At 44.9% G+C, this 71,403-nt stretch overlaps 2 protein-coding genes across 7 annotated transcripts; one reads left to right on the top strand and one right to left on the bottom strand.

The window, feature by feature from the left end:
- Positions 1 to 11,190: 11,190 nt before the first annotated feature.
- On the top strand, positions 11,191 to 15,473 carry SLC25A6 (solute carrier family 25 member 6). Its single transcript, XM_030571810.1, has 4 exons — positions 11,191 to 11,301; positions 12,763 to 13,249; positions 14,172 to 14,312; positions 14,812 to 15,473. The coding sequence occupies exons 1-4, from the start codon at positions 11,191 to 11,193 to the stop codon at positions 14,967 to 14,969; spliced, it is 897 nt and encodes a 298-aa protein (XP_030427670.1). The 3' UTR covers positions 14,970 to 15,473.
- Positions 15,474 to 22,265: 6,792 nt separating this feature from the next.
- Positions 22,266 to 67,531, bottom strand: LOC115655837 (granulocyte-macrophage colony-stimulating factor receptor subunit alpha-like). Of its 6 annotated transcripts, none has more exons than XM_030571753.1 (13): positions 67,404 to 67,531; positions 66,451 to 66,663; positions 54,136 to 54,253; positions 53,814 to 53,947; positions 50,174 to 50,300; positions 49,362 to 49,491; positions 49,094 to 49,269; positions 48,697 to 48,851; positions 32,217 to 32,252; positions 29,245 to 29,383; positions 27,635 to 27,734; positions 24,087 to 24,177; positions 22,266 to 23,190 (listed from the first exon to the last, which is right to left on the bottom strand). In XM_030571753.1, exons 2-13 carry the CDS (start codon positions 66,565 to 66,567, stop codon positions 23,119 to 23,121), a joined length of 1,395 nt encoding a protein of 464 aa, XP_030427613.1. In that variant the 5' UTR covers positions 66,568 to 66,663; positions 67,404 to 67,531; the 3' UTR covers positions 22,266 to 23,118. The 6 variants fall into 6 exon arrangements, with proteins under 6 accessions (XP_030427613.1, XP_030427632.1, XP_030427656.1 ...); XM_030571772.1 differs by lacking the exon at positions 67,404 to 67,531 and adding an exon at positions 57,207 to 57,319 and having other exon boundaries at positions 66,451 to 66,539; XM_030571796.1 differs by lacking the exon at positions 67,404 to 67,531 and adding an exon at positions 61,646 to 61,830 and having other exon boundaries at positions 66,451 to 66,533.
- Between the last annotated feature and the right edge of the window lie 3,872 nt (positions 67,532 to 71,403).

The raw sequence follows: 71,403 nt of genomic DNA, 5'->3' as shown, positions 1-71,403 counted from the left end.
TTAGGGCTTGATAGGGAAGGCATGCAGCAGCTTCTGAGCTGCTTACTAACCCCTTGCATTTCTCAGGGTATGGCTGCACTTGCAACTTGAAAGCGCTGCCGTGGTTGCGGCGCCAGTGCTGGGAGAGAGTTCTCCCAGGGCTGCAGGTACTCCACCTCCCCGTGGGGATTAGCTGACAGCGCTGGGAGCCGCGCTTCCAGCGCTGGGGCACTGTTTACACTAGCGCTTTACAGCTCTGTAACTTGCTGCGCTCAGGGGGGTGTTTTTTCACACCCCTGAGCGAGAAAGTTGCAGCGCTGTAAAGTGCCAGTGTAGCCAAGGCCTCAGTCTGTTCCTCCCATCCTCTGTGATTTGTCCAGAGATGCCTCTCCCCCAGCTCCGGGGCTGGGACAGCAGTGGAGAGGTGCTTCCCCCCCAAACAAATTCTAAAACTTAATGGAAATCACTTGTCCAGACATGAGCCATTTAGTGCGCACCATGGTAGTGCACACTGGAATTTACAACCCGCTCGTGTGGGCTAATGCACCCTGTAAACAAGAGGTATTGGAAACCATTAAGGCCAGATCTTTGCTATCTGGTATAGTTCTGGCTCTTCAAATACTCCCATTGACTCATAAGTAGCAAATAGCACTAGGCTTTTTTGTAGGATAAAGCTTATTTGCAAGCTTTTTGAAGCAGGGAAGTGTCTGCAAACTCTGAAGCCATGTGTTAATGTGTAAAACTTAATGAGTCTGCTCTGAGTTTTTGAGTTGATGACACACAATTTGAAACCAGGAGAACTTGCCCTGTTTCTACAGGGCTCTGTTGCACTTGCACAGCGTGGTCCGACTCCTAAACACTCATTTAAAATACCCATAACCAATCACTTGTTTTATATTTTTCATATTTTCAGTGTTGTCATTTGTTTGTTTGTGGTTTTCATTGCTGTCTGTGTCGCTTTATTACTTATTTTTACTGTTCTATGTGTGTGAAGTATTAATCAAATTAAGAGTTGTCATCCCAGAGAAACTATGTCTGAGTGAATACTTTTTACTCTCCTTTCCAGTATCAGAAAATATTGCATTAATATTTGCGATGAGAGCATGACAATTTCTAGTCGACTAATAGGTTTAGCATCTTAAAGCTGAGCTAAGTGTGCAAAAAATATGCGTGCAGAATAGTTTTGTGACCTGCAAAAGTCTGTAGCATGCTAGTGTTTTGGCAGATGCTTCATTTTTCGAGAGCAGCTTTCCCTGAAGATTTAGTGGCCTATGGTAGGAGTAGGTTATTAAATTGGGACTCAAGTGCATATTTTTTATGCTTTCAATTAATGGCCATGACTTTGTTTTATTTATATAGCTGTTTTCACTATGCCACATTTTGGTGTGTTATATCTAGGTTTTTTGTTTGTACTAGTTGTGCACATCCACACATTACCTTGATAGTGGTGCTGCACATAACAAAATTCATTCTGCACATGGATGGAAAAAATTTGAGGGAACATTGCCTGAGACCCATCCTGGACCTGCAACACCTCAACAAGTATATCAAAAAGTTGAAGTTTTGCATGATTACCCTGGCCTCCATCATTCCCTCCCTGGATCCGGGAAACTGGCTGCTACGTCCACCACTTGCTCTTCTCAGCCTGCCCGGCTGGCTGAGGACTCCTTTCTGTCCTGTGAGGGGTGCTGGGCAGTTGTGGGGTTGTGGGCAGGGTGGCACTGGGCAGGGGTGGTGTTGTGCAGGGCGCTGTGCATTTGTGGAAGGGCCCGAGGTGGGTGCTGGGCATAGTGGGTCTGGGGGGGCTCTGGCCACAGGGAGTTGGAGGGTGTTGGGAGGGGGGGCTGTGTGGCGCAACATGGGACCGACCCCCAAGGCGAAGGGGCACGCTGGCAGACCGCTGCGTCTGGCAACTGCCGGTTTGTAAATAGTGCCCTCGCTTTGGGTGGAGCGGGGCCGCCCCTGCCAAGTCATGCCCCATTTCCCCTGGCTGGCGCCTTGCTCTGGGGACTGACCTCCTGGGCCATGCTCCATTGCCTCCATGGGGGCCCACAAAAGGCTAATCTGGCCCTGCACTCCAGCACTGGTTTAGCATGCTGTGGACCTTCCAGGGCCACCCTGTTACAGCTGCCGCTCCGCCCAGAGCTGCTGTCCCAGAACCACGGCAGTCTTCTGCATCCGAACCTGGCAACGCTGCACCTGATGGCTTGGCTACTGCATGGTTAAACGAGGAAGAGCAGGAGTGCTGGCCAGTGTCCAATGGGTTCTGTGGGGCAGCAGAAAACCCTTCACCACAGTGACCTATTGGGCCAAATGGAAGTGGTTTATATGCTGGACCTTGGCTAAAGGTATTCAGCCTGAGCAGGCCCCGCTGCAGTTAATCCTGGACTACCTTTTGCATCTCAAGCTCCAAGGTCTGCAAACTCCAAGGTTATGATGGCTCCTCCTTTATCAGAGTTATCTTGGGAACATCTCAGATCCACCACCACCATCCCCCTCCCCATTTAACAAGAACTCACTTATCCATTATTTCCCTAATTCTCTCCAAAATCATACATGCCAGTTCCGTACATATTCCCTGTTGCTCCCAAAGCCTTCCATGAACCTAAACTTCTTTATCCCACCTCCAAACATGCCAGTGTAACAGGTAAAGGAAGGTCACATAGTGAATCTTAGGTCTTCAAAGTGGGGAGGGGGATGCAATCAGGCTATCAAAGACCCCCCCCAAAAAAATGACTTGAACCAGCACTGGGAGAGGACTAAAGGAGGTGCAGAAATAGAGGCAAAAGAGATCCCAGGGTCAGAAGTGAAAGGGGGAGAATGAGAATGATAAAAAGTATGACAAAATAGGAAAAGGAAAAAGAAAAAAATAAAGATAAAAAAGAGGGAGTAAGAAAGTGATAGCTCTAGAGACAAATATACTGAAAGTGCAAAAGGGTGAAAAATATATAGAAATATGCTGATAAAAAACATTAAATGGTATGACCTTTGTAAAGTTTGCAGTTGGTTGCAGCCCCAATCTGATGCATCTGATCTCCTAAGGTGCACAGAACAGGACATTCAGTTGTGTCTAGCTAAACAGTTCCAAACCATAGAATTGACATATGCTTTTCTCCAATTTTTACAAGTCAACACAACTTTTAAGTCCTAGAGATTAAAGTTGTTTAAATATGTATTTCCTCCCCACAATATTTTCATTTTAAAAACCTAATAAATTCCATACAAAACATCATATTAGAAGTCAAAGTTGCATGCTTAAGCATCAGAGTGGGGTTTTGTTTCCTTTTTTCAGTGGGGAAGAAGGGTTGGGTGGAAAATGCCCAATTTGATTAAACCAAAACTTTTCAGGGGTATCAGTTTCAATTAAATTTTCACTGGAAAAGGGTTCATGGTCCAGGATGAACTTTCTAGTTAAAGTATGTGTAGGTTCTCCTCTCCCTACCATAGCCAATATCCCAGGGGTTCTCAAACTGGGGGTTGGGACCCCTCGGGGTCACAAGGTTATTACAGGGGGATCCTGAGCTGTCAGCCCCCAACCCAGACCCTGCTTTGCATCCAGCATTTATAATGCTGTTAAATATATTTAAAAGTGTTTTTAATTTATAAAGGGAGGTTGCATTCAGAGGCTTGCTATGTGAAAGGGGTCCCCAGTACAAAAGTTTGAGAATCACTGCAATCTCCTAATTGTTAGGGGATTTAGCTCTGAAGTAGATGCAGGTTCAGCTCCCTGCTCTGCCTGAAAAAGGCTGCATGTGCCAACCTTGTGCATGTGTATTGCTCCAGCAGCAACTAGAGCTGTATGGGCACTGGAGTCTGCTCCTGTGAATTTAGTTACAAGAGCAGGTCCTAACATAGCATATCATTTCCTCAACAATCTTAGATGCATATAGAGCAAGGGTCCTCGGCAACCGATGGCACCCGAGCCAATTTTTAATGGCACGCGGCTGCCTGCTGGGACTCCGCGTGCCATTCCAAGTCCTGCGGAGGCGGCAAGCCGCGGGGTCCGAGGTCCTGGGCCGGAGTGCCGGTGCCCCCTCCCCTGCCTTCCCCTGGAGCCCTGCTGCCGCGCGTGCAGAGCTCTGGGGGCTGGGGCTGCGCGCTGCCGCGGGGCAGCGTTTGGCTCCGTGGGGAGGGAAAGACGCTCCCCGCTCACCCGGAGCCCTGCAGCCGCGCGCACGCCGCTCTGAGGGGCGGGGCGGAGCAGGGCTGCGGATGAGCGAGGAGCCTCATGGTGAGGGGTCGGGGCTGGCGTGGTGGGGTTGGGTAACGGGTGGGGGCAGTCAAGGGACAGGGAGCAGGGTTGGTTGGATGGGGGGGTGGTATACTGGGGAGTGGTTAGGGGAGGGGGTCTCTGGAGGGGGCAGTCAGGGAGCAGGGTGGGTTTTATGGGGGGCTGGTACACTGGGGGGTGATTAGGGGCAGGGGTCTGTGGAGGGGGCAGTCAGGGAGCAGGAGGGGTTGGATGGGGCATATGAGTCCTGGGGTCTGTTTGGGGGGTGGTTAGGAGTCAGGGCACAGGGAGCAAAGAGGGTCCTGGGGGAGCAGTTAGGGTGGGGGGGTCTCTGGAGGGGGTGGTCAGGGGATAAGGAGCTGGGAGGGTTGGATGAGTCGGGAGTTCTGGGGGGGCTGTCAGGAGGAAGGGGTGTGGAGAGGGGTTGGGGCAGGCAGGGAACAGGGGGGGTTGTATGGGTCCAGAGTTCTGGGGATCCTGTCAGGGGGCGGGGAGTGGTTAGATAGGCATGGGAGTCCAGGGGGCCTGTCTGGGGGTGGAGGGTTTGGATAAGGGTTGGGGCAGTCAGGGGACAGGTAGGGGGCAGGGTCCTAGGCGGGGCAGTCAGGAGATAAGGGGCAGGGAGGCTTAGATAGGGGGTGGGGTCCCAGGAGGGGGTAGTTGGGACAAGGAGCGGAGCGGGGAGGTTGGGAGTTCTGGGGGGGCAGTCACCCAGCCTTCTGCCCTGACCCCCCCCCACACACACACACCCAGCTCTCTGCCCTGAGCCCTGCACCCCTACACACTCCCAGGCCCCTGCCCTGAGCCCTGTACCACCCAGCTCTCTGTTGAGTCCTTCACCTCCCCCAACCCCAGCCCTGACTGGCACCTCCACACATACCCAGCCCCTCTACCCTGACACCTGCACCCCCTTCACATGCCCCCAGCCCTCTGCCCTGACTCTTGCACCCCCCACATCCCCAGCCCCCCCGACATCTCATGCACCCTGCACATCCCCACCCCCACCCTGAGCACCAAACGGGAACCCCTGCATCCCTCACACCACATGGGAGCTGCCCAGTTAAGTGCCCCCACACCCAAACGTCCTGCCCCAACCCTGAGCCCCCTCCCTCATTCTAGCTCCTGGCCAGACCCTTCACCCCCAGCCCTGTGCTCAATGCACTCCCACCCTCAGCTCAGTGCAGAGAGAGGAAGAGAATGGGCCAGAACCAGGGAGAAGGTAGGTACCCACTGTATGTGGGCAGGGCAGGGACCCCAGACCGGCACTGGGCTGAGCGGGTCCGGCAGCCGGCATCCTAGCTGGCAGGAGCCGGAGGATGGAACCCCTGAGCAGCAGTGGGCTGAGCCGGTCAGCCTGCTGCTGGTCTGGGGTCCTGGCCACCAGCCCCACACAGCCCGCTGCCGGTCTGGGGTTCTGGCTGCCAGACCCTTCCCAGCTGGGGTCCCAGCCGCAGGCCCCACTCAGCCCACTGCCAGCCTAGGTGAACAGAACCCCAGACCAGCAGCGGGCTGAGTGGGTTGGTGGCGTAAGATCAATATTTTAATTTAATTTTAAATGAAGCTTCTTAAACATTTTGAAAACCTTGTTTATTTTACAATATAACACTAGTTTAGTTATATAATATAGAGACTTGTAAAGAGAGACCTTCTAAAAAACATTAAAATGTATGACTGGCACGCAAAACCTTAAATTAGAGTGAATAAATGAAGACTCGGCACACCACTTCTGAAAGGTTGCCAACCCCTGATATAGAGCATCTTGTTATATGACACTTTACGATAAAAGGGCACTGTCATTTTGAATGTAGTCAGCTACTAAAATGAGTTAATGTTGTTTCATGGGCTGCAATTTCTGTGGTTATTCAGTCACATTTTCCTGGTTTTAAAAAAATGTTTTTCTTTGTTTCATGTTGTATGAAAGGTCAACACAAAAGGACAAGTAAAAATTATTAGAGGGAAAACAATTAAACTAGCTATACACAAAGTGCTGTTGAGTGCACAGCTGAAAAAAAACCTGTTTTTGGTCTAATCTCTTTCAGATATAACCTAATTTGACATGTTACTTTTAAAAATAGTAGGTATAATGTCAGACAGAAGTGTGGCTTGTAAGTTTGCAATATACTTTCAGTACACAAAAAAGAGTGGGAATTGATAGCATGTACAGCCCTGGTCAACGGTACAAACTTATGTCAGTATAACTACATAATGCAATGACATCGACCAAACTCCCAGTGTACACAATGCTATGTTGATGAGAGGGCTTCTCCCATTGACACAGCTACTGCCTCTTGGGGAAGTGAAATACCTATGCAGATGGCAGAAACACTCCCCTTGGCATAGGCAGCATTTTCACTAAGCGCTACAGCAGAGCGTGACTGTAAGTGTGCCACTACAGGACTGTAAGTTTAGACAAGCCCCCAGATAGTGCAATGGGCTCTATGGAGGCAGATCTCTACTGCCATGTAGAACCCACTGTGTTGTTTTATATTCAAGTAATCCACAAGTCTTAATAATAATTGTTAGTAATTTAACAAGTCTTTATTAGATACATTGTTAACATATACAGAGCATTTTAACTCCAGGCAATCTATCAGCCTAACCTAAAATCAACTACTTCGTCCAACTGTCAGTACCCACACCATGAAGAAACTATTCATTCTCTTAAAACCACAGTAACACCACACCCACATAGAGTTCACTGCAGGTCAAACCCCTAAATTAGCTTTCTGGGTAACCGTCTCATCTCTGAACTGCACTGAAGAAAATATTCACAGCTCACCTAGCTTCATAGTCAACTGGATCATCCTCTGAATCGAATAACTTTGCTGATAAAGCATATCGGATATATAGTTTACTGTCTCACCCCTGAATTGCATCTAAAGTTGTGCTGATGGTGGAAAAGAAAAAGTATATACTAAATAGCTACTGACAAAACTATTAAATTGCATATCTTAGAAAGAAAAAAGGTTATCAATTGTAAAGCATAATTTAGTAAATACGTGGCCTTTATGACAATTAAATTATGTAGGTATTTAATGTTATAGAAAAAATTGTATACTGTATTTTTTTAAATAATCTGATTAAAGATTGCACCACAACGTACATGCAGAAAGATAAAAAATTAAGGTTGCATGTGCAACCTTAACATTTAACTGTGCAGCCTCACCAGTCTCACAATGAAGCATTTTTTTCTTCTATTAAATAAATACATAACATGATTCTCAGATTTCTCATGTGGCCATTTTGTTAAAAATTTATATTTTAACCTTTGGTGACACCCAAAGGCATGGGCAATGACAAATCTACTGAGGCAGAAGAGTCATGAAGACAAAAGGAGGAGCAAATGGGAGGGTTTTTTTTTTTCTTTTGGCATTAAAATGCTCCTCTACCCCATCTGTTGCCCCAGAAATCAATGGGGCTGCTCAACGTGGGTAAGGCTGGCAGAAACAGGAGCTACATAAACCACAAAGGAAGGATTCCTAGCCCCCGTTTAACGTGAGCTTGCGCGTTGTAGCGCTTTGCTAGCTGCGCTCTCCGGGCTTGTCTACATCAGAAAGTTGCAGCGCTGGTGAGGGAGTTACAGCGCTGCAACTTTGAAGGTGTACACATCTGCAGGGCACCACCAGCGCTGCAACTCCCTGTTTGCAGCGCTGGCCGTACTCCCGTTTTGTCTCGGGTGTAGAGGATCCAGCGCTGGTGATCCAGCGCTGGTAATCCAATGTAGACACTTACCAGCGCTTTTCTTGACCTCCGTGGAAGGAGGAAGCCTCTGGTAATCAAGCTGGTCTCCTTTCCCGGTTTGCTCTCTCGTTCCCGGAACCCCGAGCAAGCAGGTCTCCTTCCCTGCGGTTTGCAAGGTGGTTCGGGGAACGCGAGAGCAAACCGCGGCGAAGCTGGTCTCCTTTCCCGGTTTGCTCTCTCGTTCCCGGAACCCCGAGCAAGCAGGTCTCCTTCCCTGCGGTTTGCTGGGTGGCTCCGGGAACGCGAGAGCAAACCGCGGCGAAGCTGGTCTCCTTTCCCGGTTTGCTCTCTCGTTCCCGGAACCCCGAGCAAGCAGGTCTCCTTCCCTGCGGTTTGCTGGGTGGCTCCGGGAACGCGAGAGCAAACCGCGGCGAAGCTGGTCTCCTTTCCCGGTTTGCTCTCTCGTTCCCGGAACCCCGAGCAAGCAGGTCTCCTTCCCTGCGGTTTGCAGGGTGGTTCGGGGAACGCGAGAGCAAACCGCGGCGAAGCTGGTCTCCTTTCCCGGTTTGCTCTCTCGTTCCCGGAACCCCGAGCAAGCAGGTCTCCTTCCCTGCGGTTTGCTGGGTGGCTCCGGGAACGCGAGAGCAAACCGCGGCGAAGCTGGTCTCCTTTCCCGGTTTGCTCTCGCGTTCCTGGAACCCCCCTTGAAGCCGCCCAACAGTGCTGCAGTGTGGCCACATCTAACACCACTTGCAGCGCTGGTTGCTGTAAGTGTGATCACTCTGCAGCGCTGGCCCTATACAGCTGTACTAATACAGCTGTAACAACCAGCGCTGCAAAATTTTAGATGTAGACATGGCCTCCCTCTGTTGAGACTGCAGCATTTCAAACGCCTGGCTTTGGCTACACTGGTGCTTTACAGCTCTGCAACTTTCTCACTCAGGGGTGTGCAAAAAACACCCTCCTAAGCGCTGCAAGATACAGAGTTGTAAAGCGCCAGTGTAAACAGTGCCTTGCAAGCTAATCCTCGTGGGGAGGTGGAGTACGTGCAGAGCTGGGGCCATGTCTACATCTAAAATTTTGCAGCGCTGGTTGTTACAGCTGTATTAGTACAGCTGTATAGGGCCAGCGCTGCAGAGTGGCCACACTTACAGCAACCAGCGCTGCAAGTGGTGTTAGATGTGGCCACACTGCAGCGCTGTTGGACGGCTTCAAGGGGGGTTCTGGGACGGAGAGAGCAAACCGGGAAAGGAAACCAGCTTCGCCGCGGTTTGCTCTCTGGTCCCGGAGCCACCCAGCAAACCGCAGGGAAGGAGACCTGCTTGCTCGGGGTTCCGGGACCGAGAGAGCAAACCGGGAACGCCGCGGTTTGCTCTCTCGGTCCCGGAGCCACCCAGCAAACCGCAGGGAAGGAGACCTGCTTGCTCGGGGTTCCGGGACCGAGAGAGCAAACCGGGAACGCCGCGGTTTGCTCTCTCGGTCCCGGAGCCACCCAGCAAACCGCAGGGAAGGAGACCTGCTTGCTCGGGGTTCCGGGACCGAGAGAGCAAACCGGGAACGCCGCGGTTTGCTCTCTCGGTCCCGGAGCCACCCAGCAAACCGCAGGGAAGGAGACCTGCTTGCTCGGGGTTCCGGAACCGAGAGAGCAAACCGGGAACGCCGCGGTTTGCTCTCGCGTTCCCGGAGCCACCCAGCAAACCGCAGGGAAGGAGACCTGCTTGCTCGGGGTTCCGGGACCGAGAGAGCAAACCGGGAACGCCGCGGTTTGCTCTCTCGGTCCCGGAGCCACCCAGCAAACCGCAGGGAAGGAGACCTGCTTGCTCGGGGTTCCGGGACCGAGAGAGCAAACCGGGAACGCCGCGGTTTGCTCTCTCGGTCCCGGAGCCACCCAGCAAACCGCAGGGAAGGAGACCTGCTTGCTCGGGGTTCCGGAACCGAGAGAGCAAACCGGGAACGCCGCGGTTTGCTCTCGCGTTCCCGGAGCCACCCAGCAAACCGCAGGGAAGGAGACCTGCTTGCTCGGGGTTCCGGGACCGAGAGAGCAAACCGCGGCGAAGCTGGTTTCCTTTCCCGGTTTGCTCTCTCGGTCCCGGAACCCCGAGCAAGCAGGTCTCCTTCCCTGCGGTTTGCTGGGTGGCTCCGGGACCGAGAGAGCAAACCGCGGCGTTCCCGGTTTGCTCTCTCGGTCCCGGAACCCCGAGCAAGCAGGTCTCCTTCCCTGCGGTTTGCTGGGTGGCTCCGGGAACGCGAGAGCAAACCACGGCGAAGCTGGTCTCCTTTCCCGGTTTGCTCTCTCGGTCCCGGAACCCCGAGCAAGCAGGTCTCCTTCCCTGCGGTTTGCTGGGTGGCTCCGGGACCGAGAGAGCAAACCGGGAAAGGAAACCAGCTTGATTACCAGAGGCTTCCTCCTTCCACGGAGGTCAAGAAAAGCGCTGGTAACTGTCTACATTGGATTAACAGCGCTGGATCACCAGCGCTGGATCCTCTACACCCGAGACAAAACGGGAGTACGGCCAGCGCTGCAAACGGAGTTGCAGCGCTGGTGATGCCCTGCAGATGTGTACACCTTCAAAGTTGCAGCGCTGTAACTCCCTCACCAGCGCTGCAACTTTCTGATGTAGACAAGCCCTGAGAGACCTCTCTCCCAGCGCTGGCGCTGCACCACACTCGCACTTTAAAGCGATGCCCCGGCAGCGCTTTGAAGTTTCCAGTGTAGCCAAGCCCAGAGCTATGAAGAAATTGCACAGCTGGCGGCCGGGGGGAGACGCTGCAAAGCAACCACGTAAGCCGCCTTTCCCGTGTATCACACTACGGCGAAGGGCGCCCGGCAGCTTGTGAAACGCGGCACCTGACAGGGAGAAGCAGGAGGTGCGGACAGGTGCCTGCTAGGCAGGCAGGGGAGGGGAGCGGAGCGGGCAAGACGCAGCAGCCAGGCCGGAAAGCGGGGCTCTGGGCGCCAGGGCGGGGCTGCATTAGGCCGGGAGTGAGCGGGGCCGGTGTCTGCCAGGACTTGCCTGTCACCAGCTCCAGCTCCAGCCCCAGGCTAGGGAGCGCGCGCGGCGGGACAGGGCTCGCGCCGGCAGCTTGAAACAGACACGTCACGATGAGCGCGCGGCGCGGCCGGAAGCGGAGGCCCGCGCAGAACTGCAGGGCGGCTCCTCCTCTCTGCAGCCGGGCGGCCAATGGCGCGGCGGGCCCGGGCGTTTAGCGCATGCGCGGAGACGATCCTGCCCTTTTTTTGCCTGTGCGTGGCGGTTGCGGCGTTTTTCCCCCTCAGCGGCTCCCGGCTCAGCACGAACATGGCGGACCAGGCCCTTTCCTTCGCCAAGGACTTCCTGGCGGGCGGCGTGGCCGCGGCCATCAGCAAAACCGCGGTGGCGCCCATCGAGCGGGTCAAGCTGTTGCTCCAGGTCAGCGGCGCGCGGGAGCCTGAGGGAGGGCGTGTGGCCGGGGCGGAGGCGGGGGTGGCGGCGGCGCGTGACCTCTCGTCACACAACGCGCGTGCACTAAGGGGCGCAAGGCGCTGGGCCCGCTGTCGAGCCAGCGCGCCCGTCTCGCGCCGTTGCCGCAGCAGCCGCAACAGCAAGGGGCTTGGGGGCTCGTTCGCCGCAGCCAGTGCTAGTAGCCGGTTACTGGAGCGGGTGGAGGTCACGTGCATGGAGGGAGGGAGGCCGCGCGGAGGAGCGGAAGCCAGTTCTTCCGCTGTGCGACGCGTTTGGAGGAGGTGCCTGGCGCGCGGGGGGAGTGGTGTGTGTGCGTGTGGGGGCGGCTCGCTGGGTCCCACTCCCAGGTAGCCGCTGGCGCCCGCTCCTGTCGTATTGTGACAGTCACGTGACGGCGTTTGTTCGTCGGGGGCGGTTCGGCAGCCAGCGGCGGATTCCTCCCCTGCCCCCTCTGTCGCCAGAGCCCTGGCGGCGCGTGGCTTGTCCGCGCCCCCGTCGCCATGGACACCCCTTCCGAGGGCCGCTGAGGACGCGCGCCCTTAGCGCCCCGCCCCCCTCCTCGCGCTGCCTGGGGGAGCGCGTCCAGTCGCCGTTTGCGGGACCTGTGACCTTGGCGCGCCCCTGCCGACAGGCCGGTGCTCGCCGCGCGCTGCGGTGTTTGCCGGGGAACGGCCTCCGCGTGTCGGGTCTGGATTCGCTGGGGCCCATCACAGCGCCCCGGTTCCTCCGCCCCCGTCTGTAGCTCGGGTCAAAAACGCGGGCCTGAGGCGGCGGGAAATTAGCGGTGGGGCCATAGAGCCACCAGGGAGACTGACGAGGGGGGAGGAGGGGCTGTATTTGAAGTTAGTCGCTCACGTTAAACTAAAGTCTCATCTCGGACATTTGATTTCAACATTCAGTGAGAGAGATCAGCACCTGGTGCGAGTTTCCCCACTCCTCAGCCTTCCAGCCTAGGCAGGCGGTGAATTTGTAAATAAACTAGTGGAAAATTCTAAACCTTGGACCGAGGCCCAACTATTTTTCTTAGGAGTTCTCCTTTTAAGATTTCTTTATAAATGTAAATAAGTCACATCCTCTTTAATTATTGAATTGTGTTGACCTGGAGGGACTTCCAGTATTATGGTCAAGCAGAAAGCTTCTATTTTAATTGTACTAATAAATAGAAAACTCTATCCATAGTCATCAGTTATGAAAGAACTTGATTTATAGATATTTACAACCACTTTTTAAAATGTACGGTAAAGTTAACTTGTGATGGGTGAAGGATTGTATACAATTAGATACATGATTGTTTGGACCAGTCATTCAAATTTAGTGATGACCCTTACTTCTGTTCTAGCATGAGTGTGGACTAATACTGATGTCCACATATAGTGTTTATTGGATATGTGATCAAAATAATAAATGTAGTAAATATTTTCTTTACAGGTACAACATGCAAGTAAACAAATTGCTGCTGACAAACAGTACAAGGGTATCATTGATTGCGTAGTGCGTATCCCAAAGGAGCAAGGAATTCTGTCCTTTTGGCGTGGAAATTTGGCAAATGTCATCAGATATTTCCCCACTCAAGCTCTCAATTTTGCTTTCAAGGATAAGTATAAGCAGGTGTTCTTAGGAGGAGTGGACAAGCACACTCAATTTTGGAGGTATTTTGCTGGTAATCTGGCCTCTGGTGGTGCAGCTGGTGCCACTTCTCTCTGCTTCGTCTATCCTTTGGATTTTGCAAGAACCCGTTTGGCTGCTGACGTTGGAAAAGCTGGTGCCGACAGAGAATTCAGAGGTCTGGGGGACTGTCTAGTCAAAATTACCAAGTCTGATGGTCTGCGTGGCTTATATCAAGGGTTCAATGTGTCTGTGCAGGGTATCATCATCTATAGAGCTGCCTACTTTGGAATCTATGATACAGCAAAAGGTAACTTATAGGGGGACCTGGAAAGTTGCACAGGCAACCTTAATTTTGGGCATTTCCTAACTTTTGAGTGCTTGACTGCAATATGAAAGCTTTAATGTAGCTTTTTGTATATAACTTCATTCTGTGCTATTGCTTTGGAGATGCATATAAATCTGTGATAATTTTTTTTATTGGAGCCATTACTATCCACCTGCTTCTAGTTAGTGGTACCACTACTTGTTTTATTGTTAGTCAAACTACCTTTCAGAATTAAAGACCTAAGTGTAGAATCCTGTCAATGTTTAGTACAATACTGGAGAAAATACTATTTACATCTTTTAAAAATGTAGAATGCTATTTGTGGATTGACAAGTATTTGTGGACTACACATGGTGATAGAGCAGCTTACCACACTTTTAGCAGAAACAAGTTCCGATAATGGGATACAATAGCTTCAATTTTTTTTGACTTGATGGATTACTGAGGCATATTGCTGCTATCATAGTAATACAGGCTTTATTTCACTTAAACAAGTTAGTGTTTTTATGGGCTATTTCAGCCAATTTTACTCTAAAGGCTATGACTATTTGACCTCCCCTCCTTCCCCCTTCTGTTTCTCAGTCTGCAGAAGTTTCCAAGATACTCTAAAAACAACATATTTCAAATCTTTGGGCGATTCATTGCTAAAAATACTTTCTAATCAGTTATAAAAACAAAAGCACTTTATCTTTAATATACTGTTTCAGAAATTTAGATTAACTATCTTTGGAAGAGAGATGTAAGTGTGGTCATGGTGCAGCATTTCATTCATTGCCATCCTTATGGTAGACTGAGTTGCTTTCTCTTGTAAAACTTTGAATAACAGCTGTTTTTTTATAATGTGAGAGTTTGAGGAAGGAGTGGGTATAAAACTAGAAGTTATGTTATGGTGTCTTTATTGCAGGCATGCTCCCAGATCCCAGAAACACTCACATTGTGATAAGCTGGATGATTGCACAAACAGTGACTTCTGTGGCTGGTGTTGTCTCCTATCCTTTTGATACAGTGCGGCGTCGAATGATGATGCAGTCAGGACGTAAAGGAGGTAAGGTCTTTATATTTATTAGTCTAAAACTTTTTTGTTCTGCAGTTCAGCAATGGTAATGATACTTGCCAGTGCTTTTGACTTGGTGCAAAAGCTGGTAACTTCAGTTTATTTTTTGAGCAGGTTTTAATTTTCTTAGAACAAATCCATCAACACATTTTATATAATGTGAAACCAATTGTCTTAAGCAACGATTGTCATAAGCATTTAAAATCACAAGACTAGCTTTTAGGGAACTAGTACTTTGTAATATTTGCATATGAGTTTGGTACTTGTATTTAGAATGCTGTTTTTATGTAGGGCAGTGTTGATCTTTATGTGGTATGGGTAATTGGCAAATAGGTAACGCCACATGGGCAATTACAGTAAATGCTCATGATGCTGTTTCAATTAGGTTTTAATAAAATTGAAGTTTTCCCATTATAACATTATTTGCTTCCGTATTTTTCTTAAGTGGAACTTAATCTAAATTGGGGAAAAAAAATTCATTTCTCCACAGCTGACATCATGTACTCCGGAACAATTGACTGTTGGAAGAAGATTGCAAGGGATGAAGGAGGAAAAGCTTTTTTCAAGGGTGCATGGTCCAACGTTCTCCGAGGCATGGGTGGTGCTTTTGTGCTCGTGCTGTACGATGAATTAAAGAAAGTAATTTAAAAACAGCCTAACTAAAATTGGAAACCAAGTTGAGCAGATCATGTAGAATAACTTTACCATTATGGACCATTGACCTTCAAGAAATTCCTGTGTTGTCTTATTTATCGGGCCAGATCATGTTGGTAGATGGGGCTAGAAACTTATCAAGGGAACTGATCCATTTCAAGATTGCCTTTTTTGCAGACACTGAAACTGACAGTTCAGCATACTGAATTTTCTGTGTCAGTGTTGGGATATCAGTGGAAATAGTTCTGAATCCACAGAAGCAGTTTGGGCAAAGAAAGTTGTTGAGTTTTTTCTATATTTGCCCTCAGATCATTCTCTAGTTTCCTGTCTTATAGGACTATAAAATTGTTTGCATATTTGTTTAACAAATCATGTCTATTCCACTTGTACTTAAGCACTCTGTACCATTTTGCACAGCTGAACCTTTAGCAAGTATGTTCTTTTAAATTGGGGCATTCTGCTGTAAAACAATAAACATACTTACTCTGTTGAAACTAATTATATTGAAGCTTTGGCTGTCCTGGGGAACTTTTGCAAACATCTCTTCTTAAGAACATTCCAGTTTCACCTTATACTTTCACTGCTTGAACCAGCACATTTCAACATGGTACATTCATATTATCTCTATAAACAGGTTTAGGTCTAGTAAATGCTTGGATGGGACATTTCTATGGAAGATGTAGGTGCTGTACACAATGGTGTCATGAGGTGGCAAACTTCCATCACTCATTCAGTTCTCCATGTTTTACATAAAGAGTATACTGTGCTACTGGAGGTGGTTTTTTGGATGAGTTTGTCTTGGCTTGGTTCTCAGCTACCTGGTCCCTAGTGTAAAGTCATTTTCTGTGGTAACAGCTTAAAGGTCCCAAACCGGGATTTAAATTCCATTCTGCTAGTAAATCACTACTGCAGAGTGATCTCAAACTATGCTCTAATTCTGACTCTGTTTCATACATACTTTTTCATGTTGTAAATGATTGGAAAAGGTGCATGGCTGCTAAGAATCAAACCCTAAAAAATAAAAGGCAAGGGGTTATTAGTTTTTTGTGTGTTTCTTTTTAAATAACCAAGCTTTTCACCAAGACCTAAATATGTTTTAAGTTGGGTGACCTGTCCACATTTCACTATAAAGGCATTACTGCTCCCTGTAAGCAATGGCAGCTTGAAAATACTTGCATTCATAGTATCTGGTATCACCCTTGGATTACTTTTGATCAACAAGTGCTTCAGAGGAAGGCAAAATTTAAATTGAGCTTAAATTTGTTTTGTGATAACATTTTGTAGGGGAGGGAGAGGCTTTATTTCCATAGTCATCTAAAGGACTATGTAGTTTAGAATACTTGAAGAGGCTATAAAAAAGCTGTAACAGACTTAATTTGCTTGGTGGAGGAGCTGTGTATGGCCAGCGTAAGCCATCTATACTTTAATTACCCCCATTGCTGTAATAGTTCAGCCCCTATAAAATACTCTACAGCACAGAAGTAATTTAGATCCTTCATTCCCCTTGTCATCCAGGCTGTGCCTTCTCTGCTTAGCCTGTGCTAGTTGCAGCAAAGAATCTGCCCATAGATCTCTGTAGTCTTCTCATTCACACCACAAGTTTTTGTTTTTCTCAGTACAGAATAGTTTTTTGGGGCGGGAGGGGAAGCTGGGTTTTCTGCATCAACAGAATGGTTTACTAGTCAATTATACTTGTACAAATACACCAAAGGCAATTTATATTGCACATTATTACTGATGGTGTAACTTACATGTGTGACAAGCAAAATAGAGCCTGCGTGATCTTAATTATTGGGGACAATAGTGTGTGAGGAGTAAAGAACCTATATAGCTGTCAATCCCAAGTTGAGTTGGTAGTTGTGGAAGGCAAATACTACTTTTCAAAACTGGCAACATCGATATAATAAAGATAAACATGGAAACCTCTTTTGTTCCTCTTGCTTAGAAAAGTCATACTTTTTGTGCTATCAGCTCTAAAATGGGTTGACCTTCTACTTTTTTATAGGAGGGAAACAGGAAAAAGAAAATAACATCCCCCACTTCCAGAAGCCTCAACCACCTCCCCCCCCCTTCCCAAACGGAAAAATATGTTGGGGTATAGTGTGAGGCCTTTTAGGACACAGGTGCACTCCTCCATGGGAAAAGGCTGGGAGCCATTAATATAACCCAGTGGTGGGAAATAATTTTCACAATGGGGCCACTCCATGAATTTTGATATGTCATCAGGGGCCACGCATTTCTACTATGTTAATGAAGGGAGTTCAGGTCTGGGAGGGAGTTTGAGTGCAGGAGGGAGCTTTGGGCTGGTGCAGTGTTGGCGTATGAGCTCTGGGAGGGAGTTTGGTGCAGGAGGGGGTTTTGGCCTGGGGGTCGGGAGGGGAAATGGTAAAGGCTCTGGCTGGGAGGTGTTTATACAGGTGACTCCCGGCTGGCAGTGCAACAGGGCTTAGGCAGGCTGCCTGCAGGCTGTGGCCCCATGCTGCTCCCGGAAGTGGCCGGCTGCTGGCACCGTGGCAGGGAGGCAGCAGGTCTCCATGTGGTGCTGGTGCCTGCAAGCATTGGTTCCGCAACTCCCATTAGCTGATTTCCAGCCAATGGAAGCTGTGAGGATGGGGATGGGGGCAGTGTACAGAGCCTCCTCCCACCTCCCCGCCAGAGGCACACACAGACATGCCAGCAGCAGCTAGCCACTTCCGGGAGTGGTGTGGGGCCACGGGCAGCCTGCCTGAGCACCCCACTGCACCATGGTACTTTTAGCGGCTGGAGGTTGCGAGGGGGCAGCCAAAGAACCTGGTGGCCCGGACAGAAATGTTAGATGGGCCAGATTTGTCCCTTGGGCTGGAATTTGAGCACTCTTGGTATCAACCTATAGTATAACCCTGGGCACTAGATGCTCAAGCCACTTGGTCAATGATTTGGCTAATGATACTTCCTCTGGAGGCTTGAGGTTCATAAACATTTCTTCCAGTACCAGTTAGCCATTGATTTTGAGGTTTTTATGTAATGTAATCACATTCCTTAGATACATGGTACATCTTCCAGTAACAAACATGATTAACTCCTGTAGGTATTACTGCTAGGAAGTATGTTGGTTATCTTCAACATACTTAATGATGTTATTTCTCATACTAGTTTGTGCAGAGCTGACAGCTCCTGTGGTGTTGGTTTCTCCGTGCAAGCTGCTGTTTCAGATGTCAAGACTCCTTATTAAAGCAGTTAAAAATAAACAGGATCCATCCTAGTTTCCTCCTTTAGGGGCCATTGGTAATGAAGGTGGAGAGAATACAAAAGGTACACTACGTAATTGTCAGCACTCCACAGTAAGAAAAGACCAAAATCTGCTGCTAGCACTGGAGCAGCCACTGTGATTGGTATGCTATTGAAATGTTTGTATATTATATATTTTTTATGTATTTTATATATATACACACAAACTGGAGGAGGGGAGTGTTGATGGAATTTTTTAAGGGAGTGTTGATGGAACTTGCATCCCCTTCATCTCTGCTGTAAATTACAGCCTGTATCACTTTTCATGCTTTCTATGATTTTTTATCATATTTAGCAACAGCAGCTTTGTGTGATTATACAGTGTGGGAACATAGAACTCAAACAATAAATGAGACATTTAAAAACTTTTGTTTTCTGTATTATTGCAACAACCAATTTATATTCAGATGTATCCAATCAGTTTAAACTTAAAAAAAAAAACCTACAAAAATAGGCAGCATTGAAATATTCAGAAATTTACACTCAAAAAGAGTTTATAATTGGAACTCACCTACTACTACCATTAGTCAGTCTTTTGGATCAGCTGTACATGCTGAATAATAGAAAGTTTCAAAAAGTATAAAAACTAGCCGGTTTTCACAGAGCTGGCCTTTAAATATTTCAATTATATGCATATTTAATACTTTCCTCCCTCTTAATTTTCACATCTTTGTTTCACTGGACATTACAAATCTTTTTTTTACACTGGTTTTTTTTACACTGGTGCCAACTCAGTTTAATGGGACTAGGACATGTATCCTGAAAAATCAGGCCCTAAACATCTCAAGTTGGGTATCCAAAATTAGAGGACATGTGACCATTCTAGCCATATCTTTTTTTCTGCTCTTCAGTTGCACTTATGTAAAGGGGCTAGTAATACCGCCTTTCTTCACTGGCATGTTGTGAAGATAAATTTGTTAATGTTTGTGAAACAGGTAAGCACATGTTTAGTACCGAGTTTAAAAAAAAATGTTGAATATCAGCTCATTGAGCAACATCTGTCTTGCACACCAAATGAAGCTGTGGTCTTATGGGAAAAATATAGAATATGATCATATCATTAAAGACTATCACAATACTTATGCACAAGAGGTCAAATTTATGTTTGACAGGCAGCCTTTATTCAGACATTTCCTTATGTATGAGTGCAATGCTTTGCAATGTATGTTAAATTTTCTTTTAACAGTTTTGTATGAATTTCCTAGGTTTCAAAAAACAAAAAAAACCAAACTGAAAATAAACTTAACCTATTGAGTTGTGTGGAACCATATAGACCCTTTACATGGGTTATCAGCAAAGACTGTAACCTTTAGATCCAGAACACTGATTTCTGCCACTTAAAAAACAATGGAGTAACTGATAGAAAATAACCACCAGCTACTGCTACGTGGACCAGCCACAAAAGTGAGATAAGACACTTTGCCAGTGGGTTTCATAAATATTTGCTAGACAGCAGAAGAATGATCAAACTCAAGAATCCCTGATTCTAGTCCAGGCTTGGTGGGGAGGGGAGGGAGAGAGTGTTCTCTAGTGGTTACAGACACTTTCCCTTTTCACTCTATCTGCCCTTGCTCTTAGAATGTACTTCTTCAGCTGGTCTCAGCCCTTATCCCCATCTCTCCAAAGCCTGCCACATTTCAACCCTGCTGCAATACAGGCTCTCTCTGCCCTCGCCTACCCCTTCCTGGACCCTGTCACTGCCCCCTCTGCATTCCAATCAGGCTGATTCCTCCTGGATGTCAGAGAACACAGGAGAGTCTCCCTGCTCTCAGTTCTTGTGTCAGGCACCACGGTGTCTCCTGGCAGCCAGGAGGAAACTTACAGGAAAAGGCTGATGGAAGTTGAGCCACTCTAATAATTTATTAATATTGTATGTTGACCTAGTTATTAGGCATAACCAAGAGATCTTCAATGACCTGAAACTTGAAAAAGAGTCATACAAAGATTGGAAACTAGGTCTAGTTACAAAGGATGAATATGAGGTAAGCAAGATCTGAATGAACTCTCCTCTGACAGCTAGCTGGGAGAGAGAGAGACTTCAGGAGCAAATTATTTGCAGGAATACACCTACCCTGTTTAGATATCCAGCAGATAGTGCGGTGTTGCTCTAAGTGATCAACTTTGGCCGGTGTTGGGTTACAAATCACTTTAGTACTGAGTGCAGGGGAATTAAATGCTGTTATCAATGTTGTCCTTGTATGAATGAAGGGAAGCAGGACTGTGATTAACCTGTCCCAAATGAGGGGGTCACCCTCAGCTGAAAGGACCTCGTTAAGCCAGGTGCTCAAATGCCAGAGCTTTGTGAAAATAAAGAGTGAGGGTAGGTATCCCAGCCAGGAGGTGGGGACTTTCCTTAAGTGTCCCTGGTCTGGTTTAACTTGTTCCTCCCCCATTTTTAAAGATAAAGCTAAATAGGCTTTATTATGAGCCTTTTGTTATGCTAAATACTCAATAAGAGCTGAAATCACTTGTGGTAGAGCAGTGTTTCTGCCCAACCTACTGCGAGCTTAAAAAAATCACTAAGAGACTGACCTACAGTGGTCACAGTAGAGAGCAACTGGCAGCAGAAGGTGACTGATGGGCGGCTGGTGGGAGTGACCAGTGAAAATGGAAAGCAGTTGGCCAGCAAAAGTGAGCAGTTGACCACTGGGAGGCAACAAAAAGCAGCAGCTGGCAGGGCGGACAGGTGGTGAGGAGCAGCAGCTGGCAAGGCGGCCAGCCAGAGCAAGTGCTCAGATGGCGGAGCAAACCAGGTGTCTTTTTCACTGGGTGGGAAGTGGACTCACAGATGCAGCTCTGAACCCTGGGTCCTCAATGACCAAGGACAACTACTGTGAGTGGGATATGGTGAGGGAGCAGAGGGGGGCATAGTAAAGGAACTTTTGGTTGTAGAACATGAGGGAGAAGACACTGCCCCACGCACTCTGGGGTGGATGTCCTCACAGTTTTAGGTTTCAGCCACCAGGGGTGATGTCTAATTTTCCCATGTTATTGGGTGGAGGCTCAAGTTGGTTCTGTGTTGTAGTGTGGAAAAGGAACCCCTAGATATTGAACCCTCCCCTGGCTGCTGCCGTCTCCAACTGTCAGAAGGCTTACAATTAAAAAAACCAACACAAGCATATAGGGACAAAATTAGAAAGTTTAATCTCATTTTGTTCCTTGGTCTAACTAGGGACATAAAGTGTAACAAGAAAACATTTTACAAATAAATTAGAAGCGAGAGAAAAACCAAGGACAAGGATTGGTCGTGGGGCCGGTTTTTTCACCATCTTTATTAATGATCCAGATGATGGGATGAATTGCACTCTCAGCAAGTTTGCAGATGACACTAAGATGGGGGGAAAGGTAGATACACTGGAGGGTAGGGGTAGGGATAGGGTCCAAGGTGAGCTAGACAAATTGGATTGGGCCAAAAGAAATCTGATGAGGTTCAACAAGGACAAGTGCAGAGTTCTGCACTTAGGAAGGAAGAATCCCATGCACTGCTACAGGCTGGAGACCAACTGGCTAAGTAGCAGTTCTGCAGAAAAGGACCTGGGGATTATAATGGACGAGAAGCTGGATATGTGTAAGCAGTGTGCCCTTGTTGCCAAGAAGGCCAATGGCATGTTGGGCTGTATTAGTAGGAGCATTGCCAGCAGATCGAGGGAAGTGATTATTCCCCTCTATTCAGCACTGGTGAGGCCACACTTGGAGTATTGTGTCCAGTTTTGGTCCCAGCACTACAGAAGGGATGTGAACAAATTATAGAGTCCAGCGGAGGGCAAAGAAAAAAATTAGGGGGCTGGAGCACATGACTTACGAGGAGAGGCTGAGGGAACTGGGGTTATTTAGTCTGCAGAAGAGACGAGTGAGGGGGGATTTAATAGCAGCCTTCAATTACCTGGAGGGGGATTCCAAAGAGGATGGAGCTTGGCTGTTCTCAGTGGTGGCAGATGGCAGAACAAGGAGCTATGGTCTCAAGTTGCAGTGGGGGAGGTCTAGGTTGGATATTAGGAAACACTATTTCACTAGGGTGGTGGTGAAGCACTGGAATGGGTTACCTAGGGAGGTGGTGGAATCTCCATCCTTAGAGGTTTTTAAGGCCCAGCTTGATAAAGCCTAGGCTGTGGTGATTTAGTGGTGCTGGTCCTGCTTTGAGCAGAGGATTGGACTAGATGACCTCCTGAAGTCTCTTCCAACCCTAATATTCTAAGGTTGCATTTCTTAATGCCAGAGAAAAATAATAATAAAGTTGTAAGATCATGAGGGCCTGAATTAGAATTTTAGCTGTGAGGATGGACAGAAAAAGATGCATCTTACAGATGTTATACAGAAAGAATCACCAAGATTTAGACATAGTCTGATGTGAGGACCTAGAGAAGTTTGGCTGCCAAACGCTTTAACAAGTATCTACTTAGCATGTGTGAACCATGATTTTTCAACGGTTAATAACTTCACCAAATTTGGGTTGATATTCTTAAGGATGAATAAAGCACATTCTTGTCACCACAGCAATACCCCTGCTGAATTTCCACCAGTTTCAAAGCAGGGAGGTACTAGAGATTGTCAACGAAAAGGTTGTAAGAGGTCTTTTAATATGGGCAAAATAACATTTTTTTCCCTAAAGTTGTTCTAACAAATTACTGAAATGTTTTTTTTTAAACACTCCAAGAATATTCACCCTCAAGCAGACACGGAGTATGGAAAAGCTTCTGTCCAAGTGATTCAAATTTGACAAAGTTATAAGAAACTGAAAGAGGGTATTATAACGGAAGTGTCAGGCAACATTTGTAGGGGAGAGAAAGGGAGCAAGTGTGCAAACATACAAAATTGCCATGAGGATTTGTAGTTGTTTGAATTGGGGAATCCAAATGCTTCATTTTGCTTTTAGAAGTCATTTAATTTCTTCAACAGTAGTTATTTCTTCAGTTTCATATTTTGTGGGTGGTAGATCCATCCATTCCCTCTATTGAAGGGAGGAAAAAAAAAATCTCCCTTAGTTTCATACATGAGATTAACTAGAGATTTACCACCTGAGACTTCAGTTTATTCATTTAATGGTTAAAGGCATATAATGGAAATATTTCATTTTTTTCCCCTTTAATTTTTCTTTATGATCCCACCTCTTGGTTATCAGAGAGTTATCATTAAGAGGAAAACAACATTGGTACACCAGTATTATGATATCTCAAAGGCAAAATCAACATTACATTGTTTTGCAATGTAAAAATGTTTCCAGAAAACAATACATTCATATCTTCCAGCTAAGAGCCAATCATGTTTATTTCAACACTATTGACGTGATGGTCAAGAGTTAAATGTCCACTAGCCATGTCAAACTGAAAGTAAAGGAGGTGATTTGAATACTGAACTTCTCTTTGAGTTCTCCCAGACATGGTAAAGAAAAATAAAGTTATTCTTAGTCTGTGAACATCTCTCTGTTGTGTAGTTTTCTATTAACCCAAATAAATTGTAGATAAACACTTTGGTTCTTACAGTTTCTACTCAGGCAAAACTCCAATTAATGTGAATGGAAGTTCTGCAGTCTTTACTCAAGCATGTTAAGACTGTATGAAGAAGCAACACTGCAGGTCTGGCAAAAGAATTATCTTTATGTTTTGGCCCTAGTCAGAATTACCTGTAATTGACCAGTATCAATAGTCACCCAGCATTAAAATGGGAGAACCAGTGGGCTGGAACAATTGTTTAACAGCACACAACACTGAACAATAGCAGAAAAGAATTCACATGAAACTCTCTTAATGTTTATAAATTGAAATGCAAACCTTGACTTTTTGTGTCAGACCTTCCAGTCTGTGATAGATCCTTACAATCAACAAATTTTACATAAGGAAAACTTACCTGTATGTTTTTATCAGATATTTGGAAAAGTTCACCAAATTTGTTTTTTGGTTGCGGAACTGGAGAAAACAATTTTTTCAAACTGCAGTATCTTTGGAAACAAGAAGAAATGGTGAAGAAAAAAAAGATGGGTACAGAATATGCACAAATATTTTTTGTTCTATTACATGTTTGAAACATTTCTTATTTTCCCTTTTCAAGGTACAATGAATCAGTGGAGGAACTGAAAATTTATGCTTAATGTAGAGTGGATTAACATCAATTAATTGTTTAGAATTTTGATTACTACTACTTGTGACTGGTTAAAAAAACAAAACAAAACAGAAAGTCACTCTTTTCTAATACTGAATAAGGAACTTGATTAGAATAAAGAAACCATTTTAGGCCTGATTCTCCATTGCCCTGAATTTTATGATGCCATTTACATCATTGCAAAGTAAATGTAAAATGCTATCAAATAGAAATGATAGCAATTTACATTTATTTTGCATTAGTGTAAATAACCACACAGGTGCAGGGCAATGGAAAATTAGGCTCCTTATTAAAGCTCTTCTGTTTCACTTGTAGACTTTCTGCCCAAAACTTGCTCCACTGCCATCCAACTGACCTGGCTTCCTGCTACAGTGTTAAAGAAAGAGTACAAATATTATTTGATAGGATTTAATAAATAGGAAAACATCGTTATAGATATGTCACTGATTTCACTACTCCAGGTGTTTACTTAAGCTTTTTGGGATACAAAACTTTAGAAAAGATAATTTTTGTATGTGATTGCACCAAAAACTATGTTAAAAGAACATTATTAAGATTGCAAAGTCAAGCATTCATAGGTTAGGAAATGCCAGAATTAAGGTTGCCTGGGCAATCTTAGTTCTGCCCTCTTGTGTGCATGCATTACAATATAGTCTTTAATTACATTATCTTATATTATTTTTCAGAACTCCTGCCTCATTTAATTCACAGGATGGACCTGCTCAGGGTTGTGTAGTGAATGAGTCTCTTGTGTGTAGGTTCCCTGGCTTATTTGTTGCAGAATTTTGAAAGTGTGCAGTGAATGAGGCAGGGCTCACAGGAAGAGAAAAGGTGGTCTCCTGGTTGAGGCAGTTGAACGATGCCCTAAAAACTGAATTCTATCCCTGCCTCTGCTAGAGGTCCTATGAGATTCTATGCTCACTTAGGCCACGTCCAGACTACCCGCCATATCGGCGGGTTAAAATCGATTGCTCGGGGATCGATATATTGCGTCTAATCTAGACGCAATATATCGATCCCCGAGCGTGCTTATATCGATTCCGGAACTCCATCAACCTCAACGGAGTTCCGGAATCGACAGGGAGAGCCGCAGACATCGATCCCGCACGGTGTGGACGGGTGAGTAATCCGATCTTAGATATTCGACTTCAGCTACGTTATTCACGTAGCTGAAGTTGCATATCTAAGATCGATTTTCCCCCCCTAGTGTGGACCAGCCCTTAAATGAAACTTTCCGCAGGTGGTCACTAATTGTGTGTTCCACTTTTTAAGAGTACCTGACTTGAAATCCTTGGTCTGAGCTGCAGAAGTGCTGAGCACTCACAGCTGCAACTGAAGTCAGTGGAAACTTCACTTCGAACACATGAAGTTCTATATAACTCTTGAGTATTCTGAAAAAAAAGGTCCTAGATGTCTCAGATTGAGCATCCAAAAGTAGTGGTTAGTTATGACCTTAACCTCTCTGTGCCTCTTCTTCCCTCTTCTGTAAAATGGGAATAAAATAGCCCCTTTCATCTCCCAGGGGTATTGTGAAAATAAATTCATTAATATTTATGAAGCACTCTAGGGAAGGTACTATAGTAATGAGCACCATGTAAAAGCCTGTTAAAAATCAGTAATTCTGTCTTCACAGTAGGATTAGAATATTGTGCAGTAAAAAAGGCCTGGGGCCCACAGACTGAATAATGAGGATAAAACAAAATAATGACTAGCAGTTCATTAAATGTGCACCATTCTGTGCACTGAATGAGGCAGAGGTCCTGTGGAAAAAATGGCATGTGATCATGCAATTAAAGACTGTATCATAATGCATATGTAGAAGGATGATAAATCAAGGTTGTACAAGTTGCCATTTCCTAACTTCTGAGTGCTTGACTTTACCACATTAATGTGATTTAATGGATTTTTGGTGTGTAATTGCCAAAGTTTTCAAAAAAGGCAGTTGAAAAAAAAGCAGAAATTCTATCATATGGCATCAAATTGACACCTTCATGGATCATCAGCAGGTTTGGAACCTTTCAACCTCTACCACATAGACCTCTGCCATTTCAGCTAATAGATAACTGATACCAATAGTAGGTTGTTATCCTCTGTGGACCAACGTTAGAGGGAGATGGGACACTTTGCCAGTGGGGTTCACAGATTTTGCTGACAGCAAGGGAATTATGAGACTCAGGGATCTTGGGTTCCATTTCAGGCTCCGGAGGGCAGAGACTCTTCTGTCCATCCCCCACTGGCTTTACCCTTTCTTCCCCATTCCCCACAACCTGTTCCTCTCACAGTCCTATCTCTATCCCACCACTAGCTACCACTCCCATTCTCCTCACTAGCCTGTTCCAGTCTCCACTCCTTAGGCATCTGATCCCAATCCCAGGCTCTTTGTCCAGTAAGGCCCAGCCACTATCCTCTCCAACTCCCAATCTCCTTGCCCAGCCATTACTAGTCCTCCCTCTCCTCATGCCTGAGTTCCTTGTCCCCAGCTGTCTTGCTCAGCCAGTCCTAGTTTCCTCCCCTGCTCCCAGTCTCTCTCCTGGGGCTTCTCGTCCAATCTCAGTGTTCTCACCTCCCCTGGCTGCTTGTCCCAGTCTCATTGCCCTGTTAGCCACAGTTCTCCTCCTCCAGCCCAGCTCATTGTCAAATCTCTCTCCCCTCTCCACACCTTCTCCTCATCCCACTGGTTTCCAGTCCCAATCTCACTCAGTTTCTCATTCAATCTCAGTTTCCCCCACACCCATTCTCTCCCTGTCTTTCCCACATTTCTCTCTTTGGCTCCCAGATGTAGTTTTGCCCAGCCAGGCCCAGTTTTTGCTCCCAACACTCCTTGTCCGAATCTATTCCCCAAGACTTCTCATGCAATGCCTTACATTGGGCTCTTGATCTCCCTGCATCTGAATCACACTCCTCCCTTCTCCATGTTGCCTGAGTGCTAGCAGGAGGTCATTGAGAAGACAGGGGAGATGGGTTCTCTGATCTCAGTTCTGGTGTTCAGCCCCACCTCAGCTCAGAGCAGCTGGAAGCAGCCATTATAGGGAAGGAAGGAAGGAAGATTAATTCATCCTGATGCAGAATGGAAAATTTCTATCCAAATGGTTTGGCAAAGTTATAAACAACTGAAAAGAGGGGTCTTAGAATGGGAAGTGTCAGGCAACCTTAATAAAAACTGGTGGTACCAGTTCCTGCTAATATATTGCAATCCCTTTATAAATATCACCTTGACAAAATAAATAAATAAATAAAAAATCAGGCACTTAAGGTTGTTTTTTGGGGGTATATATATGTGTCACAAAAAGTTTTACCTTTTGCAGAGAAAAAATATTACCAGTGCCACAAGGATTGTTCCAAGTGCTATGAGGAGTAAAACAGTTTCATATGTAAGAACTGCATCATCTGGGTTACCTTAAAGAAAGACAGTTACAAAGGTTATACTTTTTTTGCATAGTAAAGATGAGCCCACATGGCTATGTCAAATAGCTGCTTAGATGACTGATAGCAATGTATGCCACCATGATAAGCCTGCTTGTGTAATCTGATACTTTTCTGTCTGACACTTTACTAAGTAAAGGACTGAGGAGCAGATAGAATTTATAAATCCAACAGAAGCATAGATCAGCCAGGGCCATGGAGCACAGGAGTTTATGAAGACTCCATCAGAAGACAAAAGAGGAGGATGTCACAACCCAATGGCCTCCTCCCTCAGGTCCCCTGGGAAGGCAGATAAGCACTACATGTTCCTAACGCTGTTGCAAGCATCGCAGAGCATGTTGGGGAGGGTCAAGGGTGTGAGTGTGGAATGGAAGTTTCCTTTGCAAGTTGCAGAAGCCAGAGGGGGAAGGAGGAAGAAAGCAGAGAATGGGTTAACTCGAGACTCTAGCTCGCTCAGGCAAAGGATAAGGCACTGACTCCACCCCAAGGCCGCAGCTCACAGCCAATGTTTGGCTGCCTGCTGAAAAAGAGAGGGGCCTGGAATCCACCAACCAGCCGTAAAAAAGAAAAATTCAGCTTAACAGACCTGCAGAGGCAGCCCATAATGAGCGAGACAAGCGAAGGCCAGCACGGAGAAAAACAAAGAGGACAAGAAAGTCTAGCTGGTGTGTTTTGGAAAAGTTGAGAAAACCACAGAAAGCTGGTTTGGACTGGTACAAAGAGCATCAGGAGCAAAGGTCCCTGAAAGAAATACCCCAAAAGAACCCAGAACTTAAAAACCCTCCTAAGAGCTGGAGCAACTAGAAGATCACAGCAGACCCCAGACGACCTGGGCCCAGGACAAGAACTCCCATCCAATCCTCCCTGTCCTCTTCTTACGTTACACCCAGTCTTGGCCAGCCTTGGGTTGTGCGTGAGTATGAAAGTGGGTCAGGGCTTGGGGTACTAATGCTTTCTTTCTTCCTTTGAGTGACGTGGAAGCAGTCCCAACACTCACTGCTGTTATTTTATTATTTTATCAATAAAGCTATAAACTTAAACAGTTGGTATGTTTCGTCATCTCCTGCCCAAACAATCCTGCAGCCTCAGCCAGATAACCTGACACCTCAGGCATATTGGTAACGAAAATCTGTCACACGGATACAGAGAATGAGGATGAGTGTGAGAGGACATGGAAGTGGAAGAAGAGATGACAACTATAAGATGGCAGCAAAGGAAAATGTGTTTATGATATGCCACACTCATCTTCGTGGTAGCCGAGCTCTTATTGCTGTTTCAGCCTTAACTCTTTCTGGCATTAATTACCATAGTATTTGAGTGCTTCCCAAGTATTAAAAGGTACATAGTATCCTCCCTCACTTCCTTCTGAGCAGGCAGGAATAAAATATTTGAATAGAATTAAGATTTGTTTGTGTCTATGAAGGTGAGACTGTAAGTGAAACAGACAGGTAATTACCAAGGAAAAATTAAATAAAATACTCACCATCTGTACCAAACTCAATGGGCTCACTCCATTCCCCCCAATTCTGGCTTATGCGACAAGTATCTCCTTTTGCTCTGATTTGCAAGGAGTATTTTTTTTCCCCATTGTAATTCTGAAATGTGTAGCTTGTTTCTGTTACCTAGAAACAAAGCAATTATTAGTATTGTTATTAATAATAAGAACAACATGTATTATGGTAGTGCCTAAGGGCCAGCCAAGAATGCAGCCCCACTGTGATAGTCACTGTACAAACACAGTACTTGTCTTCACTGTATATGTAGATGTTAATAACATGTAAGTTTTCATTTGTTGATCCCAGCTTTACAAAGAGTATTTTTGTGCCTGCTTATGGAAACACAATACGGTTGTGACACACTGTACCTCAAAAAGGCACCTGGAAACCCTCATATTCATCATTCATATGTGATTGTGATATTTCATACAAAGCATGCCATATAAGATATCATATGAAAGGTTATGATCTGCTGAAATCGCTTGTTCTGTCCAAATATTTATATCACCAGTGTCTATGAAGTTATGAAATTTTGCTGTAGGGTTACTGAAATATGCTGTAAATTTGCTAGTGACATACAAAGGACTCCCGCCCAGGAGGGTGTTCAATGACCATTAATCAGCCAGGGACTTATAATCAAAGGATTTACAATTCAATGACAGTTGCCCAAGCACCACACAATAGGGACAGCTCAACTCTATGATTCAGTTGCACAAGGCCACACCGGGGGCATTGCTCAAAGCAGTGACTGAGCAAAGCCCACCAGGACATGTTTGGGCAAGTGTCTTTTTGGCACATGGACTGAGGATATAAAATAGGGAACAGTGACAGCATGCCTTTGCCTTTCTACCCCCCCCCCCCCGCCTAAGCTGGGAGCAACAAGAACGCTGAGAAGATGTCCTCCCAATGCTATTCACTGTCTCTGCTAGACATTACTGTGTATGAGTCCACCCAATAGCTCATATATACTGTAAAGACATACACTACTTTATGTTACTATGCTTTAGTACCTTTATGATACTGTTCTGCTAACTCTTGGATGGCTTTCTGGATTGAGGTGAAGTACACAGGTCAGATTCCTGTTAAAGTGAATAACTTGGCATATATTGGAACTGCAGTAAATAAGATACTGAGGCTCCTAGAGAGCTTGAAGTTTTCTTTGTCTAATATAAATAGTCCTAAGGTTTTGATGTTGGATTTTATGTTATTTATTTTCTACCAGACACAGGAAAGTATTGCAAAGAATGGAACAAAATTTGTTTTCCACCTTTTGCAAAACAACATCAAAATATGATAAAGAGACAGAATTTATTTTATTTGTATTAGTGTGTGTGTGAAACCAATAGAAAATGGAAAGTTTTGAAAGGTATGTGGAGTGCTAGGGCAGTGGTTTTCAATCTGTGGTCCACGGAACCCTTGGGGGTCTTAAGATTATGTCTAAGGGGTCCGTGAAAGGTTGTCAATAGCATAAGTAGAACAGTCATTTTCAAGCTGTGGGTCTGAAGACTATGTCTAAGATTTCCAAGAGGAGTCTGCATCTCAATTTAACATTTTTAAGGGTCAATCCAGATTACATAAATCCTTGATTCTAACCTAACCATTTGGATTATGATATATTTAAGAAAACTGATATATAAAGATTCCTTTTAGTATGCTGCTGTGACAGTGAGCCAGTGAAGGTTAAGCAAAATGAGCAGGCTAAGTGACCCAAAATCAACCTTAAGGACATATTAGACAAGCATTGAAATGGTAAACAGGGCCATTCCTTGCTGATAGTTATTAAAACCATGTTAAAGTAGAGAAAGTAGAGAATTAGAAGAAGATGCTGAGTGTATTTGTCTGTGTTTACCTAGATTTTGTTAGATGTTAAAAATGTGACCAGATTAGTTTGTGGATGCTAAATGTCTGTTCCTGACTCTTATTATATTCTACTGATTCAGGGATGAAAAGGAATATTAACATTTAGAGGAAATTTGGGGTGTAATAATACCATTATCTTTATTTCTCTTTGAAATTTGTAGTAAACTACCTATGAACTACTTGAATGGTTAATTACCTTATGCTATTGAATGCAGCTAGTGGTGTGCCTAGGAAATAGAGATTTACTTCAAAGCAACAATGTATATTACCTATTCTTCATCCAAGAAATGCCTGCTCTGTCATAGCCTGCTAGCAGACTATAAAAGAACTCTCAGATCTGCTTAAACTTTGTCAACAGAAGTTCAAGCCGCAAGATTGAGATCTCCAGATATCCTGGACTGTCCTTGCAAATTCTTATGAAATAATTTGAACAAAATCTATACACGGACTGGCCATTGGACTATAACCTATTAAACTGATTCTGGAAAGACTTCTTGCAAAACAGAAGCTCACCATTTCTGCTATGAAACTGACCTAAGACCTTTTTTCATATCTTATGTATAATGATCTTGTAACCAAAGTAACTTTTTATTTTGTTTTTAAATAAATCTTAAATTAGCTAATAAGAATCGGCTGTAAGCGTGTACTTGAGTCAAATTTGAAATATTCATTGATCTGGTGATTAATGTGTCCAGTCTCCTGGGATTGGTAGAACTTCATACATGGTGAATAAGATTTTAAGTAATCCTCACCATATTTGACAGACATGGTTGTCTGGGTGGGAGCCAAAGGCTAGATTGCTTAGGGGGAAACTCTATTTTAGCTTCTGGGTAACCAGTATGGTATTACAGAAGCTGAGTGGTCTAATTCGGTGAACCTAATTAGAAGAATAATCCATTGGTTTTGGGGATCATCTGCCCCATTCTTTGCTGTTGGCCCTGATTGAGCAATCTCTGTATGGCCCCTCCAGTGATCATGGTCACAGCTACTTAAGTGTTATACTGACACCAAAACTATTTAGGAAGTAGTAACAATATTTTACACTGCACTAGACTAAATGAGACAAGACCATATTTTAGTATGGGAAGAGAATAGTTACCGTAGGACACTCATTGCAGCTTTCCTTGGGATTGGCCTGCAAAACAAAGAAAAATCTTTATTATTTTATAATTTGTTTTGTTACCCTATAATAATCCAATTCTTTCTTTCTTTTCCTTTTTGATTATTTACTTGCTTGCTTGGGTCAGAAGAAGGTGCAACTAGAATTTACAACATCTAAGATTCCAATATAATGCAATAAGTTTCTTCCTATCACATACAGATATCCGGGGTTGTAATTAATGACTGGCAAACCTGGCGAGTCTGCTCCAATAACTCGCCTGAGTTTGGTTTCTTATTCAAAGTTTGGGCTTCTTGCATTTCAAGTTAAAAAAGAAAGGAAACATCTTTCTTTCTTTCTTACACAAGCAATTGCCTGATGCTGGTGCTGAAATAAAGTCTCCCTCACCCTTGCCCTGTTTAACTGTGACATCACAAAGGAAGAGGAGACTGAGGCTGAGACTAAGGCAGGTTTCTTGGGTGCATATGTGGCTACTCTTGCTTGCCTTTTGTTCTTTCTTCTGTAAGCATGGTCTGAGTGAGTTTTCCCCAGACATGTCATGATGCACAGAGAAAAGGACTTCAGGAGCAAGCAATGTTTGCATAGACATACCTACTTAGTATTGTGCTTAGCATACTCTAAAGGGGGGAGCCATCCTAAACAGAACCTCACTTGCTAAGCAGAGGGTAGGGATGCAAAATCCCAGTCATGAAAAGAATGAATGAGGCCAGGTGTTCCTAATGTGTGATGTGGACTTGCCTCAAAGAGTTCTGGATATTAATTGACTGTAAATATGAGCAAATGACCCCCATAAATGGAGAAGAGACAAAGTCTCAGGGAGGCAATCAATACCTGCACTCAAGAAGGAGTGCTTGTATCTAATCAAGAAGAATCATCAAATGGAGGAAGTGCAGGACCAGCTGTTAGAACCATGCAGATACTACCAGGCCATGTTGCAGTAGGCACAGGACATCCTCCATGCATGACACCTAGGGAGAGAAAAGGCATTGGCTCGGATATTAGCCCAATCCTACTGGCCAGTATTGAAGTGTGAGAATGTTATTCTTCCTGCTTATAGTGTCAACTATCTAGCAGCAGAGGGATCACCAAGGCACCCTTGGTCCCTCTGCCCTTCATTGTGACCCGCCTTAAAAAGAATAGGGGTGTAGATGGTTGGACTCTCAGAAAAAACTGCAGCAGGGCATCACTACATGCTAGTGATCATAGACTACACAGCCAGTTATCTGGAGGCTCTTCCTCTCTGCTCCCCAGAAGTGTCAGCTATAGCTCCAGAGCTCTTGAAGCTCTTCTCACAGGTAGGGTTTCCCTGTGTAATATTACAGACCAAGGGATTAATTTCATTTCTCAACTAACGCAGGAATTATGTTCCATTCAGAAGGTCAAGTATCTGAAGACTTCGGTGTCCCATCCACAAATTGCCAATCTAGTAGAATGGTTTCATAAGACCCTGAAGGGGATGTTGATGCACTTTGTCAGCAAGAACCCCAAGCAGTGGGACTGGCTACTCCTACCACTTCTATTTGCTACAAGGGAGGTCCCACAAGCTGTGACGATGCGGTTCTGGCGGGACCCAACTGAGAGTGCCAATTCAGGATACATTGCTTAAACAGGGCAGTTACAGCCCAAGGCTGGGGTTTTTCCACCTCTAAGGCAAATCAAACCAGCCAAAGAGGACTTCGGTCTCACCCCACCGGCTAACCACAACTCACATAAGCAATTCCCTTAGACACTTTAGTTTCCCAGTATCACCACCAGTGCCACTCGTCCTGGGGAAATAATGGTTATGAAAACCAACACCCCAATAAAAGAAAAAAGGTTCTCTTGATCCCAAAGAATCAACATACAATTTAGATCTTACCCACAAATCACGCTGTTACCAATCCTTTAGAATCTAAAATCTAAACCTTTATTCATAAAAGGAAAAGGATATAGATGAGAGCTAGAATTGGTTTAATGGAATCAGTTATATACAGTAATGGCACAGTTCTTAGTTCAGGCTTGTAGCAGTGATGGAGTAAACTACAGGTTTAAATCAAGTCTCTGGAGTACATCCCCCGCTGGGATGAGTCATCAGTCCTTTGTTCAGAGCTTCAGTTTGTAGCAAAGTCCCTCCAGAGGTAAGAAGCAGGATTGAAGACCAGATGGAGATGAGGCATCAGCCTTTTATAGGCTCTTCCTAGGTGAAGAACACTTCTTTGTTCTTACTGTGGAAAATTACAGCAAAATGGAGTCTGGAGTCACATGGGCAAGTCCCTGCATACTTTGCTGAGTTACAAGCCGTATCTGCCTTCTCTCAATGGGTCAGTTGTGTAGCTGATGGTCCTTAATGGGCCATCAAGCAGGCTAGGCAGAGCTAACACCAACTTGTCTGAGGTGTCACCCAGAAGCAGAGCATAAATTTGAAATATAGACAGTATAGAGCCAATACTCATAACTTCAACTACAAAATGATACATATATATAGACAGCATAATCATAACCAGAAACCTATAACCTGGTCTTAGACACCTTACATGACCCCCCTTACATAAGCTTTGGTGCCACTACAGGACCTTGGTTGCAACCATGTTCTATATGGTCCCAGATTATATCAATAACGTCACACAAGCCTCTAAGGGGTTTTCTCCATCTGAGTTGCTATATGGTCACCAGCTGTGGGGCATGTTGGACCTGTTGCAAGAAGGGTGGGAAGAAGATGATTTGGGGGCCTTAAACACAACCCAATATATCTTTCAGTTAAGGGAGCAATTCAGAAATAGAAGGATGTTTGCCAGAGAGAAGTTGAGGAATGTCCGGCACACCCAGGAACAAAATTACAATAAGGGGGCTACGGACTTTTCAGCCAAGTGACTGTGTTCTTTTTCTTCTGCTTTCAGCCAAGTCTAAATTAATGGTCTGATGGCAGGGTCCATTCAAAGTGGTCACGCAGGCAGGGCCCATGGACTATGAGATCGGACTACCCAGGAGGAGGAAGGAAACCAAGGTCTACCACGCAAACCTTCTCAAACCTTGTAGGCATGGGAAGCCCTGCTGATAACTCCTATTCCAGCAAAATCAAAATTGGGACCCCACGGGCCAAGCGACAAAGCTCCAGCAACAGTACCAGGGGGTAAAGGACTCTCCCCTGCACAAAAGGAAACAAATTCTCCCACTAATTGAGGACCTTTTTGCAGTGTTCTCCAACCACCTGGGGAGAACACGGTTGGTTCAACATCACCTAGAGACTACCCCAGGCCAGGTAGTCCAAGAGAACCTTAGACCCTTATCACGAAGGATATGGGAAATGGTCTGAGAGGAAGTACAAGTGATGCTGAAGATGGGGATGATTATAGAATCCAAAAGTGAATGGAGGTGCGCCATAATTCTAGTTCCCAAGCCAGACGATATGGTTTGATTCCGTGTTGACTTCAGGAAGGTCAAAATTCTATGCCTACCCAATGCCAAAGTTGGACAAGTTATTAGAATGGCTGGAACCAGTGAAGCACGTGAGCAGTATCGACCTGACAAAGGCTTACTGGCAGATCCCCTTATCTCCTTGCTCACAAGATAAAATGGCTTTGTCTACCTCTTTTGGGCACTTCCAATATAAGACCATGCTTTTTGGCCTCCACGGAACTGTTGCTACCTTCCAATGGCTTATGAATAAGATCTTCAATCCCCACCATCAATATGCTGCATCATACATCATCAATATCATCTACAGTATCATCTGGGAAGACCACTTATGGCATTTATAGGAGGTGTTAAAAATGCTACAGGAGGTATGACTTGCAGCCAAACTGGCAAAATATAAGGTAGCTGTGAGCGAAGTGACCTATTTGTGGTACTGCGTAGGAGGTGGTCGATAAGGTCTAGGCATGTCCTGTGCCCCAGACAATGAGGTAAGTTAGACATTTTCAGTGCTTCACCTGGCAGGATATTATGAGCGGTTTATCCCTGACTTAGCCTCAGTTGCAGTCCCACTTATGGACCTCATAAAAGGCAACAACCCTAAGAAAATCCATTGGCATGGGAAGTGCAAGGAAGCATTAGGAGAACTGAAAACATGAATATGCCAGGCAGCCATGCTTTTTTTCTTCGGAATTCATACTATACACTGATGCCTTGGACATGAGTCTCAGTGCTGTCCTTTCACAAGACTTCAAAGGGGGAGAAAACTGTGTCCTTTACCTAAGTAGGAAGCTATACACAAGGGAAAAATAGTACTCCGTTATTGAAAAGGATGCATTCGCTATCCAGTGGGCAGTAGCAGCCCTCAGGTATTACCCATTGCACAGCCCTTTTCTCTGATCGCTGATCATGCACCCCTATGCTGGGTCCAGTCCATGAGGGATACGAACTCTTGTTCAACCGTATAATTTCCAAGTATAATACTACGTGGGAAAAGACTATGCTAATGTAGATTTATTTTCACAGATTGGGGATGGAGAGAACTCAACCTCAAATGAGTTTCCCATCTTGAGGGGTAGGGTATGTGAAGGGACATGCCATGACCCTGGTATGGAAGAGGCTAACTATCTCCTCTGTGCCTGTTCCATGCTAACAAGACACACTTGCAAGGCTTGTTCAGCCTGGAGTGGGAGGAACTTAAAGGAGGGAAACCTACCACAGGAAGGGACAGTAAAAAGGAAGAAGGTTGCTCCAGCCTGGGACTGTTGGCAGCAGAGGGAGTCCAGCTGAGGAGGAGACAGCCACAAGATGCACAGCTCCGGAAGCCGCCCTGACTGATTGTAAAGCAATATGCCCTAGAAAGAAGGGTAGAGGTAAACCCCATGACAGGGCAATAGATTCTGAGAGACTGAGCCCTTAAAGCTAACTCTCTAGGGGCCGCCAGAGAGGCTGATCCTTGTTCCAGCCAGACCTTCCCCTCTTGTAAAGGGAAGGGAAGAACAGGAGCCAAGCTTCAGCTTGTGGGTGGTAGGCATAAGAACATAAGGCTGCAGAGAGATTCCCCAAAGGCTCTCAAAAGGAGAGTGGAGGGGTTAAATGATGGACAGTGGGACTCAGGGGATGTAATTCAGATTTCATTGCTAATATTGAGGGAATGAGGTACTGGCTTTCTAACCTGGTAGAGAGAGAACAGGAGAAAAAGGCTCTAACCTTGGTGGAAGGAAAAGCCAATGGGTAGAGTCCAAGGGTGCTGGAACCTTTGATGAAGTAAAGGGGCCAAGGCCAAAGTGCCCCTTTCCTCTTCACGACTGGCTGCTCTGGTGGTGAGCCAGCTGCCCTCTCTTCTAGCACCACAGCAACTCCTCGTGGGCAAAAGGTGTAATTGTAGCATCATTCTCAGCAGAATCTATTATTCTGAGGTGAAAAAGAAATCTGTGGGGGACATGAATTCTGTGTTTATGTTTCTTTTGTTAAAAGGGGTGGGTAATGGCCCTGGCCCTTACCACTGTCGGTGCCAGTGGAATCCACTGACCTACTGGTGTGGAAGGTCATAAAGAGACTTGAGAGGTCCTGATGTGAGTCCATGCTGGCATAGAGGAAGTCTTCTGATTTTAGGTTCACTGGGATACAATAGTCCACTACTGCAGTCTTAGAAGTAAGGTTTTTGAAGATTAGGTTGTAGTTTTTCCTTTTTCCTATAAGTGGATGAGGAGAACTTCATTTAATGATGTTGTTTCAACACTGACTTCAAGGAAGAGTCTTTAAAAGATGTTCTGGGTTGGTGTGGGGATGGAGGAAGGAGAAGCAGATGGGGAGTTTTGGCCTAATCGGGTCCAGGCAAGGCAGCTAACCCTTAGGAAAGTGAGGGATGGTGCCGGAGGCTATTGCATTGTGGAAAGAGGAAGGCTGCCAGAGACAGGCAAGATGTTTCCTGAGAGAAAGAATGCAGTCCTCAAGGAGAGCCCAAGAAATGGAGATGGACCCAAGCTGCAAAGTTCAGAGAGAGGTCCCAAACTCCCTAAAGCTGGAGGAAGACTGGATCTAAGGTTTTAATCTGGGTCTCTCTTTACAAGGAAACAGTTAACATCAGACAGTCATGCTGAAACATAGCCTAACAAAAGTGCTCTCATTTAGGATTCTAGGCTGCCATCATGTGGTCATTTTATTTCATTATTTCAAAAATAAAGTAACTTAAATCTGCTCATCCTTGTGCTGGAGCACAGCAACTAGCACTCTTGCTGTGCACTGTAGTAGGACTGGTAGGCTGAAGATCTAAATTTCACTTTCAATAGGATTAAATTCCTCCCTTAATTTTATATAATTATCCTTTCATCAGATACTCTGCCCTTCTAATTCATATTTTCCTTTTATGCTCTGGTACGCAGTTCCTTTTATATAACATCCAAAGGGCACAATCCTTAAACCAATGGGAGTTTTGCCTCAGTAAGTACTGAGGACTGGTCTACACTGAAAAATTAGATTGATCTATCTACATTGTTCAGTGTGTGAAAAACATACTCACCTGAGTTCTATAGTTAGTTTGACCTAACCCTGGTGTAGACACTGCTAGGCTGATGGAAGTATTCTTCTTTGAGTGCTTGCTCATATCCATTCCAGTTACGTGTGTGCGCGCCGTGTGCACGTTCGTCAGAAGATTTTTACCCTAGCAACACTCGGTGGGTCGGCTGAGCGCCCCTTGGAGTCGTGTCACCATGGCGCCGGATATATACTCCTACCGATCCAACTGCCCCTCAGTTCCTTCTTACCGCCCGTGTCGGTCATTGGAACAGTGGAGTTCGGTTTCACTGACCTCCACCTCCCTAGCTACTCGTAGTTCTCTAGTTATTTTGTTGTGTATATAGTTCAAAGTTTTATAGTTATAGTTAATTTTTATTGTTCATAGTTAGTGTATAGTTAAGAGGGGTTTGGGGATTAGCCCCTTCCCCGCACCCGGTGCCGGGGCCCATGCCTGGTTCACCGGGTTTCAAACCGTGCTCGGCCTGTCATAAGCCGATGCCGACAGGAGATCCACACGACTCCTGCCTTAAGTGCCTCGGGGAATCTCACCTGACAGATAAGTGTCACATTTGCAAGGCTTTTAAGCTGAGAACAAAAAAGGAATGGGACTTTCTGCTAAAGCAGCTCCTCATGGAGGCGGCTCTTACTCCTCCGCCTTTGGCACTGAGCGCTGGTCTATTGGAGGGCAGAACCGCCTGCTTGGCACCGGATCACGCCGGTACTGCCAAGGCCTCTTGGCACCGGCCGTTGCCGGCACCAAAGTCGACTCGGCACCTCTCCCTCTCCCCGAGGTCGAGAAAGCCTAAGACTCCTGCTGCTTCCATGCCACCTGCACCGTAGCCAGAGAGCTTATCTAAGTCGGATTGCCTGGCACCGACACCTGCCGCAGCACTGACGACGTCGGCACCGTCGATTCCGGTCCCACAAGGGCTGTCGAGTCCGGTGCCTGACAGCTCCCCGGCACGCGCCGTGGTTGAGCTTACTATTCCCTCCATGCCAGAGACATTCTCAACGGCTTGGGATCTGATTATCATGACAGAGTTGACGCTGTCTCAACCCCTGGCACCGCCGGTGGGGGTAATACAATCTATCGGCAAGCCTGCCTTAATAAGACTATCCTCTGTTGGTACAGCAGAGCGGCACCGTTCACGATCACGGTCCCACAAACACTTCAGGTCCCGTCGGCACTCCCGCTCCCGACACCGCTCGCAGTCCCGGTACCGTTCTCTTCCTCGGTACGGGTCGCACTCGCGGCATCAGTTGGCATCCCGTTCACCGGCCCACTACTCTTGGCACCATTCCAGCTCCCGGCACTGCTCCGGGCACCATGACTCCCGTAGCCGCTCCCGACATCGAACCTCGAGATCTCGGTCGACCTCCCGGCACCGCTCCGGTCGCAGGTCCCAATCTCGTTCCCGGTACCGATACGCCTCCCAGTAACGGTCCCCGGTGCCGAGTAGGGCAAGGTCCGCTAGAGACAGAGACTCTGCCTAGGGCTTTTCAGCACCTCCATGGCCATCCAGACACGCATCAGTGTCGTCCCACGCAGACAGCTTTTATGCTCAGGACCACGATTCTGATGTTCCCACCAGAGTCTTCCAAGAGACCCAGGCCCAGGCCCAAGGACCCCCTCAATGGTCTTTCTGGACACCTTGGGCATACCACCAGGCCCAAGGCGTACCAGGAATTCCGTCCCGCTCTGTCTCATCAGAGCACCGAGTGCCAGAGGCGACGGTTAGCCGTCCCCCTCCAACTGCTGCAGAGGAAGCCCCAGTTCACCCACCGGTCTCCCAGGTTCCTCTGGAGCAGGAGATCGCCCAAGAGCAACAGGCCACACAGGACCCGCTCGTCGCTGGCATCTCCTCTTCCTCTTCTCCAGATGAGGTGGTGGCAGGAACATCCTCCTCGGGCCCTCCTCCAATCGACCTGAGAGCCCATCAGGACCTCCTAAGGAGGGTAGCACTCAATATGAACCTCCAGGTGGAGGAGGTCCCGGAGGTAGAGGACCCGGTAATAGACATTCTATCGGTGGATGCCCCCACTAGAGTGGCCCTACTGTTTATTCGGACCATCCAGGTGAATGCTGATACTATATGGCAGTCCCCAGCCTCTATCCCTCCTGCGGCCAGGGGACTCGAGCGTAAATATATGGTGCCCTCTAAAGGGTACGAGTACTTGTATGTCCATCCTCCTCCCTGCTCACTAGTCGTCCAGTCCATTAATGAGAGGGAATGCCACGGCCAGCAGGCGCCAGCCCCGAAATCGAAGGAGGCTAGGCGAATGGACCTACTTGGCCGCAAGGTGTACTCGGCAGGGGCCCTACAGCTCCGGGTGGCAAATCAACAAGCCTTGCTTAGCCTCTATAATTATAACACCTGGGTGGGGGTGGGTAAGTTTACAGAGCTTCTTCCTCAAGACTCCTGCCAAGAGTTCACTGCCCTCTTGGAAGAAGGGAAAAAGGTGGCCAGAACTTCCCTCCAGGCCTCGTTGGATGCAGCAGACTCAGCAGCCAGGACTCTGGCCTCGGGTGTTGCCATGAGGCGCATCTCATGGCTTCAGGTTTCAAACCTCCCACCAGAGCTGCAGTATACCATTCAGGACTTACCATTTGATGATAAAGGCCTCTTCTCGGAAAAGACTGACTCCAGGCTGCAAAGCCTGAAGGACAACAGGGTCATAATGTGCTCTCTTGGTATGCATACGCCAGTGACCCAATGCAGGCCTTTCCGTCCCCAGCCTCATCGCCCATACTCTGTGCCTAGACAAAGACAGGACTTTGGCAAGCGGTGCGGCCGAGGTGGTCGCAGACGACCGTCAGGACCCCAAGGGGGCCAAAATCAAGGTCCCTCAAAACCACCACCGGGACCAAAGTCGAACTTTTGAAGGTGCGCCCAAGGGCGGCGTACCAGTTACAGGCCAGGATCCCTCTCGTCCTTTCTCCAGCCGTCTCTCCTACTTCCTCCCGGCGTGGTCCCAGTTAACTTCAGATCTCTGGGTCCTACGCACGGTGGAGTATGGGTACCACCTCCAATTTATTTCAACCCCATCCTCCCACCCTCCAACCCTGTCCCTCTTCAGGGACCCCTCTCATGAGCAATTCCTCTTACAAGAGGTGCAGACTCTCCTCACCATAGGAGCTATAGAGGAGGTACCGATGGACGAAAGGGGCAAGGGGTTTTACTCCTGTTATTTCCTAATCCCCAAGTTGAAGGGAGGTCTCAGACCTATCCTAGACCTGTGAGGACTCAACTAGTTTATGATAAAGTTGAAGTTCCACATTGTATCCCTGTGGACCATTATCCTGTCCTTGGATCCTGGAGACTGGTATGCCGCCCTCGATATGAAGGACGCATACTTTCACATCACCATCTTTCCTCCGCACAGGAGATACCTCCACTTTGTAGCCAACCATCAGCACTTCCAGTTTACGGTCCTGCCGTTTGGCCTTTCTACAGCCCCAAGGTTATTTACAAAGTGTATGGCTGTAGTCGCTGCCTACCTCTGCCGACGTCGGATACATATTTTTCCGTATCTGGACGTTTGGCTCATCCAAGGGGCCTCCGAGACAAAAGTCACTCAGCATGTGGGCATCGTCAAGGACCTATTCACGTGTCTAGGCCTGATGATCAATATAGAAAAATCCACTCTGGTTCCCACGCAGAGGTTAGACTTCATAGGAGCTATCCTGGACTCCAATCTAGCCAGAGCCTGCTTACCACAGCCGCGGTTTCAGGCGATAGCAACAGTCATCCGAGGTCCACAGAATTTCCTGACGACCTCGGCTCGCACTTGTCTCGGTCTCCTGGGTCACATGGCTGCCTGCGTGTTTGTAACTAAACACGCCAGGCTCCGCCTCCGTCCTCTCCAAGTTTGGCTCAACTCTGTATACCACCCGGGCAGGGACCCGATAGACACGATAGTCACCATTCCCTCGAGCTCCCTAGGTTCCCTAGAATGGTGGCTAACTCCCTCCCTGGTGTGTGCAGGGATGCCGTTCCATCCGACCCAACCCTCAATGTCCCTGACGACGGACGCGTCATCTTTCGGCTGGGGTGCTCACCTCAATCACCTTCGTACTCAAGGCCTTTGGTCTTCTCAGGAGCTGGCATTACACATAAATGTCCGAGGACTGAGAACAGTTCCAGCAACAGTTGCGCTGCTGTTGTGTCTCAGTGTTTACAGACAACACAATGGCCATGTACTACATAAACAAACAGGAAGCGACACGGTCCTCCCCTCTCTGTCAGTAGGCCATCCAACTCTGGAACTTTTGCATAGCCCACTCGATAGATCTGGTAGTATCCTTTCTCCCAGGTGTTCTGAACACCCTGGCGGATCGACTCAGCAGGTCTTTCCTGTCTCACGAGTGGTTGATCCACCTGGACTTTATGCATTCTGTTTTCCAGAAGTGGGGATTTCCCCTCTTAGACCTGTTCGCTTCCCGCAAGAACAGGAAATGCCAGATGTTCTTCTCCTTCCAAGGTCTCTCCCCGGGATCGATCTCGGGCGCTTTCCTGATGCCGTGGAAGAGCCAGCTCCTTTATGCCTTCCCACCTTTCCCGCTGGTTCACAAGGTCCTGCTGAAACTTCACAGGGACAGAGCATGCATCATCATGGTCGCTCCAGCGTGGCCTAGGCAGCACTGGTACACCATGTTGCTCAACCTGTCGATAGCCAACTCAATTACCCTGCCACTCCACCCAGACCTCATAACTCAGGACCACGGCAGGCTTTGCCACCCAGATCTGCAGGCTCTTCACCTCACAGCGTGGCTGCTGCATGGCTAAACCAGTCAGAGTTACGTTGCTCTGAATCAGTACGACAAGTTCTCCTGGGTAGCAGGAAGCCTTCCACCCGTTCAACATACCTGGCCAAGTGGAAGCGTTTCTCCTGCTGGTGCGAAACGCTTAATCTTACTCCCACTGAGGTCTCGATCCCCTCTATTCTGGACTACCTCTGGTCTCTCAAACAGCAGGGTCTAGCAGTATCATCACTGAGGGTCCACTTGGCAGCCATCTCTACCTTCCACCCAGGTGAAGGTGGTCGTTCCATGTTCTCACACTCTATGGTTTTGAGGTTCCTCAAGGGCTTGGAGCACTTATACCCTCAAGTACGCCACCCAGCCCCGACCTGGGACTTCAACCTGGTTTAACCAGACTTATGTCTCCCCCATTCGAGCCGTCAGCAACCTGCTCGCTGCTATACCTGTCTTGGAAGACAGCTTTCCTCATAGCCATTACATCAGCCAGACGAGTCTCTGAGCTTAGGGCTCTTATGGTGGATGCGCAGTACACTGTGTTCCACAAAGACAAGATGCAGTTGCGACCACACCCGGCTTTCCTCCCTAAGGTGGTTTCGGCCTTTCATGTTAACCAGGACATCTTTCTCCTGGTCTTCTTCCCGAATCCACACTCAACGCAACAGGAGCAACAATTGCACTCCCTGGACATCCGTAGAGCGCTCGCATTTTATATTGAGCGGACAAAACCCTTTCGTAAAACGCCCCAACTCTTTGTCGCGGTAGCAGACCGAATGAAAGGCCTACCTGTTTCCTCTCAGAGGATATCATCTTGGGTGACGGTGTGCATCCGCGTTTGTTAGGATTTGGCTCATATTTCCCCAAGCCACATCACCGTGTATTCTACCAGGGTTCAGGCTTCATCTGCCGCTGTCATGGTATAATCCCCCACTCTGAACCTTAGCATCCAAAAGATGGGGTTCCAGCATGAATTCCTCTAAGCTCAATTACCAGCTTAGTACTTGTAGCTCTGCCACCAACCAGGAATTCCAGTGCCTGGTACACTCTGGTCCCCCCAAAACCTTGCCCGGGGACCCCCAAGATCCAGTCCATCTGGATCTTAACACAAGGAAAGTAAACCCTTTCCCTCACCATTGTCTCTCCCAGGCTTCCCCTCCCTGGGTTACCCTGGAAGATCACCGTGATTCAAACTATTTGAATCTTAACACAGAGAGGAAAATTCACCTTCCCCCCTCCTTCTCTCTCCCCTTCCCAGACTCTCCCTGAGAGAGAAAGTAATCTTAACACAGAGAGAAAATTAACCTTTCTCTCCACCTTCCCTCCTTTCTCCCCACCAATTCCCTGGTGGATCCAGACCCAGTCCCCTGGGGTCTCACCAGAATAAAAAAACAATCAGGTTCTTAAACAAGAAAAGCTTTTAATTAAAGAAAGAAAAAACAGTAAAAATTATCTTTGTAAATTTAAAATGGAATAGGTACAGGGTCTTTCAGCTATAGACACTCGGAATACCCTCCCAGCCTAAGTACACAAGTACAAATTAAAATCCTTTCAGCAAAATACAGATTTGAACTCCTTCCAGCCAAATACAAATTTGCAAACAAAGAAAACAAACATAAGCCTAACTCGCCTTATCATCTAGTACTTATTATTTTGAATCTATAAGAACCTGTATCAGGGAGATTGGAGAGAAACCTGGTTGCACGTCTGGTCACTCTCAGAACCCAGAGAGAAAAACAACCGAACACTAACAGCACACACAAAAACTTCCCTCCCTCAAGATTTGAAAGTATCCTGTCCCCTGATTTGTCCTCTGGTCAGGTGACAGCCACTCTCACTGATCTTGTTAACCCTTTCCAGGCAAAAGAGATATGAAGTACTTCTGTTCTATTAACTCTTACTTATCTGTTTATGACAGCCGCCTTCCTGGCTTGTGTACCTATCCAGGAGATATGTCGCGCAGCTACCTGGTCCTCAATCCACACCTTTGCTTCGCATTATGCTCTGGTTCAACAGTCAAGAGATGATGCAGCCTTTGGCTCAGCAGTTTTGCATTCTGCCACATCTCACTCTGACCCCACCGCCTAGGTAAGGCTTGGGAATCACCTAACTGGAATGGATATGAGCAAGCACTCGAAGAAGAAAAGATGGTTACTCATCTTTGTAACTGGTTGTTCTTCGAGATGTGTTGCTCATATCCATTACAAACCCGCCCTCCTTCCCCACTGTCAGAGTAGCCGGCAAGAAGGAACTGAGGGGCAGTTGGGTTGGCAGGGGTATATATCCGGCGCCATGATGGTGTCACTCCAAGGGGCGCCCAGCCGACCCACCAAGTGTTGCTAGGGTAAACATCTTCTGACGAACGTGCACGCAGTGCACGCACACCTAACTGGAATGGATTTTAGCAACACATCTCGAAGAACAATAGTTACAAAGGTGAGTAACTTTCTTTTCTTTCAAGCTAGCTACCACCTCTCGGAGAGCTGACAGCTACAGTGACGGAAAAGCTCCATCAGTTGCTGTAGGAAGCTCCATAGAGAAGCCCTGAGCCCTTTATAGTTAAACTATTACCTTCAGGCATCTTTTACTCTTAAGTTCCCTAATTGAATACTTTATTAACTGTCTAGCTTTTACCGACTTGCTTTACTGTTTAGAGATTGAAACCCCAATGGCCAACTTCAATCCTGAGCTACTCCCATCAGAATCAATGAGAGCTTTACCTTCTTTTCCCAGGGCTGAATCTGGGCTTATGAACATCACATCACAGCCTTGATTTCACCTTGATCCAAGTCCCAGTCAGTTGTAGTAACCCAGTGCACAGTTAGCATCACACCGGTTGAATACAGAAGGCATTAAAAGGTTGGCTAATAAGCGCAAATCCCTGTCTCCTGGAACAAACTCTTACAATCAATTTATCTCATGTGTAAGAAAAGTATAGTCCATACAAAAAGCTACTTTAAAAGAATGTTAAATATGCAAAGGTGAAGACTGAAAATGTCAAAGGTTGTCTGTACCATAGTCTTTATAATGGAAACACCTAGGAACATCCCTGACACAAAGGACACCTCCTGCCAAATGCCATCTATGAAATTACACACAAAACACCTGTGTTAGAAGAACTTTATGTTTACAAAGTCAAGCACCCAAAATTTAGGTACCACAAGAATTGAAGTGCCTGTGCAAACTTAATTTGGTCCCTTTGTAATATGCATTATGATACAGTCTTAAATTATTGATGACTACTAGACAAGCACTAGAAGGGGATGAGACACTTTACCAGTGAGTTTCACAGACAGTTGCTGATGGCAGAAGAATGTGGAGACTCTGGGATCCTGGGTTTCATTGCAGGCTCTGGAGCTGAGTGTTCTTTACTGAACCAAGACTCTTCTGCCCATTGCCCACAAACATGACCCATTCTGCCCTTCCCCCTCTAACTTATGCTAGTCCTGTAGACCCCAACACTGGCTGCTTATCCCAGTCCCATTCTCCTCACCTAGTCAGTCCCAGTCTCCACTCTTCAGACTTCTGATCCCAATCCCAGACTTCTTGCCTAGTAGGTCCTAAACTCACCCATGCAGAATCCCACTCCAAGTCTCCACCACACCCAGTCCTCGTTTTCTGCCCTGCTCCGAGATTCAGTCTTCTCCTTGCCCAACCAGTCCCAGCTCCTTGTCCTGACTCTCTGATCTGCCTCTCTCTCCCTGCAGCCTCTAGTCACCCCCCCCACACACTCACATTCCTCATCCCTGATGGTTCCAGGTCCAGTCTTCATTCCTGTGCTTCTCATCCACTTTGTGTTCTTACTTCCCATGGTTCCTTGTTCCAATTTCTTTTCACAGGCAGTTCCAGTTCTCTCCCTGCACTCCAACTCATTGTCAAATCTGTCTCTCCTCCCCACATAACCTCCTTCTCTCTGCCCCATTGGTTCCTAGTCCAAGTCTCCTTTCATTCAGTCTCAGTTCCCACCTCTTACTCTCTTTCTTCCTCCCACCTATTTTTCTCTCTGACTCTTGAGACCAAGTCTCCTTGCCCTGCAAGTCCCAGTCTCCTCCCTGCAGGGTCCTTGTCCCAATCTACTCCCCCAGATCTCCCCTACAATGCTTTAGGTTGGGCTCTTGTGGCCTCTGCATTTGAATCTGATGGCCTCTTCCTCCTCCACACTTGTAGATCAGCAGCAGGGGTGCACTGAGAGCACAGGAAAGGCAGATGCTCAGCTCCCAGTTCCAATGTCCAGTCCCACCCTGCCTGGAGCAGCTGGGAGCAGCCATAACCTCATAGCCCTGTGCTGGAGCATGCTCAGCAGCTCTATGGGGATGGCACGCATGCACAGTCTAGTCAAAGTTAGGAGCTGTGAGAGGCTCAGGTATGCTCAGGGAGTCCAGAATTTAGCAAGTCTCTTCTGAGCAAGTGGAAACTGGGATTTTTCAAAGGCTTCTCACCTGGTCAAATTTGGGCAGATTTTCACAGGGATTGTAAAAGGCACATTCTGACACAAAGGACACCCTCTGCCAAATGTCACTGGTCCAAAGAATGGGGGCCTTGAGTTTCCAAAGACAAGATTATTAGAATTTTTTTAATATTGAAAAACTGTATTTTTCTCTGGTCTTGTTCTGAAACATTTTGGCTAATATTTGCTATGGAAAATTTCAGCCCAAATAGTTGAAGTTTGGCAAAATTATAAGTAATCAAAACCAAGGTCTTAGATGGGGAAGTGTCGGGCAACCTTAATAATAGGTGGTGCTATCAGCCTTGCCTATAATATTGTACGGGTTGTCATTGCACAAAGACATATTTGGAGGTGAGGATGAGTTAAATTAGTGAATCAATCATCTAGTGACCTGCACTTTTAGGGATAAAAGCTTTAAAAAGCTGTTTTCACATCCCAGGATAATGAATGGCATTATAAGCTGGGGTTTCACCTGTTCCAGTGGACAGGAATTTGTAGTGTCTAGTTCTCTCTACTGTCTCTGTGGATCCTGCTGTTGGATCTGAGTTCAGAAAAGTAATCGCTGAGTTAGGGTTAGCATGTGTAATGCTGGTGAGAAACAAAAGTAGTCAATAGAGTGGGCACAGAGAGTTGCAAGTGCTGAAAGACAGTTATGAGGACAAGGTTGGCAAATGAGGCAATAAAGTATGTAGCGTGTAGGAATGGCTGGATCTAAAAGGACTGCATGACAGATGGGGAAAGGGAGGTGACTCGTAGTGTAGGACTGGTTGACGTTTGTCTATATATTATAGATTGATAAACAGAAAATATATATTCCTAGTGAGAGTCATTCAAAAAGTTACACTTACATTAGTTTTCTTATTTTGAATGTCAATTTGATACTCAAAGCAGCCATCTCCATTTCCTTCCAAATGGCTTAGCTGGGGCCATTTCCATTGCACTATACACTCTGCTCGGTCTTCAGAACAGCTTACAGTGATATTTAATGGAGGAGTGAGTTTTTCTAGAATAAAATAATCACTATTACATCTGATAAAGAGTCAGCTTTTGATAAAGAATCAGTTCATATTTGGAATTGTATCTTTGCAACCACAAGGGCTAGAAACAGTTTAAAAAAAAAGATAGATAAAAGCTTATTTCTGGAGCACAGCTCTGAAACAAATGCAGGCCCTTCTCCCAGTGAAGAATGGTCCACTCTACTTGTAGTAAAAATGGAAATTAAACGGAAAGAAACTTTTTCCTTACCAATTTCATATAGTGCGATGTACTCATCATAAAACTGAATCTCCGATTCATTGCTGGACCCATTCACCAGGAAGTAAACTGTATTTTTAATGTCTTTCACATCTTGAAAACTGCATGCGATATGTCTTCCAGGTGCATCTCTTACGTAATGTGGACACTCTTGTTCATCTTCTTCCCTGCATATACCAAAATGTTTCAGTTAAACACGAGAAATGTCATCTGTCAAATCTGAATTCAAAACTTCTTTGAGCCAATGAAAACTCTTTACTTTGAGTATTGCCAGAAAAGAAAATATTGGGTATCTTCTGGAGCATTCCTGCCGGCTTCCCAAGTGCAATTCATGAAGGAAATGTTGTAAATCACACAGGAGAAATTTTCAACAGAAGTTCCATTCATGCCTGGAAACCAAGAAAAGTTACATGTGTATTTATAGATTACCAACTGGTTTTGTCAAGAAGAAGAAGAAGAAGAAGAAGAAGAAGAAGAAAAGAGTGAACTACAAGTACAAGCAGATACGACCTTGCACACACTGGGTCAGACCCAGAGAGAATTTGAGCATCTGCAACTTGTACTGATGATTTTAGGTCCCTAAGAATTTAGGTGCCTAATTTTAGGCACTGAAGTTTGAAAACTTTTGCATTACATTAACCATGGTGATTAAATCTAGTTGTCATAATCATTAACAATATGACTCAGTTTGTATTAGTCAGCCAGAACGAGGTTCATGTTAGCCATAAATTGCTTCAGAAGATGCCTAATGTGGTCACTGTTTTATTTTGCTACGCACCATTTTAACCCTCAGTTTCTCTAAGAGATTGACATAAGAAAAGCAATTATATCACACACAGATGTTTCTATCCTGCAAGTTACTGTGCAAAAGTGGACCCTTCCTCTGCCACAATGTCACTAGCACAATTGAAGCCACAGTTTGTTACAAAATGGCATCATTGGAGCAGATTTGCAAAAGCATTCGTAATAAAAAATGAAATCAATAACTTCTAGAATGAAATGTATTCTGACGTTTTCTTTTCTCAAAATATTGCAGATAGACAAAACTTTTCACAAACACTAATGCATTACCTTGAGGAATGAATCTGCCTTCTCCTGAATAGAAAGTGTTGTTGTACGTTGCTTGAACTTGAAATAATGCCCCTTTATGTATAGGCTTAGCTTGGCTTATGCTAAACATGCAGGTTTTATTGTACACCTGAAAAATAACATGCATTTGTATTAATCCTTTGTTTTTTCCTTCTCAGTTTTAACTGTTTCTAACTATGGGAAAAGTCCAAACATAAGTCAATTGAGACCAGTAGGATGTCTCACAGTGTGTAAAGTTAAGCAGAGGTGTAAGTCTTTTCAGCATTAAGGTCTTTGTTTGCACAGTTCCAGCTGCATGAATTGCCTTCCATATTTCTGCAGAGAAGTCTAGGGGATCTACAAAGAGAGGTGCCATGGGGTGCAATCAGTAACCTCTTCTCTAGTGCCCTCCTACCTGACTCCATGGAGTTCCTTCAACAAAGAGTTTAGAAGCTTTTGCAGGGATCAAATGATGGTAGCAGCAAGCTCCCGCTGGAAAGGCAAGGGTAGATCTGCATCCAGAGGATTCCCTCTGTGAATGACTTCCTGAGGAAGGTTCTGAGCTTGAATGTTTAATAGTTTCCCCATGAATTTGCAAAACTATTGTATGCATTATCAAAAGTCTTCCAAAAGTTTGTTGTTGTCCCAAGAATTATAAAATGTTTGCTATCTGTAGATTTGAGCAACAATATATGTTAAAAATCAATATATCCAATTACTGAAACAATTTATATTCTGGAGCTTATCTTCACACCCAGAAAGATTAGCAATGTTGGCCTTAATTCATTACTATATTACTGCAGTTTTACATCCAACAGTTACATCAGAATAAACTAGAGTGGCACAGACAGGACTCAGGACCATCATTTTTAAATGAAAAATTCTCAAACACCAAGAAATCAGCGCTACTATCCCCTTTGAGATCATAGTCTTGGAAAATGAAAATCAGTACATGAGGAAGCTGAAATGTTGAAAATGCAACCTGGTATATGGGGAAGGCAGCTCCTATTTGAATGTAGAATGGAAGCAGTCATGACTCACAGAGTTGTAAAGGTAAGGTTTTATTTGTTCTTTTTAAAAAAATGTGAACAGGAGTCTCTTGTGTTTATCATGCATTCACAGCAAGAGCTATATTCCCTGTGGCCTACTCCTCATCATGAGATTTGACCTCTCCCTAGGCAGAATCAGTCTCAGAGTAACTAGCTATCTTAGGTAGTGCTATGGCCCCCATCACCGTAGCATCTGATTGCCTCATAAGCTAGTGAGTGTTTCCATTTTGTAGCTGGGAACTGAGGCACAGAAAGACTGTTAATTGACCAAGGTCACACAGACAGTCTGCAGCAGAGCAGAGACAAAGTTAGTGCCCTAGCTCCTGGACCATCCTTTCGCTCTGAAAGCTCTCACTGAAAGCACATTCACAGCTATAGAGTGTATGAAAGTGTGATGTGTATTTCTAAAACTACTATTTAAATCTGATATATTCTTATACAGTCACCTTCCCTTAAGTCCCAAAGCTCCTCTGTGGGGCCCTGCAGGATTCCAGCACTGCAGCAGGGGCAAGAGAGATCAAGGCTTGGGTAGGAAACATGCTCCATTAGATTCTATCCCTTCTTGGCCAAACACAAGCAAGACAAACAGAATTTGGTAATTTCCTGCAGGGGCTGTGCAGGAAAGGGTTGTGTGACAGTTTGGAAGCCAAGGCCTTCTGCTTGGACACCCCTTCCCTCCAGTGGATTCTCAGGGATTTGTGTGTATCTGAGGATCTGGCCAAATCACCAGCTACTTCTTTGTGAGGGCAAACCCCACAGCCAAACAGAAAAGAGGAAATTTTGCAAATGAATCGTTCCAGACTTTCTACTCCTCTACATGGCTTATTCCTGCATAGGGAACCTTCACACACTAAGGTATCCAGGAAGTTCTAAACAAAACCTTTTCCTCCTTGTTCCAGGTAAACATTTCAGTAAATTCTCTGATTCTCAAAAAAAGGCTAACATCAACAGTGCTGCTGGCCCATCAGAGAAAGAGCAAGATATGAAACAAATAAAGTTGCCCTCTGGCAGCCACTGTCTCCAAACAATCCTTTATAAAAAGGTATGCTGTTATCAGGAGGACCTTTGTGCTTTTTCTGTATCCACCAGATGTAGTGGATCACAAGAATGTGTGCCAGGAATTTCTGTATTGGATCAGACCACTTATCCATCTGACCCCATCTCCTGTTTCTGAGAGTGGCCAGCAGTCAATGCTTCAAAGAAAGGTGCCCGCTAAATGAATGAGCTCTATATTATTAGACGACTTCTCCCCCTATAGGTAGATATAGACTGATCAAGTCACCTCTTAATCTTCTCTTTGATAAGCTAAGTAGAGCGAGCTCACTAATGGCTCAGTTCCCCACACTGCCTCTCTTAGGTCAGTGGAAGCGCTCCTCATGAGGACGCGCACCACTGACCAAGTTAGGCTAGTGTGGACATGTAATTACTGCGGTGGCTGTAAGTCACCCTAATATAGGTCGACTTACATTTGTAGCATAGACATACTCTAAGTCTTTTCCAGCAAAGCAGGTTTCCCAGACCTCAGATCATTCATGTAGCTCTATCCTGAACTCTTCAATTTTCAGCATCCTTTTGAAATGGTGACACCAGAACTGGACACAATATTCCAGTAACAATCTCACCAATGCTGTACACAGAGTACCCTCTGCCTATTCAATATTCTCTTGCTTATATTTCCAATAATCACATTAGTGCTCTCAGAGTATGTCTACACAACAGCTGGGAAGTTTGTCTGCCCATGCTGGAAATTATATTCATGTTATCTCTGCTCAAGCTAGCACCTAAGAATAGCAGTGGGGCTGTGGTTGTATGGACAATGGGTCAGTCTAGCTGCCTGGAGACTGGGCAGGATTGTATTTGTGTGCCTAGCCCAATATGTCACCTATGCTGCCAAAGCCAGACTGCTATTCTTAAGCATTAGCACAAGCAGAGCTAGGGTGTGAATATGTACCTATACTGGGAATTGCACCTCTCTGTTGCTGTGTAGACAGACCTGTGGCACAGTGTTGCACTGGCAACTGGTTTTTAACATTAACCCAATATCCTTTTCAGAGTCACTGTTTTCTAGGATAGAGTCTCTCATTCTGTAAGTGTGAGCTACGTTCTGTGTTCCTAAGTGTAAAATCTTGCATTATGTTGCAATAAAATGCATGTTGTTCAAATGATCCCACTTCCCCCAGTCATATACAGCTCTCTGTATAACTGACCTATCCTTATTATTTACTATTCCAACAGTTTTTACCATATCATTGATAAAAATATTGAATAACGTTGGACTAAGGGGTGTTTCTAGTTGGTTCCTTCAGATGCTGTACCTCACTGGGAACCGAACCTGCTGTAATATATATAATAAAAGTCCCCAAGAACTCTGGAAACATATTGTCATTTTCTAGGTTTTTGTGATACTACAAGTGATACGTACACCTCCACCCTGATATAATGAGGTTTCACCTATAACATGGTAAGATTTTTGGATCCTGAGGACTGCGTTATATCGGGGGAGATGGTTTATATGTTTTGTCAATAGATGGAGTAAATAAAAGGAAAAAAAAGTACAGTTAATTATTCTGTTAATAAGTAAATAGAAAACTTACCGTTTTCCGTACTACTCTCTTGCCTGCTTTCATAGAACAGGTGTATTCAGTAACAGTGACACTGCTGTCCCAGGTCAGCTTTAGTTTTTCGGGATTCAGCGTCAAGTTGGCAATGGGTGAGGATGATGAGTTTGCTGAAAGTTTTATGAGTTAATATCAGAGAGAATGCAATAAGATTTTTCAAAGTTTTCAAGTACAGAGGCTAGTATTAAGCAGGCCTGCTATGACAACACATAGCATAACTGGATGGGCAAATGTCCAGGTGAGTGAAATGAATTAAACTATGTCCTTTAGATTATCTCAATTAAAGTATTATACTTACACTCTGTATACAAAATGACAGCATGCAGTCTAGGAAATAACATGACGCAACAAAGCATGGAAATAAGTCCTAGAGTGGCAGCCATCCTCTTGTCCTTGGAAATAGACAGGAATGAAACCTACAAGAGAAGAAACAGATGCCAAAGCACACTTAGGTTTCTGTAAAGCTTGATTTCTTTTAAGGACAGAATCAAAGACTGTTTTTATTAGTCACTAGAATCAGCTAAATACATCACACATATGCACCAGCAACAAGGCCCAGTAGCTAAGGCATTGTGCTGGTACTTGGGAGACTGGGGTTCAGGCCCCTTCTTTGTCACTTTGACTTTGGGCTGGTTGCTTAGGCCCTCTGGCCCCAAGGCACACATGCATTGTGGTGCCTTGGCACTCAGTAGAATTCACAAACCCTGGGTTAGGCAACTAAGCTCTCTGTACAATGCATGAGGAAGCCAGCTGCCTAAGAATGGGATCCATGAAAGCCTGCATGCTAGGAACCAAGCTGGCCAATAGCCAATAGCAGATGCAGAGGAGAGGAATGTGTCCTGCCCCTTTCAGAGAGTTAGATGCCTAAATCTAGGCTGGAGGGGAGCACCTATCTCTGCTTGGGATGTGCAGCCATGTGCCCTTCTCCTGGAGTCAGGAACCTAAGCTGTTGTTTGCAAGAATGGCAGAAGTACCCTCCTAATTCTACACAAAATAGAGATGGTGGTAGCTTTATAACCTTTAGCCTTGTGGTTAAGACACTCAGGTGGGAGACCCCAGTTCAGTTCTTCCCTCTGCGTGCTGTGGAGAAGGGATTTGACTTTGGGTTTCCCACCTCTCCTCTGACTGCCCTAATCGCTGGACTGTAGAGTCAGTCACAAACTCTCTCACTCAGTGTCTATTTCATTTTTTAATTATGAAATATAAAGTGGAACAGCTTCAACAAGAGAGATTGAGAAAGCCTCACAGGAGACTAACCCATAGGTGAGTGGTTGGGGCATGCATCTGAGGGGTGGAATGCCCAAGTTGAAAGCAGTTCTTTTTTAAGGGTGGAAACTGAACCAGCGTCTTTCTTATCCCAGGTGAGCGTTCTAACTAGTGAACTAAAGATTACAAGGAAGGCCACTGCTGCCTCCTTCCTCCCTCGGCTTCTCTGTATGGCTTAAAGCCTACTGGATTGGGCCCCGCAGGCGAGGTAGGTGGGACATTGCCTAGTTTCACCTGGTTTGAGGATTATGCAGGCGTGAGATAGGCACTGGCCATCAGTATTGAGGCAGCTATGTGCACAGCCAGAGATAGAAATGTAGACACCTTGAGGACAGCAGAAATTAACAGCAGAAATTTTGGCACTGAACAATTTTAGGCACCTCCAAAGTTAGGTGGCAGCTGAGTAGCGGTTTTGAGGATTTCTGTGGTGCCTAAATTTTGGACTTAGACTCCTAAAGTGGGAGTTAGATGCCTAAATCCTTTTGTGGTTCTGGTCCTCTCTCCCTGAGTTCCTCTTCTGTACAAAGCAGATAACAGTACTGCGCTACCTCACTGGGGTGTGGTGAGGATAAATATATTAAAGATTGTGAGGTGCTCAGATATTATGGCAACGGGGACCATCTACTTATTTCCTTTGTAAAACCTTCTGAGAGCTATTGATTAAAAGCATTTATATAAGAGTTAAGTGTTAGCATATAGGCTTGTTTGTCAGCCTGAGATAGAATTTTGGGTTTGACTTTTTGATACTCTTATATCCTATCCTAATATGTGTAAACAAAAGACAGAGACACTGTGTGTTACATCTGCCCTCAGGCAGATAGGGTGAAAGAGATAAGAGATGGAACTAAAGTCTTACAGGGTATGGTGGGAGTGTAATATATGAGCATATGCTGGAAGGCTGCCTGGGTCCTCTCTCAAGCCAAGGTCAAGCAACCAGCTGGGAGGAGCAAGGATGGCCAGGCATAAGACACATTAAAAGCCAAAGAAAGGCCTGGCCTTGGCCAGAGCAATACCTCAATCCTTACGCCTCCCATGGGACCAAGACCCAGACCCACGTCCCCCCAAAACAGAACATAACCATAAATTGTAGGATGTGGCACTGTGGGCATGCATTGCAGGTATGTTTGAGCCTGCTAAGAAGAAGGAATAGGAAATAGGGAATAGGGAGTGGAGGTGGGAAGAGGGACATAGCAAGGTTCTGCAGCATCAGAGCTGGGGAGGGGGACACAGGGTAAATGCTCAGCAGCATCAGAGCTGAGAACGGGACACTGGGAAACAAGACTGTGGCATCAGAGTTGTAGTATATATGCTTGCTTGGAACTAACCCCAATAAACATTAAATTGCCTGTACTTGGGACTTCTGTCTTCTGCTTTCTATCTGCATGACAAGAACCAGGGCATGGGGTGAAGGGAAAGCCCTCTAACATTAGATATTATTATTCTTGATGCCATCTATTATTTCATTTTCCCTCTTATTCCTTTCCTGTCTACTTAAAACATTCTTAGTATTTTCAATCTCCTTCTATGGGAATCTTTTCATGGCTCTGATTATATTTGAATTCTTTGAATCGGTCGATTTCTTTTGAGAGAAGATGATTGGAACTGAACACAGTATTCCAAGTGAAGGCATATTATTGGTTTATATAAATGCATTATAATATTTTCAGTATCATTTTCTTTCCCTCTACTTTTATGTTCTTACATTTGGTTTGCTTTTTGACCATTGATGCATATTGAGCAAAGGACTATCCACAGTAGTTATAGTTAATTTTGAACTCAGAAATGAGGAACTGAGATTATCATTATTCCTTCCAATGTGCACTGTCTTGCATTTGCTGCAGTGAGCTTCATCTGCTGCCCTGAATGTCTCTGACAGTCCCGTCTCTGACAGAAGGTTCCTGACCCTTCTCTCTGTCCTGACTAGACTAAAGAATTTTGTGCCACTTTCAAATGTGGTCACCTCACTGTTCATCCTCTTTTCCAGAATGTTATTAAACATGTTAAAGAATATTAGTCCTAGTAGGTAACTGTAACTTGTCAGAATGGTGTTTCTACTTTTTTTCTTGCCTCTTGGTTTCTGATCCAGGAATACTCAATCCTCACCTTGGACACTTTAGTTATTTTAAGAGTCTTCCGCGAGAGACTTTGTCACAGGCTTTTTGAAGGTCCAAATATATTACGCCATCTGCTTCTTCTTTATTACTTCTGTTGACATGCTGAAAATGTTATAGTAAATCAGAGAGGCATGATTTTCCCTTTTCAGAAGCTTGTCCTTTGAACCTAACATGTTCATACAGGTCTATTTTAATTCTGTTTTTTTATTGCAGTTTCAACGTATTTACCTGGGACTGAAGTGAGATTTCCCAATTTCTAATTCCTTATATCTCCCTTAGTACAATTTTTGAAAGAGTGGTGCCCTCTAGTATAATAGCAAATTTTAATGAGCAATTGCATACTCATTAGCCTCCCAGCCACTTGATTCTTCCTCTTGGGTGTGTGCCCTCTCATCCAGATGACTTATTGCTCCTTAGTTTATCAATTTGTTCCAGCACCATCTCTTTTTACACCTCAGTCTCTTTCAGTACCTCATCTTTATTACCTGCAAAGAGTAAATGTCCCCTCAGGATCCTTTATGGTGAATTGTGATGCAAAGAAATAATTTTGTTCTTTGCAATGTCCTTTTCCTCCTTAATCACTCCCTTTTACTCCCTGGTAGTTGAGTGGACACACCAATTAATTCACAGACACTCTGCTTTTGACAAATTTAAATTATTTCTTAGTTTTTAAATGTCTTCACCAACTGCTATTTAAAATCTGATTTAGCCCACTTACCTGTCATAGTTTATACTGCTTTCAACTGACTTCATTTGGATAGTTTTCTATTTTCTGAAGGCAATTTGTGTGGAGAAATAAAATCTTGCATCTTTCCATATTTTTTTCTTATCTACCTGCTTTTTTGCTTAGGACCATTCATAATTGCCTTTGTCTTTGTTAAATAAATAACCTCCATACTAGATCTAAGGATTTTCACTTTTTCACTTTTGACTTAAAGGGACTTTTTGACTAGCTTCTTCTTTTTTTATTAAAAAATCCCCTTTCCACAGTGCTTAATTTTTGGTATGGCTCCTCCACCAATGGATGGTGAAATTACCTATATTTCTATGCACTGCTATTTGTCATTGACTTCACTGTTTTATCCCTTCCATTAGAAATCCTCCTTTTCAGTTCCTTAACACTTTCTCTTATACAATACTCTTGAGCTGAAAATATATTTGTTCCAAAGATCTCAATCAGGAACTTTGCATACAGAAATCTCCAGAATTCCTGAACAACCATTCAAACATTGGCTATTTTTGTAAATCTTTGTGAAATCTAAGGAACAAACTATTTGAAGAAATTCAGTTCAACAGTTTCTCAGTTCTAATCAGACCAAGTATCCATGTATTGCTGCATTAAATTTTCTTGGATTGCTTCAATGAGGGATGAGTGGAGATGATCTCTCTTCAGGAGCTGCAAGTGACTCAGCTCCCCACCAATCTCAGAGGGTCTGCCGAGACAGAGGCCATCCCCATGGAGGTCTCTTGCCTCCATCATTCTGCCCTCCCCGATCTCCAGCTTTCTGATGGCTTTTGGCAGCACTGCTCCTGTTGGCTTCCCCACTGCCCTCAGATCCTTCCTAAAGGGAACTTCGAAGAATGGAAGTGAAAGTCAGGCAAGCTTTTACAGACATGGCCTGTTGTACCCTTTGAATCTTTGTCACACAAATTTGGGGAGGGAGAGGGCACTCTCCCCCAGATAACTGTCTTACCCCACATCCCTAGCTATCTGTGGGGAAATTACACCAATTTAGGAGGTACCTGGTGTGGTAGCTCCTATGCCAATCCCCAATCTATGAGTAGCAGTATGGTTGGAAGAAAAGTGCTGTGAGCAGGTTTTTCCTACACAATGTTGCTCGCCAGCTACCAGAACACCCCCTTGGGGCCACTTGGCTGCAGCATACTTTTTTAAAATATCCCTTACACAGACCCTGCCCAGTGCAAAGACAGCCAGAGGGTTATCTCTGAAAGCATCTCTTGCACTGTGAGCCCCTTAGCAGCAACCAGGATCAGGATGCACAGAGCTATATCCCTGCAAATCCCCTGTTTAAGGGTTCAGGAAAAGCGGAGACTACAGCCTAATATGGGAATCTTCCCTTTCTACACCTTCTGCAGCCCGCCCCTCCAAACCAATGAAGTCTTCCCTCTACATTTCTCCCAGCTGTGCTCAGGGCCACCGCATTGCCTCTGTACTCCGAGGTCCTACAAAATTCCTTTTTCTTTATAAAATATTTATTACTTGTGTTCACTTAATCATTTTTGATATTTGCAGATTTGCAGGAAGAGATTGCTTTAATACAAATGAGAATTCACTACTTAAAAATCACTAAGTAATTCCCAACAAAAATTATCTGGAGTTACTCAGTATCTGTTAGAAATGACTTAGGTTTATATTACTAATCCTCAGTAAACTATTTTCTTGTCATTTATTAGTGATTAAATGATTCTAGGCAATCACTAATAGATGCTAAGTAATAAGTTTGCTGGGAGTAAGTATTTAGAAATGGAGTAATTTTTAACAAATATTAAACAATTCTGAGCAATTCTAAATAACTACTAGTAAATGACAAGTAGCTATTTTGCCTCATATCGAGTAAGTAATACATTTTGAAGTTTGGAAGTTTATGTTTTAATGGGGTTGCTAGGTGTAAACTGGATTTGGATTTCAGATTTAAGTTCTGGTCTAAATTTAGTAAAAAGAAAAAAAGAGAGACACACAAAACTTTCACTGTGCTCTCCAGACTGTTTAATATTGAAAGGGTTATTTTGGACTTTAATAGGAAGGTAGAGGTAGATCAGACCTCCACTTATCTTACAGCCTTCTTTCATCTGCTCATTATTCTGCTACATCTCTCTCTTCTGACCCCTCTTCTACTCTTGCTATGGCTTTGATCCTGCAAAAATTTACACATCTGCTTAATTTCACCTGCATGAACAGTCCCAATGAAATTAAGTTCATGCTAAGACTTTAGTGCCTTGGACTCAGTGGGCCAGATCGAGAGGGAATGTGTAAGAGTGTAAATAACATATTGGCAAGTAGGTGCAAGTCTAAGTTTGTGTAACAACACTGAGCAGACCCATGTTACACCTGCTTAGACTCCCTAAGAGTCAGTTAGACTCGCATCTGAATTTAGTTCGGAGTGGCTAATTATGGAATACTAAACAAGAGCTCCATTATTTCACTCCTCTCATAGGAAACTGAATTTCCTCAAAGACATCGATACTCAGACTGAGGCTTGCGAGCAGTAGTGGCTCTTTAATGTGTCTCCTGTGTCTCTCTGCAGCGTATGGTATTAAAACATGATGTGATTTAATAATTAACCAGTCCAAGTTACTACCCAGTCCGGATGCTTTTACTATGTTATTAACCAATTGCATTTGATAAAATAATACTTGGTCAGTCAATATATATATATATATATATATATATATATATATATATATATATATATATATATATATACATATACATATATATATATATATACATATACATATACATATATATATACATATACATATACATATATATATATATATATATATATATATATATATATATATATATATATATATATATATATATATATACATATATATATATATATATATATATATATATATATATATATTTCCCCTGTCATTTAATATCCTGTTTAATTTATGAATTTAATCCTGTTTAATTATGAATATATTGTACTACAGTAAATGAAACAATGAATTCACACAACTGTGGCTCTTTTGGGTGATGCTGAAATCTAAGGAACACTCACTAATTTGGCTCCTGAATTACTGAAGTCTGAGTATCACTGTTGTAGAAGGAGAAAACTTTTGTTTCCTTCAGTACCTGTCTTGCTGTTAAGGAGATTTTCTCCTTTTTCTCTTTAGAAAAACAACTACAGTACAAAGAAACAACACTAATTACTGGAATTTTTGGTCATGATAAGAAAAGTTCTTCTCTTACATAAGATTTTAATTGCTCTCAGGCGAGGTTAATATCGCAAAATCAAGGAAACGGAAATATGAGTTTTTTATTCTGTGAATTGTTTTTCTTAAGACCTTTCTACAATACAATTTAAAACCATTTCAGGAGAAATGTGCTATAAGTGAGAATACTCTGGAAGCCTCTCCCCATTGGGCTTGGGATTGTTACACAGGAGCCATTCAGGACTCAGGGTCAAAGGGGAGTGGGGGAAGAAAGAGAGAGAGAGAGAGAGAGAGAGAGGATTCTAGGGCAGACGGTGTTGGTGGAGCCTTGGCTTCAGCCAGCATGAACTCTGTCTTACCTTTGTCTCTCTTTGCTAGCCTAAGGACTTCCCAGCACTGTTTTCCAGTTGACTTTTAAAACTCATTCCATTTTAGAAAGGATGCCTGGTGTTGTTGTAAATAGTTAATGAAGGACATTGATCCCTGAAGAGGGTAAAATATCTCTCAACAGATGTCTACCTTAGTCAGACTCTCTGTTCAGAGCTCATGGTGAGAAACAGGAGGAGTAGAGTCTGAAGGTCCGGTCTCAGAGGTGTTGAGGCTGTGTGGCCTATCCTGTAGGAAAAGTGGAACTCCTTGGGGGCATGGGGCACTGAAGAGTTACTTCCAGGAGACTACTCCAAGTCTGGGGCATAGCACAGTCCCTGTAGATCCATGACAACTGGTTACAACTCATTACAATTTTGTAGTGCAGATAGAACCATAGCCATATCCTCAAGCTATATTAGAACCTTAAACATTTCCACAGGGCACCCTGCATTTCAGGGAGAGTAGTTTCATACCCATTGTTCTCCAAAGCCATGTCACACCCAGGTTGGGACAGCCAAGATATACTGTTATTGCAATGCAGACAGACCATTGCAGAGACCATCTTTTTTTAAACACTGCAGAATCTTTTTCATGACTTCATTGTGTGGCAACAATACAGACACAGCTGCTGGGATGAGATTATGTCAAAGCTTCAGTAGAAGTCACATAGAGTGCTAGAAGTGAAAAGAAAGTTGTGAAAATTTGACACAAAAGGTGTTTTCCATCTCTCTCTAATGATGTGCTCAGGAATCTTAGATAATGTTGGTCCCTCTTCTCAGCTCTTCCTAACCATCGCTGTCTTGCTCATCTGCATGTTTTTATGATGCTGCTGTTGGAAACGTTCACAGGCAGCACTGCAGAATGGACTTTGCCCCACCAGTGAACAAAGAGTAAACTCTACTCTCAGGATCAGGACATGTTGGGAATTCACTGGGGTAACCCTGGAGCCTTTAAAAGTTCACTCTTCTTGTTTTAAATAACGTATTATGCGGGGAATACAGGGCCAAAAAAAGTCCCAGTTTCGCCTTAGCAACCTTACAAGAATCATGACCCCTTTTATAGTCTGCTCAGGGTGAGGAGCAAGGCCTTGCATCACTTTGAGTCAGCTATGGTACAATACTAGTGTAAATAGGGCTTCTTTATAGCTAACTGGCGATTATTGGTGTAGCAGTGGCATCTCAAGACTCTGCCTGAAATAGAGCACCTCCCTCTCCGGTTAATATTGTCAGCAGAGGCATGACTAGCTGGAACCCCCTCAGGGTAAACTAGCGAGAGCTGCTGAAGGGCATTTTCAGTGAGAGCCTCTTGGCTCTGGTACTTGCTTCCCTTTTTCTGCTGATAGGCTGAGTGGAACCGAGGAAAGTTTTCAGTTCACTGGCAATTTCAAAAAATAAAATCGTGGGTCATGCCAAAATGATTTTTTTGAAATGTTTGGGGAATCAAAAAATAAATAATAATTTCAGGTTACATGAAATATTTCACTTGACCCAAAGCTGAACATTTCATTTTGGCCACATCTGCAGTTTTCATCAAATAAAAGTTTTGACTAAAAAATTTCACCCAGCTCTAGTCCTGAGTCTGTTAGGATCTGCTGCAAAGGCCATCTATCTACTGGGGCTTTCAGGGAGGGTATAAGGTTTGAATGGGATAGGAGTTGAGGGTGGGATATACCTTTGTATATAATTTCATTTTGTGATGTGTGGACTATGGGTTGCCCCTTGTGTGATTATTCTTTGGATGGACTGTTGTTTTAAATAACCTCCAGGTGACCCAGAGCTGGAGAGAGGCCTTGGAAAAATTTAAATCAAAATAAATAAAATGCATAAATAAATGGAAGAGCTATGGACTTGCACTGCATTCGTAATGTACATACTGCCCTCTTTGAAACCTTGCATTTATATGTTACCTTCTGTGATTAACTATGGCCTGGTCTACGTTAGAAAATTAGGTCAGTAGAACAACTTCGCTCAACGGTGTGAAAAATCCATACCCAGCAACGATGACATCAAATCGACCTAACCCCCAGTGTAGACAGTGCTAGGCCAATGGGAGAATTCTCCTATCAGCCTAGCTACGGGGAGGTGAATACCTATGCCAATGAGAAAGCCCTTCCTGTTGGTGTAGGTAGACTCTTCACTGAAGTGCTACAGCGGCCCAGCTGCAGTGGTGAGCTGCAGCATTTTAAGTGTAGACAAGCCTTATTACTATTATTATTTATATGTTTTCAGTAGCACTCACAATATGCTAAGCAAAAGGAGAACTTAAACTTTTAGGCAGACAAAACAAAGAGGACCAAACAGCAAGATTGAGGGTAGGGGAAGGATGTACAGCACACAAGCAGTGTGGTGAGGTGGTAATTAGTCATGTTCTGATTGGGCACTCTTGTTAAAACAAGGTTTGGGTTTTTTAAAAATTAGTATAAAATATATTGACTTTTCCCAGGTAACTCCCAACCTTGCCACAATCAGCTGCTTAGTTTCTTGTCGGCACTACAATAGAAGTGGGTCTTCAGGAAGGACTTCAGTATGAAAAAGATCAGATAAGGAAAGGTGTTCCATGCTTAGGGAAAGGCATAAAGGAAAATGTGGAGATGCTTGTGGGAAAAGTGTCCAAACAGGGTATTGAGACAAGTATTATTGGTAGAGTGAAAGGGATGGGGTGGATGCAGTGACATGGAAATAATAATCCAAATCTATCTCAGCTTCCCCTCAAGACCCAGGCTAAGATGGGAAAGGATCTTGGAAATGTTAGTTCTTAATAGGTGCCATCCTGCTGGAATGGATGTGTCCATTTTCCACAGATTGATTCTGGTTCTCCTTTGGTGAGATTATAAAATAGTGATTAACTGATTCCAATAGCCCTATATGCAACTTTCAAGTAATGAGGACTAACATTACTGTGGCCACTATCACTAGGTAGGTAGGATCAGCTAGGCTTTCATATGGGAGCAAATATCAACAAATTCATTTTTATTAGGTCTTTACTGAGAAAACGCCATCTGTGGAGAGAGAAAGAGATGGAAGACCTACTTTTAAATTCTAATTCCTAGTTCTGCCACTGACCAGCTGTGCAACCTTGGGCAAGTCACTCATGCCTGTTTTACGAATATAAAAGACTATAAAAACATAGAACTGGAAGGGACTTCCTGCATCATCAAGTCCAGTCTGCTGCTATCACAGGCAGCCCCAGCCTATAATCCCATTAATAAACTCCATTTTGAAACCGTTCAGCTTTCTTGCCCCTACTACATTTATTGGGAGGCTGTTCCAGAACCTCTTTCTTCTGTTGGCTATAATTCGGTGCTGTCAAATGATTAAAAAAATTAATCATGGTTAATCACGCAATTAATCGCTTGCCCTGACCCCATGCCACTCCTGGAATAGGCTAGCAGGGCCTCAGGGTCAGGGATCTCCCTCCGCACACTGCTCCTGCAAGCACTGCTTCTGTGGCTCCCATTAGCTGGGAATGGGGAGCTGCGGCCAATGGGAGCTGCAGGGGTGGTGCTTGCAGAGAGGGGCAGCACATGGAGCCACGTGCCCCCTCATTTCTCCCCAGGGGCTGCAGGGGCATATTGGCCCCTTCCAGGAATGACATGGGGGCCACACTATTCCACCAACTGAGAGCCACCGGAGGTAAGTGTTGCCCGGCAGGAGGCTGCCCCCCAAGCCCCAGCCTTGAGTCCCATCCTGGAGTCAACACCTCACATCCCCTCCTGCACCTCAAACCCCCTCCTGTACCCCAAGCCCCAGCCCTGAGCCCCCTTCCAGAGCCAGCACCTCAGACCCTCTCCTCCATCCCAGCACTCTGCCCCAGGCTTAGACCAGAGCCCCCTCCCACACTGTGAACCCCTTGGCCCCAGCCCAGAGCCCGCACCCTCTCCCAAACTCCCACCTGAGTCCAGTGAAAATGAGTGTGTGTAGGGGGAGACAGAGTGTTGGAGAGAAGGGGGGATGGAGTGAGCAGGGTGGGGTTAATTTCTTTGAGTTAATCACGTGAGTTAACTGTGATTAATCAACAGCCCCAGTTACAATGCTTCTAATTTCCAGCCCAAATTTACTGATGGCTAGTATTTACAGAAAGCAATCATATCCCCTCTCAGACTTTGCTTTGATAGGCTAAACAAGCCAATCAGAGTCTTTCCTTCTAAAATTAGCCATTCCCCTGATCTGCACCTGCTCCAGCTGAATTCCTTTTTCTTGAACATAGGTAACCAGAACTGTACACAGAATTCCAAATGAGTGCTTAGCAGTGCCTTGTACAATGGCATTCAGACTTCTCTATCTCAAATAGAAATGCCATTTATAAAATAGGGATAATACTACTTATCTTACAGAGGTGTTGTGAGGATAAATGGAGGCTTAGAAATTGCTTTAAGATCCTAAGAGCACCATATATGTGCAACATTCACTATTAAAGGATTGAAATAAAATTAAAAGCCAGGATACATATCAGTCATTGAAATGTACATTCAATTCATGCTGTTCCTAGAACTGATTCATTCTATGGAGTGATCTGCAACTTACCAAACACAAACTCATGTACAGGAGACAACATACAAATGCTTCCAGTTAGATTATTTTTTAAAAGAAGAAAGAGATAGCAACATTTCTCCTGGATACACAAAATAGATGTCAGAGCAAATAAGGCAGTCCAACACACAAGGGAAAATATTGCTAATGTTTTTTCTTGACCTCGCAGGCAGTGCTGGGAATCTGATCACTTCCTTTACTCACATTTGTTCTTAACTTCAGATCATAAATCATAAATAATAATGTCATCACAATTTTGGCTAAAACCATCCTCAAATCTGCATTTGGAGGTAGATGAACTTAATCTAATATAGGTTTTTTTCCATTGCAAATGTTTGTGTTATGTCATAGGAGACTTGAGAAATAAAAATAACAATAAAACACCTCAAACAAGCAAACAAAACACAAAGACAAAAACTAGCTTACCTCCTCCTTGCAAAAGGCTGGTATCTTGTTTACCTTAGGGTCTTGGGTCTGAGACTCAGAGATGATTGAAATGCTTGAGCCTGAAGCTGTTGTACTGCTGCGACAATACTTTTTCATTGCATAGTATCCGATTCATGGGAAGTGTTGCAAGACTGATATTGAGACAGTTCTTTGGGTCATTTCCTTCACAGTTTCCGGAACTTCTTTAATCTCCTTGTTTGCAGAATATAAATAATTTCACACAAAATGAACATCAACTTAATTAATAAGACACCCTCTTCCATTTCATCCGGTCCATTTGTGCTTTTGCGTCTACCATTGGATGTAAACGTACTTATAGAAAATGTATGTCCTACAAACAAGCCTGCTTCCACAAACAATAGTTTGCCTGTAAGTTCTTTTCACTGAAAGAGCTTTCTGTTCCAGTAAGTATCTTATCAGACAGGACCAATACAAACACAGCAATATAATTGTGTGTAATGGGATCAAGGCACCTCAGTGTATCTGTTTAACACACATTTTCCTCTACACTGAACTGTGAAACAAACATTAGTATTTATTACCATTACAATATCAAATCAAAAATACAAGGCAAAATTAATGAGTTGAGGACAGCCTATTTGTTATTAATTATTACTATTATTTTATTATTATAGCACGTAGAGGCCTCAATCAGGAGTCAAGGCTCTATTATGCCAGGTGCTGTACACACATATAGTAACAATAATACCATCACTGCCTCAAACAGCTTACAATGTATACCATATCTCTGCTTTTGTCACTTTTAAGTCTCCTCAATCTTAATTTTGTTTGTATATGGTTTTTTGTCTTTAATTTCCTGGGGGCTATGACTGCTGTAAAAGAAAACATATATTTACAGGTAATTCACATATCTACATTGCATATTATATCTAATGGTAGGAGAAAATACAAACACACCAATCTTCACAAACCTGCAGTGCTTTTGGCTGCTTGGATCTCCTACAGTTGGATTCTCAAAAGCAACTTTTCCCTCTATATAAATTCAAGCAGATGTTTCCTCTTCTTCAGGGTCTCAATTCCTCACTTTCAGCCACAACAACAGTGGCCGGATATTATTCACTGAGCAAACTTCATCATGGTAGCTGCAGAAGTAAGATTCTTTCTCCTCCTCTTTCCTTCTCCTTCTCACATCATCTCATCCTGAGTTCTTTACAGACTGTATGAATCAGATTCTGATCTGACTTATAGTGGAGTAAATCTGGAGTAACTCCAGAATAGGTTTACTCTGGCTTTACACCAGCATAACTGAAATCAGAATCTGATCCTATATATACATAGAATAACTCCCCTCTTCTCTCCCCGGAAGGTTGCAAAATCAAGCACTTGACCTCCCGTGTATCAGTTCTGTGCCCTGAATAAGGCAGAGGTTCTGTGGAAAAAAGTAGCATATGATCATGTAATTATATTATGTATTATATTGCATATACACAAGGGAGCAGAAACAGGTTGCACAGGCAACCATAAATCTTGCATTTCCTAGTTTTCAAATAGTTGACCGGCCAACCTAAATAACATTTTAAAATATACTTTAATGTAACTTTCTAGGTCTTTTTTGTTTTAATAGGAAATAAGAGAATATCAAATGATATTATGTACTGAGCATCCCGTCATAAATCATCATGAGGGCTAAAGCCTAATTTTTCAGCACCACAGTACAAGCTATTACCACTTGAGTTACAGCCTAACTACAAAAAGAACAGGAATACTTGTGGCACCTTAGAGACTAACACATTTATTTATTCATAAGCTTATGCTCAAATACATATGTTAGTCTCTAAGGTGCCACAGGTACTCCTGTTCTTTTTGTGAATACAGACTAACACGGCTGCTACTCTGAAACCAGCCTAGCTACTGGAGCTACAAGTATATCCTGTGGGCTTATCTACACACCAATCTGCACCTAAAGAACTAAATCAGGTTTAGTTCACAGCTTGTATTATTTTGGTGCAAGTCTGTGTGAAAGTTTGAAATAAAAGTGTCCTATTTTGACTTTGCTTCTCAATCTAGAGCACTTTTAGTCTGACTTTCACTGAAATAACAAAGGGTGTGAATTAAAAGTGACAGTTATTTCAGTGCAAGTTTGTGTGTCGACCAGCTTTCACATGACACTGCAGCAGAAAGCCACAAGAGATCTTGGTTTCAAATACAAAGGAATGAGACTATCTTCCAGAATCTCAGAATTCAGCTGTAGAGGAAAGTTACCATCAATCACTATTACTACTATTTCCATTGCTGTTATGCCACCATGCTTCCAGCACAGTAATTCTACCCCGGTAGCACACTGCCTCAACTTTCTCTGTTTCCAGGATTTACCAGGTTATAGCTCCCAAAAGGCATCCAATAGACCTGCCTTCCCCTTGGCATCTGGCAACCAGACAACTTTTCCTCCACTCGGTCATCCCATGGCACCATCCACTTCATCACCTGTCACAGTTCAAAGTGGGAGGACCTGTCTAAAGAAATAGAAAAGCAGACATCAGAAACCAGTTTCCAGACGTCCGACACCTATACACTGCACAGGTCAGAAGTGGGTAGCACAAAGCAACACAAAGTAAAGCTGAGACTGAACAATGTAAGTTCTGCTGCTAATAACAAATAATACATGACTTCATTGGCAATTAAGCATGCCATATACCTGGATCACCAAGACCTGGCTGGATGACATCGCAAGCCCTGTGCTAGCCCACCGTGTCCCTCCAGGATACTCGGTACATCACAGACCCAGAGAGGAGAAGGCAGATGGCACTTCATTCATCGTCTGCACACATTAAATGCAAGAGAGGTGGTTCAGGTAAGGTAATTTCATTTGAATTCATTCATCTGACAGTAGAAGGCAGAACCAAAGCAATCTGATTTAAATTCATTTACAGACTAACACAGACTAAATGATTCATAAAGGAGCTCACTGATACCTTGTTGGCTATGGTGGTGAAATATGCAGACTTGTCTTCCTGGGCATAGGCGGCAGGTTATATACTTTTGTGGTGCTCGGGCACCAGGAATATTCAGGGCTGGGGGCCCCGCTCCACCAATATTTGGAGCTAGGACTCTCCCCCGGCCCTGCTTGGATCGGGCCCCGGCCCCCACTCTCCTACGCATCTTCCCCCTGCTGTGTCCCTGCCTGGAAGAAAGCAGCACGTGCCCCTCCCATGCCTGCTGGTGCTGCCCCTGTAGCACATTCCTATGCGGAGAGGTTCCTGGCAGAACTGCTGCCCCAGGGTCCTAGCGCCCCCATAACATAATGGCAGGGCAGGCTGCCCTTACCCTGCCCTTCCACCCTAATCTTGAGTCTCTTCAAAGCCCCTAAACCCTCAGCCCCAGCCCTCATCCCCCCACATCCTAATCCTCTGCTCCAGTCCTGAGCTCCCTCCTGCATCATGAACCCCTCAGCCCCAGCCCCACAGCCCTCACCCACACCCCAACTCTCTGCCCTAGCCCTGAGCCCCCTCCTGCATCATGAACCTGTCATCCTCAGCCCCACAGCCCTCCCCCCTGCACTCTCTCCTATCCCCAAACTCCCTTCAGATCATGCATCCCCTCCCCCTTCCCACACACCCCCTCCTGCCCCCAAAATCCCTCCCAGAGCCTGCACCCCTCATCCCCTCCTATGCCCCCACTCCCACCCCAGAGTTTGCACCCAAACTCCATCCCAAAGCCTGCACCCTGCACCCCTCCTGCACCCTAATCTCCAGCCCAGGACCTGCACCCCAGACCTCCTCCCCCACAGCCAAACCCCTCCCAGAGCCTTAGGCAGGTGGGGGTGGAGTTTGCGGGGGCAGATTCTGGGCACCACCAAAATTTCTACAAACTTGCCACCCATGTTCCTGGGAGATATCAACATGCATATCAACAAGGCCAGAGATGCAAAATCCCCCAAAACTGATCTTGTCACTTGCTTCCCTAGGACTTTCACAGGTTACCCCTGGTCCAACCCACACAGCCAGTCACATTTTGGACCTGATATTCACCCTAAATGTCAAGATCATAGACATCACAATCCAGCCACTGTCTTTGATAGATGACTACCTCATTAAGGCAGTTGTCAGAGACTGTCCAGCTCCCCAGGAACAAGAAAGACAAATGATCCTGATTCAACTTCAAAGACTCATGGACTCTGACAAAGTCACCAGCCTGCACCCAGCACCCAAACTCCATCCCAAAGCCTGCTAGGAGACAGCAGCACTTCATTCACAGTACAAGGAATAGATCTGGTGAGTCATTACCATTCTTCACTGACCTCGGCCACTGACACACTGGTCCCTTCCTCTCCATTGCCCACACAGATCTCTCAGGTTTTCTGACCCCCTGCACTATATGAAGAGAGGGGTGGAAACTTGAGTGTTGATGGCAGGGTGAAAAAAAGCTGAATCAAACAGGATGAAACCCAGGGTAGTAAACCTCTTCATCAATCCTGCGTACCTACAACCTAAATCAAAACTGAGCACAAGTGCTGTGAAGAAATATTATCCCACTTTGCTGAAAAGATTACACACATTCAGGAAGGCTTCTCAAACAGCATGGATCCACTCTGCCTATACCTGCCATCCACAGCCCACCTGCCTTCCCAGAATTCAGTACATTCACTCATCAAGAAGTTCTGGACACCCTAGAGGAGTCTTGATTGAAAACTTGTGAACCTGACCCATGCCCTTCCTGGCTTGTGAAAGACAGTCATGAAAAACTAGTGCTACTCCTGATGAAAATAGATAATGTATCATTTACAGAGGAATCTTCCCTTTCTTCTTCAAACATGCAGTAGTTTAACCAACACTGAAAAAACTCATCCTGGATGCATCAGTTCTAGCCAAATACTGCCCAGTATCAAATCTCCTGTTGCGGAGAAGCTCATGGAGACGCTAGCCAAAGGACAACTACAAACTCATCTAATTGAAATTAACATTTTAGACCTGG

Source organism: Gopherus evgoodei, chromosome 1, assembly GCF_007399415.2.
Source record: "Gopherus evgoodei ecotype Sinaloan lineage chromosome 1, rGopEvg1_v1.p, whole genome shotgun sequence".
NCBI lineage: Eukaryota > Metazoa > Chordata > Testudines > Testudinidae > Gopherus > Gopherus evgoodei.
The sequence above is the reverse complement of the archived record's forward strand: the minus strand, read 5'-3'. Positions and strand labels throughout refer to the sequence as shown.

Excerpts from the sequence above, each read along its gene's own strand:
- SLC25A6 (XM_030571810.1), top strand. The coding sequence starts at position 11,191 with ATGGCGGACCAGGCCCTTTCCTTCGCCAAGGACTTCCTGGCGGGCGGC. Across the intron at positions 11,302-12,762 it reads GGGTCAAGCTGTTGCTCCAG|GTACAACATGCAAGTAAACA; the intron begins GTCAGCGGCGCG and ends TTTTCTTTACAG. Across the intron at positions 13,250-14,171 it reads AATCTATGATACAGCAAAAG|GCATGCTCCCAGATCCCAGA; the intron begins GTAACTTATAGG and ends TCTTTATTGCAG.
- LOC115655837 (XM_030571753.1), bottom strand. The coding sequence starts at position 66,567 with ATGAAAAAGTATTGTCGCAGCAGTACAACAGCTTCAGGCTCAAGCATT. Across the intron at positions 32,253-48,696 it reads TTCAAAATAAGAAAACTAAT|GCCAATCCCAAGGAAAGCTG; the intron begins GTAAGTGTAACT and ends TTTGTTTTGCAG. Across the intron at positions 23,191-24,086 it reads TATCTGATAAAAACATACAG|AGGGAATGGATGGATCTACC; the intron begins GTAAGTTTTCCT and ends TCCCTTCAATAG.